The sequence below is a fragment of the Oryctolagus cuniculus genome, chromosome 13 (genome assembly GCF_051225735.1).
Source record: "Oryctolagus cuniculus isolate XC-2025 breed Fujian yellow rabbit chromosome 13, ASM5122573v1, whole genome shotgun sequence".
NCBI classification, from domain to species: Eukaryota; Metazoa; Chordata; class Mammalia; order Lagomorpha; family Leporidae; genus Oryctolagus; species Oryctolagus cuniculus.
In genome coordinates, this window is record NC_142879.1 from 74,990,393 (window position 1) to 75,062,481 (window position 72,089).

Here is a 72,089-nt window from a genome sequence, read left to right on the forward strand (position 1 = left end):
GCCAGGTGAATCATGTTTATTTTGTGGTTCCAAACAATAGCTATATAGTTCACTCCACCAAAAACAAAGCACATTGAGCATCATTTCCTTTTTCTTTCATCTGCATATATTTTCTTTGATCTGTTCAAATCTTTTGAACACCAAGTTTAGAAATAAAGAATTGATTGCTTTCTTTTTTTTTTCTGATATTTGAGAAATTTGAGACATATTTCAAAAATTCCTTTATCAGATAAATGTTTTACAAATATTTTCTATCTATTTGACTTTTTTTTGTTCTTACAGTAGTGATTTTTAAAAGTGGACATTTTAAATTTTTATGAAGATCAAATTGCTAATTTGCTATTCTATGGATTGTTGTTTTGTTCTATCTACTAGATTGGCTAGAGGTAAAATTGATTTATCACAGCAAAAATTAAAGATGTGGAAAAACCAAAACTTCTACACAATTTAATATGCTGAGAATATAAAAATGCTACTATGACTACTATGGAAAACTTTGGCATTTTCTTAAATGTTAATTATAAACCTACTATATAATCTTGCCATTTTACTTCTAGATATTTACTGTAGTGAAAAAATTGAGTTTTTAAATAATACTGTCTACACAAATGTTTCAAGTAGCTATATATTTAATAGTCTCAAGCTGGAAAAAAATCAAATGTTCATCAGTTGAGTAGACATGTAGACTGTGGTATAACCATACAACGGAATACTACTATGCAGTAGAATGAATGAAATATTGATACATGTACAAATCCTATAACAAACATGGTGAGTAAATAAAACTAGCCTCTAAACATATTTCATTATATTGTATAAGATTAGAGATATTAAAACTAATCAATAGAACTAGAAAGAAGAATACTGATTTAGTGGGACAAGGACCAAAGAGAGATGAGAAGGAAGAATTACAATGAGGCAATAGGAGAGTTTTGGAAATGGCGAGTATAGTCATTGTTTTCACTGTGGTGATGTGTTAATACATCTTCTGTTGCTGTAACTGAATGCCCCAGACTGGGCAATTTGTAGAATAAAGATTTCTTTAGTTCACAGTTCTAGAAGCTGGGAGGTCAAGGGGCCACAGCTGGTGAAGGTCCTCTTGTGAGTGCACGAACCTGCTCATCCATGAAGGAATTAATTCACTCATGAGCACAGAGCCCTCATGACCCAATTGCCTCTTCAAGGTCCCACCTGGTCCCATCTCTTAATCTTATACACCACAGTGGGGATTAAATTTCAACATTACTTTTGGTGATAACATTCAAACGATAGCATGATGATGATGATGTGTGTGTGTGTGTGTGAGAAATTCTGTTTACTTGTATTTTAAATATATGCAGTCTATTATACATCAGTTATGCCTCTAAAATTGTATTTAAGAAAATGGAAAGTGGCCATTGGCTACAATATCCTACTGGTAGAAAGCATGCTAAAATAATTAGTCAGCTGCAAAGAAGTACAGTCTTCCATGAAGTGGCTAGAGGATGACTCAGATGGAAGAAGCAAGAGCTGAGAACAAAGCCATAGAGAACAACTCTTGAAATGAGTCTTTATCACATAACTTCTAAAACTTGATCATCCGGATTTCAGAACTGCTATGGATCAGTCCTTACCATTTACCTGTAGTTTACCGCCTTTGGAAAGGAGTGTTTATTGTAATTCTTACATACTTATTGTTTGTGTTCATTAACAGATCCAGGTGAGTCTCTCTATATGTGAAGAGCTTCATTCACATGCAAGCATGATTTAGATGACGCTTTCTGGACTTTGAGATAATTTGGTAAATGATAAGATTGGGGAGGGAGACTCCTGGGAGCTGTTGAGTATTATGGTTGTTGGAATAATGACCCTCCAAAGACATGCATAACCTAATCCCTATAACTTGCTGCTTTATCTTGTAATATGGAAAAAGAGACTTTACAGATGTCATAAAATTCGTGGACTTTTGAGATTGGGAGAATATTCGGCAGTATCCAAGTGGTTACAACCTAATCATTTGAATCCTTAGTAACAGAGTTTTCTCTGAATACAGAAAGAGATAATCTAATTATAGAAAATGAGGCAGGAGAGAGGTGAAGTGTGAGATGGACTGTATCTCCTGCTGCAGGAAGTGGAGTTAGAATAAGACAAACATAAGCCAAAGAATTTGAGCAGCCTAGGAAGCTGCTAATCCCTTACCTGACACATAGCTGGGAAATAGCTCATCCATCCTATAACAATAAAAGAATTGTATTCCATAAACAACTTAAAACAACAAAGAAAGAGCCTCTCCCCATAGCTTCCAGAAAGGAATACAGTCCAAATGACATCTTTATTTTTGCCCCAAAATTTGTGAGGCCCAAATTTGAATTCTGACATATAGAACTAAAATATAATAAGTTTGTGTTGTTCTAGGCCACTGAGTCTGTGGTAATTTATTATAGCAGTCATGGGAAACTAATATCCACATATTTTGCATGTGAGGGATATGATTCATTGAGTGCTAGAGGGTTAAATTATAGATGTCCATCACCAAAATGGTCACCAATGATCCTTGCCTCCTGAAGTCCACACATTTGTGCCTACATTCCTGCAGTACTGTGGATAAAATTTATGTGACCAATAAAATATGGCATAAGTGATGCTATGTTACTGTGCTTGGATTTTATTTATTGTCTCAGCTCCAGATTCACTCTATTTCACCTGTTCTGTGAAACTACATATGGGCCCTTTGAAAATTCTTTCTTTTCCACCTGGTATTACAATAAGCTTTATTAACATAGCCTGCTGGAGAAACATTATAGAAAGAAAATGTTTGTATTTCCTGGTCCCAGTGGGCTCACTTGACAGATTCCTTTAGCACCTGTGGCTTCTTTCTAACACCCAGCTCCTGAAATAAGAGTGACTTTCCCAGCATCTCATCTCCACCTGTACTCAGCAACAATGGCCCAACATGTTCTCCAACACCAAACTCCTGAAAAATGGTGGCTTCTAAATGTCTCTCATGAGAAACTTCCCCACGCAGGACTTTCCCTGAAACCTTAGAAGGTAAATTTCCATCAATTTCCACAAGTGCAATGTGCTGGAGACTTTTCTGACATTCAGAGAGTCATGAGTCAGGATCACACCCTCTCCAGTGAGATCTGAATCTCCACCTTGGGAAAGGGACTCTTTCTCAAGCTGTTTTCCCTAGAGGTGATGGTTGCTTCTCATCTCTTCTATTCCTGTATTTTTCATAGTTCTTTTTACTAATGAGCCAATCTTTCATTGTTCCCTTTCCCTATTATGGCCAATACTTCCTTTTTTAAAAATGTATTTTATATATTTAAAAGGTAGAGTGAGAGAACCATCTGCTGGTTCATTCCCCAAATACCTACAATGGTTATTCCTGGGCTAGGCAGAAGCCAGGATCCAGGCACTCCATCTGTGTCTCGCACATAAGGCAGGGGTCCAAGGATGGGCCATCTTCTCCCTGCTTTCCCAGGAATATTAGCAGGGATCTGGATCAGAAGTGGAGCAGCCAGGTCTCCAAATGGCCCTCCACTGTGGGATGTCACTGTTGCAATTGGCTTAACCCATTGTACTATAAACCCAGCCCCTGATAAATTCTTCTGTATATTAATCATTCAATTGGTGACATTAATTGATGGATGCTCTTCATATTCAGAAAAATATTTTCCTTGCATCTTTATCATAAAGTTCAGCTTGACAACCAGAGATTAGATTGTGTATACTCCTTCAGTTGTGCATTACAAGAGACAGTTCCTTCAAAAGACTTGCTAGGTTAAAGCAAAGTCTCTTAGAAATACCTTTAAGAGTAACTTCTTATTCTTCAACCATGAGTCTAAGGTATGTTTGGCTAACAGATGCCTACAACCTGCAGTAGATTAATAAAGTCTAATTTACTGATTGGAACCTCAATCAATATAAGAATTTACAGTAACGATGTGATCTACACCCATCTATACATAAACAGTCCTCAAGTGTTTTTATGCTCCTGAATAAAGTTTGCATTTCTGTTTTCTTTATGATATTATTTTACATATATATTATTTTTATAAATTAAATTCAGACAAAATAAAATCAAATTATACCCCACAAAAGTCACTGGGTAGTTCTTCTCTTCTGATTGAACCCAGATCTAGTCATTTCTGGGCTTATTTTTAAGACACATGACAGATTCTGTTTTGACACATATTCTCAGATCATTTGCTCCAGGGACTCTAACTGCCATGACCTGACCAGCACTAGAAGAAGCCCAGGAAGTGAGGAGCTGAAGATTTCAAACAGCAGAGGAGGGATCCTGGAAGTGGACTCTCCAACCCAGGCAAGCCTGCAGTTAAGACAGCAGCCAGAGCTGACGTCGTCACCCAGCCACTGGAGACACTGTGACCTGGCACTACACAGATAACTGCCTTCAGATCCCCAGACTCAGAAACTTACTAAAGAGTTGTGTGGCTGTACGTTTGGGGATAGTTCACGATAGAGCAATAACTAACACACATGGTATAAATCCCATTTTAAAAACAAATCAGATTACTTTTATGCGAAATCTTTACAATGAAGCTTTGTAATAAAGAATTTCAGTGAGTCTACGGAGCATTTTTATGCCACGATATGCAAAAATTTTGACTTTGAGAGTATAGAGAATGTAGTGGAAATATCTGTCAAACTGCTGCCCAAGTGTGACCAGGGAAAGCTGTTTTGTCCCTATGAGCTTCAGTCATTCAAAATATGATTCATACCATTTCCTGCAAGCAGCCATTGAATTAGATGGCTTAATGAATGCAAAAGGCATAATAAGATGCTTGGCAAACAGTTAACAGCATTGGAATGAACAACATAAAACTATAATCCACATAGAGAATTAGAACAATTTGCAATACTTTGTGCAAAAATAATTTCCCTTGAAGCATATGTTCTAATGGATCCATCTTCCAAACATGCTATGCCAGAACCCATCTCCATCCTATATTAACTGCTCAATCATTTCACTGGAATTCCCACTAGGCTGCAAGCTTCATAATGGAAGATATCATGTTCCTATTGCTCATGATATCAACCTCAACACCTACAATAATATCTGTCAAAGAAAAACATTTGTTAAATAAATGAGGGTTCTATGGCACACAATGACACTCTTGAAGAAATTTTACTTAAGATAGTATTAACTATCTTAAGTAATGTTTGAGTTTAAAATATTCTTACCTTTTGAAATATTCACAATGCCTTCAGAGTCTTTAACTAATGGCAGATGTTGCTAAAAGTACGATCTGCAATCCTCATGGAAATAAAACACATGGAGTGAGCATTTATTGGTGCAAAGTTTAAGAAACCAGTTGGGATGGCCCATTCCATATTACAAAGCCTGGTTCCTATCTTGGCTCCTCCACTTCTGATCCAGTTTCCTACAAATGTGCATCCTGGGAGATTTCAGATGATGGCTTAAATACTTGGATCTCTCCTACCCAAATAGGAGAATCTGATTGAGTTCCGAGATCCTAGTTTTTGCCTGTTCCATCCTTGGAACACCTGGGGACACCTGGGGAATGAGTCAGTGAATGAAAGAGCACTTTCTATCTCCCTGCATTTCAAATAAAATGAAAATAAATAAAGTATAGTTTAAAAAAATAAAATGCAGTAACTATGTCCTTTAACAAACTTTTTGCACAAAAAGCAGTAACGTAAGAAATCTCTGTGGTTCACTGCTTATATCTCTTTTTGAATTTTTTAAAAATATTTTATTTATTTATTTATTTGAGAGGCAGAGTTACAGACAGTGAGAGGGAGAGACAGAGAGAAAGATCTTCCATCCACTGGTTCACTCCTCAGAAGGCCACAATGGCCAGAGCTGGGCTGATCCCAAGCCAGGAGCCAAGAGCTTCTTCCAGGTCTCTCATGCAGGTGCAGGGGCCCAAGTGCTTGGGTCATCTTCCACTGCTTTCTCAGGCCATAGAAAAGGGCTGGATTGGAAGAGGAGCAGCTGGAACTAGAACCGGCATCCATATGGAATGCTGGCACCCCAGACAGAGGATTAACCTATGCACCACAGCGCAGGCCCCTGCTTACATCTTTTAATTAGTTAGCCCTTAATAAACTTCATGCATTTTAACCAATACATTTCGTTGTAACAATTATTAATATTCTAGAAGAATATCTTTTTAGGTTGTCAATTTCTCTCCTCACTACTGCCAATGAAACAGGTGGCTAATGATGTCATAATATGGAATTTAATACATTCAAAGTCAAGGACAACACATTCCATATTTACAATAAAATTATGGTTTGTTCATCAAAAGGTAAATCCTTCACTTCAAAAATTTGAATGGTTCTTAAAATAGAAGGTCAGATGGCTAAATTTAGGAGCAGGAGAAAGTCTAATTCAGGAGTGTTTTCTGGCACCATGCCCAAAACATTTCATTTGATTATGGATTGAATATATTTTTATTCATTTTAAACTCCTTCCTCCATGTATGTTGTTCTGAGATAGGCAAACTAATGTTGGTAGACAAATTAGCCTCAAAAAATATGCCAGTCTGCTTAAATGATCTATTTCTGTTGACATGTTGGAAAGATGGCCTTATGCTTACTGACTGATGCATTTGTAGCTATCAAGGTCACATATGGCCAGAGTAAAATGTTTACAGGTAGTGCTCTGTTTTCTAATGAATGGAGACTGGTGAGTTACAACAGGTGAGCTACAATCCACAGAAATCATAAAGGCTAAAAATATAAATCACACAGAACACTCAGTTATGCCTTGATATGTTTTCCTGGCTTTGTTTTAATTTTGATTTGTTTTCATGTTTGTCTATTTTGTAAATCTTTCTCGTGCATCTTCATTCCAGATTTACCTTGAAAATAATTGTTAACAGAAGTTTATCTCCATACTAATCTTATCATAGATTCCTGATTCATTCCAGGTTAATATTCAGCCCTTCTAAAATAACTTCTTTCCAATTTGGTATGAATTTGGGTCCATTCAGCACTCTAATACCCAATTCTCTTCTGATTTAATCCCATACCTATGGCATTCCTCTAACTATGACATGGCTGAAACCAGAAAACCCAAAAGTGTGAAGTACAAAGGTACTTCAAAAAGTTTATGGGAAATACAATTAAAAGATAAGTCTGGGGGCTGGCGCTGTGGTGCAGCAGGTTAAAGCCCCAGCTTGTGGCACCAGCATCCCATAGGGGCACCAGTATGAGTCCTGGCTGCTCCACTCCCAATCCAGCTGTCTGCTGTGGCCTGGGAATGCAGTCGAGGACGGCCCAGGTCCTTGGGCCCCTGCATTCTCGTGGAGGACTGAGAGGAAGCACCTGTCTCCTGGCTTCAGATTGGCCAACCCCCCCCATTTCAGCCCTTTGGGGAGTGAACTAGTGCATAGAGGACCTCTCTCTCTCTGCCTCTTCCTCTCTGTGGCTCTATCTTTCAGGCAAATAAATAATAAAATATTTTAAAAGATTTATTTATTTATCTGAAAGTCAGAGTTACACAGAGAGAGGAGAGGCAGAGAGATAGACAGAGGTCTTCCATCCGATGGTTCACTCCCCAATAGGCTGCAACAGCCGGAGCTGTGCTGATCCAAAGCCAGGAGCCAGGAGCTTCTTCTGGGCTCCCACATGGGTGCAGGGGCCCAAGGACTTGGGCCATCTTCTACTGCTTTCCCAGGCCATAGCAGAGAGCTGGATCAGAAGTGGAGCAGCCGGGTCTCAAACTGGCGCCCATATGGAATGCCAGCACTTCAGGCCAGGGCGTTAACCCACTGTGCCACAATGCTGGCCCCAATAAAATATTTTTTAAAAGAAAAAAAGATAAGTCTGTTTTGGAAAGAGAATTTTGAAATTCATGCATAATTTTTTCATGATACACATTTCCCAGGAACTTTTAAAGACCCTCTGTATATACAAATTTCAAAAATTTTCGTACCAAAATAAACATAGTTTGATTGCATTTCCCATGACCTTTTTGAAATCTCCTCTGACCTGTGCCTGACTCTAGCATTTGTGACAACTCTGCTGCACTAGAGTTTTGCACATCTTAAAAAAAAACCTGTGCAGTAAGAGCTGGTTCACTTGTTTCATTGCTGGCAAAAATCTTTCGTAAGCTACAATGTGCTCTGAAGCTTTTACATGTGATTATTCTAGACTAAGGTTACCCTCTTCCCTATAACTGCATCCTTGTACACGAATATCCTCTTCCCAAACCATTGTAATTGATTCATCCTAAAAGACCAACTGAGATGCAGTTTTCTCCCAGAAATCTTCTCTGATCCCTCAGCTGAACTTTTATAACTTACTTATCATTTTCCTCCATTTCAAATCTGTCACTAGGTCCTACCCAGCAGGTTGTTGGCCATCGGCATGTGTCACCCCCCACCAACCACAAAGTGGGTTCCATGTGATACACCTCATGCTCTATTGATCATTGCACTTCAAATACACAACTCACAAGTCTCGTGGACACTTGTGTGTGAGGTGCATAGACTTGGTCTATTTGCATCTCATGCGGCTCTTTCTGCACTCAGCATCTGGCCTCTCTTTTTTATCATGGCTGACAGTTTCATGTAGCACATGAAAATACTGAAACATTACCTCTGTTATTTAATTCTTATTTTAAAATCCATTCAGTTTGTAAATGTAAGTTGTTGATTTTAAAAATCATTGAGTTTGTAAATATAAGTTAAGTTTTTCATTTTCATTTTTCAGACTTTATCCATATCTATTCAAATCAATGCCTTTAGCCAATGAACAGAACAGAACAGAATTTACCATACAACTGATGAACTGAATGAGCCCCTTCACAATGGTTCTCAGTACAACATGAATGACAAAACCCCAATCCAAATTTGCAGATTCCACTAAAAATTATGCTTGTCAACAAATCAGTTTATTTTTTTCCCAGGTACTTGAAATATATTTCAGGCCAAATTGCTTCATTGACAATGAAAGGAGGAGTATATACGATGGACTATACTGGAGTCCTTAGCATCATGAGAGATGCATTTAAACAATTAGCAAAGAGACTGGGGAGAGCAGAAATAAACTGCAATGTGATGACATTTTCCTAGGACTCATCTTCATTTATGAGTTTTCAACAGATTACCTGAAGAAGCACTTAGGTATAATAATGTTCTTATAAATCAAAAACTCCCTATGAAATATTAATTACCATGCAACAATCTGGGTTGTAGTCAATAAAAAATGTTACAATTTTTTGGGGAAAGAGGTTGTAAACATCTTATGAACAGATATGTCAATTTCACCATTCCCAACATGGATATTCATGTTGTACTTCACCTTCTTGGATTAAGGTCTTATGCTAACCAAATTAGTGCTGAAAGCATTTTTTTCATGACAATTTACCTACCTGCTCCCATGGTACATGTTTTCAAAATACTACATTAAACATAAGCCCAAATAAAATACCTTGCTCAAGTTTGCACAAACCAAGTAAAGTTCAGAAAACACTTTACAAACTTCATTTAATTAAACAAAACACCACACCTTTGCCTTAAATGTAATGATCATAATTTCTTGCAAACAATTTTTAATGAGTTTGCACTTTGCTATACCCCTCATATATTTTCCTCTCCTTCCAGGCACAGGTGATGAAATTGTGATCCACATTATGAAATTGGATCACAATTATGTCTTTAATCAAAACAAACCAAGCCTTATGTGGTAGGTGTGGAAATCCATTCTGCTATGCTATCCAATTGCAGTTGTATTTTGTAATCAGAGCTTTTGGCCAAGTGTATGGTGTAAATTATATGGAAAAATGAGAAGGCATGTTCTGTCTCATGCCGTTGCCAGGTATGTTTCATATTTAGATATAAACAATGAGAGAAATTCAATTTCACAACAGTTGAGTCATTTCTGCCACTGTGAATACTGGAGGTTTATTTGCAGTTTCTTATTTTTGTTAACAGAAAAGGGTTTTTTTTTTTTTTGGTTCCAGATCTTTAAAAATTCTCTTTTTAAACTATTACACTTTTATCAGGTTACCTTTCTTTCACTGCTAAGAAGTATCTCCATAGAAGCTCTGCATGGAAGTCTCCAAATGCCTGTGGTATCCAAAACAAGGAGGGAACTGGGGCAGGCACAGGGAGTGTACAAGAGGAATCATAACATAAAACGTCATGACAACGTGGCTGGGATCTCATGCATCCCTAAAATCTAGAATTCCTTGGGGTGGATTTTTTGCCTAGGTTTGAGCCCTGACTCTGCTTCCGATCCCAGCTTCCTGCTAATACACCCTGGGAGACAGCAGGTGATGGATCAAGTAGCTTTGTCCCTATCGCGTGGTTGAGTTCTCAATTCCCAGTTTCAGCCTCGTCCAGTCTCGGCTAATGTGGGCATTTGGGGAGTGAATCAGCGGATGATAGATATCTCTCTCCAGCTCTCTGACCCCCAAAATAAATAGATAAATAATTAAACTCAAGGAAGCTTGATTTTCATTAATATCTATAAATCAATACCTATGAAGTGTCAGAGTTTAATACCCTAATTGACTCCAACAGAGATTGCATTCTTAGACCTTTGTGGCAGAGATCTCTGAGGACCACTCAGAAGCAAGTCTTTTTCTTTCCTTTACAATGAATTCAAAGAGCTGACACCTTTAAGAACACCTTAGATTGACATCTAACTCAACACAATGGTGATCTAGTCCAGTAGAATTTTTCTACATTCCACATTATTATTGGAACATAATGGAGAGAAACTTTCACTTCCACATTATGGAAAAATGGAGATGCTTCGAGGATACATGTCCCTTGATCATTCCCATTTTTCCAGCAGTTGTCTCACACAGTGACTTATTGTTTCTAAATCTTTGAGGAAGAAGAATTACACAAGGCTAATGGAATGAATATACATGAAATCATTACAATAGTTTAATCCAGAATATCCAGTTGAAGTTCCCCCGAAAGTACATGCTTTGTGAACAACCATGGAAATAGTAGTGATGATACAAGAGACTGAAAATCGCATATCAGTTTATCTCCTGCTTTATTCTCTAGCTCTCTTCTAGTCCAGAAAATATATTAATGTACAATCAGTAAATGGCATTATTAATAATAATCACCTGTTAATGATGTATGGTCACATGTCCATTTTTTAGAGGAAAATAGTCATAGCCTCAATAATTAAAACTTCTGTTTCCACAAACTAATTAAAAGGTCCTGTGGCAGAGTAATCAGAAAAAAGGTGTTTCATTTGGTTTTTCTCTCTCTCTCTCTCGTTTGAATAGTTATACTTTAAACTTCCCCATAATTCCTTTAAAGTCAAAGGAAGTTGCAAACTCCTTCACTGCCTACCAGATGACAGTATCCTTATGAAACTCTGCAGGATTTGGACACAATATAAATCAAGAAAAGAAAAACTGTTTATACAGGACAATATGTTAAACTATGATTAAGCTTATTTTAATGACACGTTTTGTAGATTTTCTCTGTAGGAGAAAACTCTCCAATCCTGTTTTATCTTTGATAAATTGCACATGTATGAGTGAGTGAGTGAGTGTGTGTGTGTGAGACAGACAGATAGATGTATAGAATCTTCGAGATGTGGCCCTCAGTAGGAGTTATACCCCTTTCTTTCCCAAAAGCAATCACTTAATCAAAGCCATGTCTCTAAGACCTGTTTCTGTGAGCACTGGGTGAATTATATACTATTTTATAATACACACAGTAACTTTGGAAGGCTTCAGCCTTATTCCTGCTGTTAATTATTTAGACTCTGACATTTTGCAATAAAACATTTCATCAAGCACTCTAGTCTAGGGAATGATAGGCATCAACACCGTATTGGTAATGCAAAATAAATGGATCGGGGATGAAAATAATGAGTTTGGTGGATTACATCTGTCACTGTGAATTATTATTGTTGAACATAATAGGGCAAAGCACTACAAAAATAAAGCTTGTCTTCTCTAGTTAAAGGTGAGACAACCACTACTAATGAGACACAGAAACTCAAGTGCAAGTTATTAATTATGCACACAAAAGACTTATCTGTCTGCCCAATCTCACATTTTTGTATGTATATAACTATAGCACAAAAAGTCCCCATTGCTGAAGCTGGTGATAGTTCATAGTGCTCTCTTGCTAGATATTGGAGAAGACATTCTTTTTTTTTTTTTTAAGTTTTATTTATTTGAAAGTCAGAGTTACACAGAGAGAAAAGCAGAGGCAGAGAGAGAGAGAGAGAGAGAGAGAGAGAGGTCTTCTATCTGCTGGTTCACTCCCCAATGGCCAGAGCTGTGCCCATCCAAAGCCAGTAGCCAGGAGCTTCTTCCAGGTCTCCCATGCGGGTGCAGGGGCCCAAGAACTTGGGCCATCTTCTACTGCTTTCCCAGGCCATAGCAGAGAGCTGGATAGGAAGTGGAGCAGCTGTGATTAGAACCGGCGCATATGGGATGCCGGAACTGCAGCTGGTGGCTTTACCCGTCGTGCCACAGCGCCACTTGCCCCCTTCCGCCTCCCCCAGAAGACATTCTGTGTTTGGCCACATTTGACCATGCAGGGAAAAAAACAAACATACAAACAAACAAAAAACACAAAAAATCATAGACATATGACTAGGACACAGGCGTGAATCTGGTAGCTTTTTCTTTTGGTAGGCTGAAAGTGTGGAAGAGCAGGTATTTGAAGAATAATCTAAGCTCTCTCTCATAGCAATGCCTCAAACAATGAGTGAAATAAATGCCCAGCAATCAGAAAGAAAGCTGCAACAGACTGTTTTATTTTACCGGACAGTGTTTCCCAATCAGAGCAGGAAGAAACAAAGTCACTTCTGCTGGATACAACCGTATCTTTTGCCTAAAGGTGACCCAACTGATTTGTTTGGTTAACACATTGTCATAAAAATCTTATCATGTATTTGACAATTTTGCAATATGATTCTAATGGACATAATATATTCCACCACATACCATTATTAGATTAATACGTTTTACTGGACATTGTAATTATTTACAGTTTTTAAGAATGTCTTTTAGGTATCTTCTTTGTTCTTTGATGATTTTATTAAAATTGAATTTTTGGATTAAAATGTTTTTATAACTTTCAATGAGAAAACTTAATTGATGCTTTCTCTCTGGTAAGAATTCCTAAGGTACAATGTGGTTCTAGTGCATGAATCTTATAGAAACCTACTCAGGGAACCAGTACTGTGGCATGACAGGTAAAGCCTCTGCCTGCAGTGCTGGCATCTCCTAAGAGCACCGGTTCAAGTCCCGGCTGCTCCACTTCCAATCCAGCTCTCTTATGCCCTGGGAAAGCAGTAGAAGATGGTCCATGTCCTTGGGCCCCTGCAGCCACGTGGGAGACCAGAAAGAATCTCCTGGCTCCTGGCTTCAGATTGACACAGCTCTAACCACTGTGGCCATCTGGGAAGTGGACCAGCAAATGGAAGACTGCTCTCTCTTTCTCTCTGTGTGTATGAGTGTGTGTATGTCTCTACCTCTCTCTAACTGTTTCAAATAAATAAAATATATCTTTTAAAAAAAACTTACTCAGAGAACATTTAAAAAGTCCAGTATTTAGAAAATGAATAGGTTCCCTTTGAAAGAAATGAAAATGTGAAGGAGAATATTTGAAACATTTACGTGAAGACCACAAATAACTAGTATTGGTAGCTGTTGAAGACAGAAGAAATAAGTTATTAAAATTAATAAATACTCATAGAGGATGATAAAAGGATGAATAGGTAGAAAAATAGAAATATTTGTACCTGAATAGAAAACAAAATCATGATTTCTATTGCTTACACATAATTCAAGAATATCACTTTTTCTCATAGCAGAAAAATCATGAAAACAATTAAAGCAAAGGAGTTAGAATGAAGGTCAATGCTATCATTTTAAATAAACTTTGCAAATCAAGCATGGAAAAGAGATTTCTGCTGAGTGATTAAAAAGTGAAAATATTGATATGTGATAAAAGCTTTTTGGAAGAGTTTTCAATGCTAAGGCTCTCTGAACCATCAAAGTCTTTCATAGCTTCATTTGCTTCCCAAGAGGGCTTGATGGTCAGGTAATGTGTGGAGCAATTTTTGTCCAATCTTAGAGATAAGTTGGATTTTTATTAATAAGATTCTGAGCCAACAACACAATTGTATAAATGATCTTAAATGTAGTTAATATCTTCAAATCATTTTCCAAGTTATAATCTTAAGTAAATATAATAGTTATATGGACAATTCCTGTGTAAAGTTACTTAAACAACATTGTTCACAAATGGAAAAGCTTATTTTCATTAGTCTCATAGCTTGGCATACCTACCTGAAGTCTTATTGCTAAGTCTATGTTCACATCATATCTTTTGGTTGCACCATAGAGGTAGATGTGGGGGGGGGGGACAAAAAAACAACATACAGCTGTATGCTGCATAACAAGATTTTGATCAATGATAGACTGCATATATGATGGTAGGCCCATAAGATTATATGGCCCGGTGACATAATAGCTGTCTTCATTTGGGTAGGTACACTTTATGATGTTAGCACAGTTGCAAAATTCTGAAACAGTGCATTTCTCTGGATAGTCCTTCATCATTAAGCAACACATGATTTATTAGATAAAATGGAATGTTTTATATGTACAATTATCATTTTTTTGGTTGCTTGGTTGGTATTTTTATTTACAAATACCTTTTACAGCAGAGGAAATGGGAAAATTCTGAATATGAATATTATGTACATGGCCACGCCCAGGTATCTGTGAAGGATTGTTCTGGGACTCTTAGATACCAAAAGCCACAGATGCTCAAGTGCCTTATATAAAATGATATACTATTTGTATATAACCTACACACATTTTTGTATGTTAAATCATCCCTCAATCAGTTTTAATACCTATGCAAATAGTTGGTACACCTTATTTTTCAGCGAATAATCACAGAGGAAAATTCTGTGTATGTTTAATACAAACACAATTTTTCTTCTTGATATTTGTGGGATTCACAAAGCATAACACATAGAGATGGAGGCATTACTACATTATAATATAGTATAATATATATTATATGATATATACTATATACACTATACATTATATACATATATTGTATATACATAATACACATATTATATATACTATATATAATTATATATCATATATAATATAATCATATATATAATACATATAAAGTATATATATGTACAGTATAATATAATGTATAATCAATGTGGTCATGGGATAGATCTCCAGAAAAATAGTTTCTCTTCTTGTCACTATATAACATGGCTATAAGTCCCTTGTTTAGAACAAATTTCAGGGGCTGGTGCAATGGTGCAGTAGGTTAATCCTCCACCTGCAGCACTGGCATCTCATATGGGCACCAGTTCTAGTCTCAGTTGCTCCTCTTCTGATCCAGTTCTCTGCCATGGCCTGGGACAGCAGTAGAAGATGGCCCAAGCGCTTGGGCCCCTGCACCCATGTGGTAGACCCAGAAGATGAGCCTGGCTCTTAGCTTCGGATCAGCTTATCTCCAGCCATTGTGGCAATGTAGGGAATAAACCAGTGGATGGAAGACCGTTATCTTTCTCTCCCTCTCATTGTCTATAACTCTACCTCTCAAATAAGTAAATCTTAAAAAAAACTGATTTCAATGTGCATTGCTATTTTCATTCCCATAGGTCAAAGAAAAATTAAAATTCTCCAGATAGATGAAGGTCAAAGGATAATGTTCCCTTGACAAACCCCAGCTTCATTTTGTTTAAGAAAAAAAAAATTTAACCAAACTCACTTCCTCCGTCCCCTCTCCCCTCCCCCTGCAAAAAAAGAAATCCTAAAAACTGTATCATTTCTGTGAATTCACAGGAAATAACTAAAGGCAGAAACTATGCCCTGTTCGCATTAGTCCTAGTTCATAAATCTGTTTTAAGTATATTCACCTCCTCACCTTGACCCCTAAACACACACAAACACAATGGCAACTCTGCAGGAAGGCTCCTGTTCATTTATACAACTCCCAGCACCACAAGACAATAGAGAGGCATCTGACCGGCTCTGAGGGAGCAGAAATGTGAGGGCAAGGAAGAATACCAGTCCCATTTGTCTTTTAAATATCAAGATTATTTGTCTTTAAAATACCAAGAGTATTTTGAGCAGCCGTATTCAGATATGAGTGTGCCCATGAGTACCTCAGCCCCTTTTATGTGGAAACAAGAACAACTTGATTAAACATGGCTAATCAAAAACCATCAAAGCAAGAAGCACACAAAACACAAGACAAGAATGGACTAGAGAGTTTAAGTTTCGAAAATAAAAATATTCAGGCTAGACACTTGGGGAAATTGTTTTTGTGGCGCAAGATATACATACTGCATGCATTCATGCATGTATAAGGTATAAGCAAATTATGGAGTTTTTTATTAGATGATTAAATGAAATGCTTGAAAACTGAAACAGATCACTTTAAATTTCATTTTTTTGTTATATTTTTTAATCTTAACTGACAATACAAGAAACATCCCTCATGAAACAAATCTGATATTCGAGAATTTCTCTATCAAATTCAAATGGAGTATAATGACTTAACTGCTTGAAAAACTGTATATTATGATTCTGTTGGTATAATTTACTTCTAGGCATCTTTTGATCTTCTTATCGTTTGTCCAGGTTTATAATATTTATATTCTGTTCTGCTGTAGTCATTCCCCAAACTGCAGAGAGATATCTGAAAAATGTTCATTCAACATCAGTACTGCTTAATTATAAGGATGGTTGGATTTGTGGTAATTGTTTTTTACATTGAAAACCACTACTTGGGGTTTAATTTTTTTTATTTTAAAGGTAACGGGGAGCGGGGGAGAGAAAGAGAGAAATCATTCATCTGCTAGTTCACTCCCAAAATGATTAGAATAGTACCATATTTGGGGCTGAGCCAGATCAAAACCAGGAGCCAGGAACTGCATACGGATCTCCCAAGCACTTGGCAGTGACCCAAGTACTTATGCCATCACCTGTTCCTTCCCAGAGTGCATTAGCAGGAATTGGATTGGAAACAAGGTGAGACTGGACTTCAGGCATTCCCATAACGGTTGCAGGCATTGCAAGTACTGATTTAACTTTCTGTGCTGTAAACTCTACTGTGTATTTCTTTGTTTTTTAGGGTTATTTTGGGAAAAATAATTGAACAAATATTTACCTTTAAAAACAGGTAATATTTTAAAAAAATAAAAGATTAACATCTTAATAGTAAGTTTTTTTTTAGAGAGAGATTTATTTATTTGAAACTCAGTTACACAGAGGAGAGGGAGAAAGAGGAGAGGCAGAGAGAGAGGTCTTCCATCTGCTGGTTCACTCCCCCAGAAGGCTACAATGGCTGGAGCTGCATCAATCTGAAGCCAGGAGCTTCTTCCAGGTTTCCCATGTGGGTACAGGGGCCCAAGGACTTGGGCCATCTTCTTCTGCTTCCCCAGGCCATAGCAGAGAGCTGGATCGGAAGTGGAGCAGCCAGGACTCGAACTGGCACCCATATGGGATGCTGGCACTGCAGGCAGCAGCTTTACCCACTAAGCCACAGCGCTGGCCCCAGCAAGTTCTAACAGAAGTATTTATAATTAGGAATAAGAAGGGCTAGTCTAATCTACTCCTGTATCTGCATGTGTTATAATACAGGTAAGCACAGATGAATAGATACTGTAGAGGAGCAACTAATCCAGTCTTGAGTAACCAGAAGTGTTAACAATGACTTCTACAGACTGAAAGAAGAAGTTTTCTGGATAGAAACTGAAAAGGGGAGACGTGTAAGAAAAGTTGTACCACTCAAGGGAAGTGAATAGGCAAAGAACAAGAAGCGAGAGAACATGAGGAATTCACGGAACTGAATAGTTCAGTAGAACTGGAGTGAAGAAGGCTACGATGACTCAGAACAGTAAGAAAAGAGAGATGGACCCTGATGTCATGAAGTTTCCAGTCTGGTGAATGATGCAAGTCAGTGGACAAGTATGAGCCATGTGATAAAAACTCTGGTAGGAAAAACAGCAGGTGCTTAAAGGATACATAAAAAGGTCTCCTAACCCAAGCTTCCTGGAAGAAGTGACATTTTAGTGAACCTTAAGAACCAGTAGGAATTAGTAAGAGAAAAGAAAAAAGAACTCTGGGCAAAAAGAACAGGACATAAGACCAGAGGAGAGCAATAAACCATGAGCATGACCGAGGTATCACATGCCTGCTTCCTGTAAAACAGTGGTCCAGCCCTGGGCCCAGAGTTCCTCTTTTTAGGCTAAATTCTCTCCCACTTCTTAGTGCACTTTCAAGTCTAGCTAAAGCAGGCTTTCCTATCCTTCTTATTGGGATTCTCTTTTCCTCTTTGACCTAGAAAATTGATAAGAATCTATCTTGATTGCTTTTTGAATGAGACCGATACATGCATTCACCATGACCCAACCTCATTCCTTCAGTGTTCAAGTGTGGTATGCAAACTGGCACCCCAACAGGAAATTCATTATAGCCTTCCCATATCCTGCTGTGTATGTCCTACTTCTCACCTTCTCTAGACCAAACTGCAAGTTATTTGAGGACATGAAATTTTCTTATTCATAGGGTCTTGACCCTCTGTGTTCTATTTAAATATCGCTTGGAGTTCAAGAGTGAGGCAAATAAAATGATCAAATATATCTACTTTTTAGTGGAAGGAATTTGTCTTTCTGATATTAATATTTACAGGTATTAATCACATTTATTTCAACTCTATTTTAGAACATAAATAATATTGTGGGAAATGTGCTTCATTAATGTGAATGAAGTCATAAATGCGGTAACAGCACTGTGCCTTACAATCACATATTTTCCTCTTGAATAAAATGAGTGTGTTTTACTGATCTTCATTCCAATGTTGTGGAAACATAACCAGGCAGACTCTTGAGGCAAATCTGAACTTCTTGGTTTTAGCCAATGGTAACATGCTGCATGATCTAGAATCACACACCTCATTATATTTGGAGAAAATATGATTTGATTGCCAGGAATAGTCTAACCTAAGGCATTTATCACTCACGGGGACAAGGAAAGTAAATTCTCTTAAAATTATGCCATCTAAAAGGGTATGTGTTATTTCAACATTAATTTAATAATAAGCTATCCACAGTAATTACCTCTTTGGTTCTGCTAAGTGTCTTTCCTTGTCTAGACTTGGGTCAATGATTACATTGACTTTGCTGGAAAAAAAAAAAAAACTACTCAGTGTAGAATGAAGGACAAGTGAAAGGAAGAGACCAAGACTTTCTCAACAGCTTTATCAGAAAAAGGATCAACTCAGGAGTTGACATTAGGAACATGTTGCATCCTTTGGAAAAGCTAAAAGAGTAGCACTGCACGTTTATTTAGAACTGTGTACTTACCAAAGGGTTTTCATACACACTATTTCATTCGATTAACTCATTGAGATGCCAGATGGAATCCAATTAACCCTCTGGCCATGTACATCTCACAGCTTTTATGTTCTGCTTATGAACGAAAGAGCCTCCGTGAGTCTTTCTGACTTAACAGGGAAAAGAACTGGCAAATGAAAAACGTAAAACCAATCTCCTGCCAATTTCTCTTTAAAGACATCACTTCCTGCAGTTGTCATTGCAAAATACCATAAATAGGCCATTCAACCCAATTATTCAGCCCTTAGGATAAAGATATGTATTACTGATAAACTAGTGCATTATAACTTTGATGACTACAGGTACTTGAGTTAGTCAGAAAGTGCATGAAATCTTTCCTCCACCAATGAGTTTAACGTTTACTGAACTAAATCTTTATTAGATTGTATTATGTGGTAGATACAGCAGATCACAGAGAATGTTCCAAATATTAAGAAGTAAAGAATAAATGGCTCTCTAGTGTTCAATGTTACTAAACATCTATGTATCTTCAAAGATATGAAACCACTTAGATACAAACTAAGAGTTTAGAAGAAGTTTCCTAGATAATATTTTTCTCTAGAAGTACTTCTTTACTTTCAATGTGAAATGGAAAATACTACAGAAAGTAATGAAACAAAGAATGCCCAGGTCAATTATTCACATTATGAAAGAACGCCATTTGACTTACTTCGCATTGGCAGAGCAGTTCTTCATCAGTGATGTAAAAACTGGGTCCCCAAACCTGGCTCCAGATGTTGAGCCCAGCCTTAAGATCTAATCTAGTGGGAAGTTTATCATTCAAATCCTGTACTGAGCATGGGCATGAAACCACGGATAGGTGGCACAGTTGAAATAGTCTTTTAAAATAGAAACAGAAGTAGTGAACGTCAAGCCCCATGGCACTTGGGCAATCTTCAGGTGCACCAAGCCCCTCCTCTGGGTGTGAGCATCAGCTTGTTCCTTCCTGAGGCATCTCTTTGTCTTCAGCTCATCTTTCACCAGTCGCTGTCAGTGAAACATCACAATGTCAGATTGGGAAAACAATTTAGATGGAGTTAGGGAAATGAAAAAAAGGTTTTGGTCATGGAAATCCCCAACACTTTAAAGCAATATTTTATTCATGTTTGGAAAATACCACTTTGTTGCTGTTTCTATTTTAATCTAGTTCAGTATTTCCTGTTTTAACTCAAAAACCAAATGCATGACAAACCAGGAGTGTCTTGAGCCCTTTCGAGATAACCACTAATTAACCAAATCCCTACCCATGCCAAATTTTATGCAAAATTTTAAAAGGTGCACACATATAAGTTGCATTAGGTAATCAAACTCAGAATTTCTAATATACCTAGTATGAAAATCAACGAAAGACATCACAGTGCTTTCTGTAATGGTCATCCGTATGTACGTAATCAATAAAGTAGATGAATATATCGGAGATTATTTTATTAATTATAATGTAAGAGAAAATGAAGTGTCTTCTTCTGATATACCTGATTTTTCTTTTAGTATTTCTTTCTATTCCCCTGAGTGCAATGGGAAGAAATGCTGACCAGAGTTGAGTTAGTGGAGCTGAAATTGTATTTTAGCCCTTGCTGTAACTTTGAAATAATAGTAGTCATAGGATTAGAGAAATTTAGAAATAAAAGGAAACTGCATTCAATATTCATTCAGTAGGTGCCTATTCTGGGTGAGGCATTAATCTGACCCCATTTTATAAATGCATGAAGTGATCTGTAGACTTCATGGCTGGTCCATGGTCACTCAAACAGTGGCTATCACAGCCACAACTTTTAAATCCAAGAGAGTCTCTTTCCACTTGAGTCAACAGATGCCTAACCACATCACATGCTGAGTCAATGTGCCAAAGAGACCAAAAATCATCTTCATTCAATATACCATTTGATCCTTACATGGAGAATATTCATAAAAAAGTGAACAAACTATGAGAAACAGTGACTTGATCAGCTCTTGTCCTGACGGTTGATGTACAATGTAATACTTTATCCATTTTAGTATTTTTTTTTTGTTCTAGTACCATTGGTTGAACTCTGTAATTAACACACAATTATTCTTAGGTGTTTAAATTTCAGCTGAAAAGTGACCCCTGTTAGGAATTTGGAAAACATTATGCTGAGTATAATAAGCCAATCCCAAAGGGACAAATACCACTTGTTCTCCTTGATAGGTGACAACTAACTGAGCACCAAAAAGGAAACCTGTTAAAGTGAAATGAACACTAGGAGAAACGGTGACTTGATCAGCCCTCACCCTGACTGTTGATGAGCAACTTGATATGTTATCCCTCTTAGTATTTTTTTTGTTTGTTCTACTTAATACTTTTGGTTGAATACTGTAATCAATACACAATTCTTCTTAAGTGCTGAAACTTAACTGTGGGGAGCAACTCGGACTAGACTAAGTTACTGGAATTAAGACTTAGTCTATGCATCTGCTCTCCCACAATATGGCGCTGGGAGAGGAGTAAACAGCTTCTACACAGCTGCCTCTCACCAACTTGACAAGCTGCAGGAGCTGCTCCTGATTGGAGGAGAGCAGTGTGCTCGGCGTGTGGGTAGCAGAGTTGGGATTGGTGGAAGAGGACTATAAAGGAGGAGAGAGACAACATGCACCAGGAACACCTGAGGAACATCTGAGCAGCCCCCGAGAGAGCCGGCCGGCGGTGTGCCGCTCCCCTGCGGAAGTGGGGAAAGTGGTGGGGGGCCCGCCCCTCCACGGAGGTGGAGGGACGGCAGCCAACCCGGGAAGAACCAACAGCAAACCCAGGAAGGGCCGAGCAGACAAAAGAACAGCGCAGGGTCCTGTGTCGTTCCTCCACAAAGAGGGGGAGCAACACTTAACTGAAAAGTGATCGCTGTTAAATGTAAGAGTGGGAATAAGAGAGGGAAGAGATGTGCAATTCGGGACATGCTCAAGCTGACTTACCTCAAACGGTAGAGTTAGAAACATATCAGGGGATTACAATTCAATCCCATCGAGGTGGCATATACCAATGCCATCTCACTAGTCCCAGTGATCAATTTCTGTTCACAATTGATCATAATGATAGGACTAAGAACCAAAGGGATCACATAAACAAGAATAGTGTCTGCAAATACTAGCTGATAGAATAAAAAAGGGAGAGAACGATCCAACATGGGAAGTGAGATACACAGCAGACCCATAGAATGGCAGATGCCCTAAACAGCACTCTGGCTTCAGAATCAGCCCTTAAGGCATGCGGATCCGGCTGAAAAGCCCATGAGAGTATTTCAGGCATGGAAAGCCAAGACACTCTGGGGAAAAAAAACCTAAGTGAAAGATCTCTGCGAGTGAGATCCCAGTGGAAAGAATGGGTCATCAAAGAAGGAGGTACCTTTCTCTGAAGGGAGGAAAGAACTTCCACTTTGACCATGGCCTTGTCTAAATATGATCAGAGTCAGTGAACTCAGGGGGCTTCCATAGCCTTGGCAGCTCATGACAAGAGCCTAGGGTGATTACTGAGGCCATAAACAAGAGTGTCAATTTGTTAAGTCAACAGGAGTCACTGTGCACTTACTCCTCATGTAGGATCTTTGGCCTTAGTGTGCTGTACATTGAGATTTAATGCTATAACTAGTACTCAAACAGTATTTTTCACTTTATGTTTCTGTGTGGGAGCAAACTGTTGAAATCTTTACTTAATGTATGCTAAACTGATCTTCTGTATATAAAGAGAATCGAAAATGAATCTTGATGTGAATGGAAGGGGAGAGGGAGTGGATAAGGGGAGGGTTGTGGGTGGGAGGGACGTTATTGGGGGGAAGCCATTGTAATCCATATTCTGTACTTTGGAAATTTATATTCATTAAATAAAAGTTTGAAAGCAAAAAAAAAAGTGAACAAATTGCCTAAATGCTATGCTGGACCAGAGGCTGAATTAGGTTTTAAAAAGAAAGCTATGAGCCAGCCAGAAATAGTTGTATTGAAATTGCTACCAGGAAACATGCCCCACTGAACTCTTAGTCAAAAAATTATCAAATCAATGGCAGGATATTTGTCTGCAGGTCACAGTGGGAGAAAAGCTGTATGGAAAACTCTGATAACTCTGTGCTTCATAAAGCAATTGAAAATTAGGCCCAGAATTGATGAAGATTCGTAAAAACTGTTCCAAACAAATAGAACATTCCTATATATATCTTTCCTTTGGATTCATAATGATCACTGCCTTGTGATAAAGAATTTCTCTATCACCAGTTCTTCATCCAATGTGTTTCCTCAACATGAATGTTTTAATAACTGTATTTTGATTTTCCAGAAAGGAAATTGAATGCTGTTATTAAACATTTTAAAGATTTCACTTATTTCTGATTTATAAATTCTCTTCTCAAATAACATCTTATATCTCCCTTAATTTTTTTTTTTCAAAATTCAGCAGTACTATCTTTTTCTCCACTTTCAGAAAGTAAATAAAAATCAATGGCGGAATTTTGGCAATTTATAGTAACTCACACAGCAGTCTGCTCAAATGTATTCCCTACCTTTAACATCCTGGTGTGCAAGGCAAGGAACATAGAATCAACTTTCACATCTCCATGATGGATTAGATCATTCTCCAAAGACCCGAAAGCCAATTTTTAATCTGAGGCTTGTCTCCTAACATACCAATTTTCCTTTACTCTGTTTGCATTTATTAGCTCTGCACCAAATTAGAAGTGTAGGTAAGCCAACGAAGTCATCATGACTCACTCAAAATCTAAGTAGAAAATCAATCTTTCTAACATCCACAAAGGTATCCCATTCATAGGTACAGCTACTGAAGAATTGATTGAAACCTCAGGAGTCAGATCAAGTCTACTGATCCCAAATCGCTGCTCTTTGGAAACATGTGGAGAGAAGGGATAAGATTTTACCAGCATGGATTTATTGTGGGGCCCCTCATCTTTTACAGAAAGGGTAGGTCTTCACACTTAGGTTTGGGGCATAGACTCTACTTATAGGACTCATTTCAGTCTGACTTTGTCTTTAACTGGTCTTCAAGCCTTTAAGCTCTCTGGACTCTGGAACACTATTGCTGATGCCTCTACAGCTACCTCTCCATGCAGCCTCCCCAGTTGCATGGTCCAATCCTCCAATAAGCATAATAAAACTGCTATTCTACCTTCAACATTAGTAAAGGTAATTAATTCTCATTAAGAAAAATGCCCTGGCAAACCCAGATGGGAACTCTAATGTTGAGGTAATGAACTTCTTTCCTCCAGATAATTTTCTCCACTTGGGCTGAGACACTGGAAGTGTGCTAGCCTAAAATGCTTTAAAGACCTCAATCAATGCGCTTTCTCAAAAAATGAAGAAACAAAGGCTAAAGATGAGATCGTGAGCATCACACTTCACGCCTAACCTTGCCCAGCAACATCTATATTACCAGCACTTGGTCTCCAAATGTGACTGTGGTTTGGCCTTTGAATTGGTACAGGGAAGGGAAAGGACAGGGGCTAAATAGTGTAGGAAGACTAGAAACAAGCTGTCTTATTAAATTACTTGTATTTGTAACCAATTTTAAAATAACAGACCTGCCAGTCTTCAGCCCTAAGATCTGAAGCGTATTTCAAACACAACAGAACGTTGCTGTCATTTCTGCCTTTTTATTTCTTTGGTTTTTCATGCACTTTCAAACAAGTGGATAAAAAGATTAGTCCTCCTCTTAATTTGCTATAAAATCGTGTTTTAAAACAAATGTACACTTCCCAGAAAAAAAGTTTTCTTTTAACAAACAGTATTTGAACAAATTCTGGTAACTCAAAGAATTTGGGGTTACTTAATAAAAACAATGACTAACCATGTATTTATGTAGGAACTTTGAGTTCTTCAGATTTTCAAACATGAGTATGGAAAGGTGAAGATATTTAATATTAGAATTTGGGTTTCTTTACTTTCCTCCAAGTAGCTTTAGTTTCTATGACTGCCTCATACCTGACCTGGTTATATCAGTAGTCTAATGGAGTTGACCCCTTCAGTTAATCAACATACATAATATACATAGCTTGGGGCTGGCGCCATGGTTCACTTGGCTAATCCTCCGCTGCGGCACCAGCATCCCATATGGGCTCCGAGTTCTAGTCCCGGTTGCTTCTCTTCCAGTCCAGTTCTCTGCTGTGGCCCAGGAGGGCAGTGGAGAATGGCCCAAGTGCTTGGGCCCTGCACCTGCATGGGAGACCAGGAAGAAGCACCTGGCTCCTGGCTTTGGATCAGCACAGTGCCAGCTGTGGTGGCCATTTGGGGAGTGAACCAACAGAAGGAAGACCCTTCTCTCTCTCTCTCTCTTCACTGTCTATATCTCTACCTGTCAAAAATAAATAAAAATAATATAGATAGCTTGAACAATTTGATAGTTTGCTATAAATTTATCTTTAATCTGTTTATTTTTAACCCATTACATTGATCTCATTAATATTTCTTATTACAGAGAGATTGAGATCAAAGCTTTAACACTTGGAATCCTTATATTCCTCTCTCCTAATATTTCATAGTGTGAGCCCTTGCTTATCAAAGAGTACAATTAATGACATTTGTTTGAACTCAATAACTAAATCTCTTTAGATAATAAGGTACATTCAAGGAGATAAACCTTAAAGTAACTATAACTCTATAAAAAGTATTTTTGAAAGTGTGTTAGGAAAAAATACTGAGACTCCAAAAAGATATTTGGTCTAGTGGTTAAGATGTCATTTAAGACTCCAGAAAGAAAGGGAGAAAGTGAAGGAAGAAGGAAGGGAATAAGGGAGGGAGGGAGTGAGGGAGGGAGAGAATGAGGGAGGGAGAAGGAAAGAGAACGTGGAAAGGTAATTTCATTATATTCTTAGAATTATATCTATTGCTGGCGCCGCAGCTCACTAGGCTAATCCTCCACCTGTGGCGCCGGTACTCTGGGTTCTAGTCCCGGTTGGGGCACTGGTTCTGTCCCAGTTGCCCCTCTTCCAGGCCAGCTCTCTGCTGTGGCCTGGAAGTGCAGTGGAGGATGGCCCCAGTGCTTGGGCCCTGAACCCGCATGGGGGACCAGAAGAAGCACCTGGCTCCTGGCTTCGGATCAGCGCAGCACGCCGGCCATAGCAGCCATTTGGGGGGTGAACCAACGGAAGGAAGACCTTTCTCTCTGTCTCTCTCCAACTCTAACTCTGCCTGTCAAAAAAAATTGTATCTATGAACTACACAGAATCTGTTCTCTTTGTATTACTACCACTTTAACATGTATTAATAAACTTCTTTAAAAACATAAAAGAGCCCTTCTTCCCAAATGAGATAACCTAGGTTTGATACTTGGCTCTGTCTCATGACTCCAACTTCCTGCTGATATGAACTCTGGTAGGCAGTAGATGATAGGTCAATGAACTGGGTACTACCACCCGCTTTGGAGGTCAAAATTGAGTTTCTGGTTCCTGACTTCAACCTGGCCCAACCTTGGCCATTTGGGCGTGAGGAGTTAATAGGCAGATGGGAGCTCTGTCTGTCTTTCTCTGCCTCCTAAATAAATAACTTTTAAATATTTATTTATTTGAAGGACAGAGTTATGGAGAATGAGGGAGAGACAGAGAGAAAGAGATCTTCTATCCACTGGCTCACTCCCCAAATAGCTGCAGCAGCCCGGACTGGGCCAAGCTGAAGCTGAGAGCCACGAGTTTCTTAGGGGTTTCCCACACTGGTGGCAGAGGTCCAAATACTTGGGCAGTCTTACACTGCTTTACAAGGCACATTAGCAAGGAGCAGTCAAGAGTAGAGAAGCCAAGACTTGAACCAGTGCCCATATTTGATGCTGTGTCACAGGCAGTGGCTTAAACATTTGCATCACAATGCCAGCCCCCCAAATATTTTTTTGAAAAAAATGATGGGGCCAGTGCTGTGGCATAGCATTTAAAGCCACTGCCTGCAGTGCTGGCATCCCATTTGAGTGCTGGTTCAAGACTCAGTTGCTCCACTTCCAATCCAGCTCTCTGCTTTGACCTGGGAAAACAGGCTCAAGTCCTTGGACGCTTGCACACACGTGGGAGACCCGAAAGAAGCTCCTGCCTCCTGACTTGAGATCAGCTCAGCTCCACCTGTTGCAGCCTTTTTTGGGAGTGAACCAGCAGATGAAAGACCTTTCTGTCTGTCTCTGCCTCTGCAGAGATATCTCTAACTCTGCCTTTCAAATAAATAAATCTTAAAAAAAGAAATGAGAATAAGAATTATACTAGTAGGTGCTATATAATATCTTTTTACTGGTCACTTAATCATTAATACTTTGTTAATTATACTAGTTAACAATAATCAAACATTAACAGAAATAAGCATTTCAAATTCTGATCACATTATTTGGTGCATGTGTAGGATGTTACCAGTGAGGTAAAAAAAATATCATCCCAATACAATAACATTGATGAAACATTTTTGGTTTGTAAAGGACATGTTTTCTTTATAAAAAGTCTATGAAGAGAAAATCTTTCCCACTTTACAATCCTGTGTTGAAGCAACTTGTTCAACCTCTCATAGCTAGGGAGAAAGATGTGTCTATGCCTCTAAACTTTTGAGATTTTTTCTGATAATTATTTTTGAGAATCACTGTTAGGGGTCCTAAACACTTCTCATTTCCATCATTACATCCCAAACACCATGTGGACAGGCACTCACAAGGGGTTTCATGAGGATCACATTGGTCAAGAGCATCATAGGTCAATATGTGTTAGCAATGAAGAAAAAAACTTCTTGAAGATGAATAGTCTGGCAACCTTACAATTTCCTGCATTTTTGTTCCTAGGCATGCCTATCAGAATCTGCTGTGCTTACAGCACCCGCTGGGAAAAGTAGCCCTGGGTTGACCTTAAGCAAGAGGTAGCCATTAACTGAGGCAGAAGTCATAATCATGTTCAAGAACAGCCAATCCTGGATATTGGTTGATATCCACTGCAGTGATTGTGCATAATAATGAACTGAATATTTACACTGGTTGTACTGCACGGTTTTAACAAGGAAAAGGGAAGAATGAGCCAGGTAAGGCAGGAGTGGATCATTTTGAGCATAAAAGCATGCATTTTCAGGTTTAAAAAAGTCTAGAATCAAATTCAGTTCTGCTTAGCCAGGGGCCTTTGGTATAAAGGAACTCCTTCATCCAGCTGGTCTCAACTTCCTCTGTCATTCCCACATCCTGTGCCCTCCTTTAAGCCATTCTTGGCCCACTTAACTGAATTCCATTGTCTCCTGCCTAAGGTCTCTCAAATCAATTTCATCATTCACACCTACCAAAACAGAGTTTTCAGATAAAATACTTCAAGGAAGCTCATTTCAATTTTAATTTCAAGTAAGCAACAATGTTTGAGTGCAAGTTCATCCCATACTAAAATATCGTTGCTTATTATCCAGAAATTCAAAGTTAGCCAAGCATTTGTCTTCTCCCCACCCCAATTTGACAACCAAGCATTGGAGTTACATAAGAAAACATAAATCCAGCCATAGTACACCCATCTTTAGGTCACCAAATAAAATCCTATCAGTGTTCAGTTCCAGTTTTAATCCATTTATCTTTTTCACAAATCCCTTCATGGTACAACTGTTTTCTGTCTCTGACATAATCTTCCACCTCTTCCTACCTTCCTGCTTTCCTATTTATATGACTGCCTCTATTCAAGCTTCCTCTTCATCCAAAAATTCCTCCATGATTAATTTGTGCAAATCTTATTTATGACAATCTCACACCAGGCATAACAACTATTTCTCTCCCTTACTCCCAACAACCTGTGAATATTCATCCAGATGGATTAAGTAGTTCTACACAGATATATACTGCTTCCAACACTGTATTAGATTTATCTCTTTAGTTACCAATCTCTTCTAGGGGTATATACATCTTTCTGAGAACAGAGATTAACAATTTACCTCTGTGTCTCTAGCTCCTAAGACAGTAACTGGGCTAAGGAATAAGCCTTTTAATTATTCTTATACTTTTGGTGGGGCCACGCCTCACTCTAGAAGCAAAGCAGCAGTTTCTTTCTTGTAAGCTGTGAACAAATTTCATGCCATTCAGAAATGACAATAGAGAATTTCCCCCCAAAAAAAGATTTTAGCAACACTGAATAAATGATTGCTTGTATTAGGACAAGTAAGCATCCTGCATTTAGAGAACCTTTGCCACTCATTCATCCTCTCGAGAATCATTCAGAAGCTAGTTGGCTATACTAGTCTCCCCTTAATTAAGGGATAACTTCCAAGACTAAAAACAATGGAAACTCGAAATTACAGATAGTATTGAGCCCTATATGAGTTACCTATACATGCATACCTTGATAAAATGTAACTTACAAACCAGGAATGGTAAGAGATAAAGAACAACAACTAACACACTAACAGGTGTGAACATTTGGTGTAGTTAAGGTACCACACCTGGTCCCACCCTTGATTCCGACTTTCTGCACCAGCACCTTCACCTGGGAGGAAGCAGTGATGATGACTCAAGTAGTCGGGTCTCTACTACCACAAAGGAGACCTGGACTGAGTTCATAGTTCCCAAGAATCTTGGGAGTAAAATAGCAGATCAGAGAGCCAGTATCTCCTCTCTCTCTCTCACTCTCGTCTTCCTCTCTCTTTCTCTCTGCCACCCTTTTTCTCTCTCTGCCTCTCAAGTAAATTTAAAAAAAAAACTAATAAAACCATTATAGCAATATACTGCAATGAAAGTTATGTGAACACGGTATCTTTTTGTCAGAAAATATCTTGTACTGTACTCACCCTGCTTTTCCTGCGAGGATGTGAGGTGGTACAATGTGTATGTGGTGAGATGAAGTAAGGAACATGGCATAGGCATTTTGAGATAAGTTTAGGCTGCTAAGTAAGGTTCACTTGGACGCACGCACTGCCATACCGTGACAGTCGATCTGATAACCAAGCCAGCTAAGTGACTAACAGGGGGATCGCATATACACCATCAATACGGTAGTCAAGGGGATGATTCACTTTCTGAGCAGGAGGAATAAGCATATGGTCAGATTCCATCGTGCTATTCAGAGTGACATGCAATTTAAAACTTACAAATTGTCTTTGGAATTTTTCATTTATGTTTTCAGATCACATAACTTAAACCACACTAAAGGAGGGTTACTACAAGACATTATATAAAACTGTGTAGGGAGATGGAGTGTGAATGCCATAGAGGAGATGAAATGGTTTCTATATTCAACAAGGCCAAAACAGAGTAGCCGATGCCTCCTCTTCTATATCAAAATTTCTTTTTTCCCGGAACAAAGATACTTTAAAGGAAATACTCCTTGAAATCTAAAGTAGTACACTTGACAATTGCCAGTGAACTGGATTTTACTGTACCAACTGTTCCTTGTTAGAGTTACCAAAAAAGAACAACATGAAGACAGTTCATCTGAAGCTGGAACTCAATGGGAAAGGAGGATTACAAGGCTGATTGAGAAGCATCAGTCAGATTCTCCAAGTGACTTTACAAAGTGAGCTAAGCCCAAGACTACAGAGGTGGACAGACATGCAACGAAATAGGTGGAGACAGAAAGAGCTATTGACTAGGGGCCTGCCAGTTGAAAGCAGAAAGGAGAGTCCAGGCTACAAGCTCCCCATCATTGGTCATCACGTATGCAATGTAAAAACCAATCACCCTGGAACCCAGGAGTCATCAACATTATTTTCTAGAGAAGTCGAATAGTCTGTGTTTAGAGGACCTCCCTTCTGAAACTCACTCTAAAACACTCTCCCCCAGAATAGTCCATTATGAAACCTCATTCTTCCTTGACACCTTGTGAATTAACTGGCACAGATTTTTCTTCCGTGGAGATTTACAGTACAATCTGGACTCTTTGGATAAGGAGAACTGTTTATGGGAATATGTATCTCTTTCTTCTTTTTTAAAAAAACCTACTATTTCCACCTGCTGCTTCCCTCCCCAAATGCCTGAAAAACCAGGGATGGGCCAGGCTGCGGCCAGGAGACTGGAACTCAGGCCAGATCTCTTATATGGGACACATGGACCAAGCACTTGAGCCATCACTGCTGTCTCCCAGTGTGCACATTATCAGGAAGCCAGAACAGAGAAAAGAGCCAGGAATTGAGCATAGTGACTGCAATATGAGATGCAACAAACTCAGCTACTGCATCAAATGCCTGCCCTTGTTTGTGCTTCTTAACAAATTTGCAGCCAGCACGATATCTTTCGTATAGGTAACTGTTCTGTCTTTGGGTGCTCCCCCAGCCCTATTTATATAAATCCACTGAAGTCATTCTTCCCCCGTTACCTCATTGTTGCTAGCTCATCTTTCAGAGCTGCGGCCTATTTCTGTTGTCTTCTGACAGATCCTCTTGCCACTGGACCAATCACCACCATCTATTAAGCTTTTCCTTCTGACCGAATGGACTCCTTGTTCTCCTGCTGACGACCGTCTTAGAAGACTATGGTCAAACTGTCCGTTAGCTTCTGACCCCTATATAGACGACCTTATTAAGGTAATTGCAAGGCTGGAAGTAGCAGAGACTGGTCAATTACACCTGTCCCTGCCCCAATTCAGCCTGAGCTTAAATTACTCAGATGGGGTGGAGGGCATGATTCGACTCAGCTGAACAACTTTTTCTCTATTCTTGTGAAATTTGGAGACAGACATTCCTAATTACACTTGTCATTAGAACATAATGACCCAGTATTCCCTTAAATAGCATCATTCTTTATCAAACAAACCGATGCACTTTATTAGTCAATAACTTTACTGAGGCATTTTAAAGCAAACAAATCTTTAAAATGGGACTCCTTAAAATACAACAAAGCATAAACTGAAAACAGTATAACCAATGTTTTTGTTGGCAGTCATTTTAATATTAATGATATACATAGATGTATGTGAGTATTTAATAAGTCTTTATAAATATTATATTTGAATATGCTTAAATCTATAAAACTATATAAAGTTAATTCTGTAAATGGATACTTGTGGCATGCATTCATAGTTATATTAATGAATATATATGTTCACATTATAGCTAAATGAATTCTTTTTCTAACTGCACTATATAAAACATTAGGAAGGGGAAGCTTTTATATTCATTTTAAAATTAAATGCTCTTGTTTAGCATTCTAGTAAAACCAATGTATAATAATATATCCCTATTAATATAAATTGAAATTAACTATATATATTCTATTTTATTTTAGGTACATCTTAATAGAATGCTTTTATGTACTTCCAAGTCCTCTATCTCCAGAAGTGCCTACCAATTCCTCAGGAATGATCTATGTAAAGAAATTGGAGAAGCAAAGAATCAGAGCTCCCACGTGGTTCAGCCACAGAGGATGCTCCAGATTTGAAGCCTTCCAGGAATGGGAATCTTGAGGTCTTAAGTGAAAAGGCTTCTCTATCCTCAGTCCTTGCATTTTTTTTTTACAGGCAGAGTGGACAGTGAGAGAGAGAGACAGAGAGAAAGGTCTTCCTTTGCCGTTGGTTCACCCTCCAATGGCCGCCGTGGCTGGTGCGCTGCAGCCGGCACACCGCGCTGATCCGATGGCAGGAGCCAGGTGCTTCTCCTGGTCTCCCATGGGGTGCAGGGCCCAAGCACTGGGGCCATCCTCCACTGCACTCCCTGGCCACAGCTGGCCTGGAAGAGGGGCAACCGGGACAGAATCCGGCGCCCCAACCGGGACTAGAACCTGGTGGGCCGGCGCCGCAAGGCAAGGCGGAGGATTAGCCTATTGAGCCACGGCGCCAGCTAAGTCCTTGCATTCCTATGCAGGCACATAAGTAACTACAGAGAGAACTAGATGGGGCTCCCTAGACCCCCTGCTGTGTTTGTTTAAGGTTTATTTATTTATTTGAAATCAGAGTTACAGAGAGAGAGAGAGAGAGGAGAGAAAGGTCTTCCATCTGGTGGTTCACTCCCCAGCTATCCACAGCAGCAAAGGCTGCACCAGGCCAAAGCCAGAAGTTTCGTCTAAGTCTCCTACATGGTGTCAGAAACCCAAACACTTGGGTCATCTGCTGCTGCTGTCCCGGGTGAGTTAGCAGGACACACCGCTGTCTTGACAGGAAGAGCTCAGTCCTTCTCTGGACTCTGTAAGTCTTTCCAGGATGAGATAAGTTGTTCCTCTAACAAAGAATCAGAGCATGGCCTCGTGCTTTCGCCTCAAAGTTTCTTCATTCAGGTCCCTGTGGTCCTAAATGTACGTATCTTGAAATTATGGAGGTGTCTTTTCAACTCCACTCAAGGAACAATCTGGGGGCAGTTCTGCTTTGGGTAGTTTACATCAGTTGAGAGCAAATGGGAGCAACAATAGAGCTGTCTTGAAACCACTGTGATCACTGAGAATGCAAAGCTGAGGTTCTTGCCTAAAGTGTGCCTCTGAATCAATTGTAAGGCTCATAGGAGCCCAGGTTATTGAGCCTCCTGGGGATTTTGCTTCCACATGTCTAGGGCGAATCAGAAGGAAATGCATTCCTAACAAGTTCCCAAATGATGCTGACACTGTGGTCCAGGAACTCCTTCTTGAGAACTATTGATTTGTTAATCTCTCTTTTGCTCAGTTTTTCAGCCAGCACTCACTGTTGCTTTGGTCAGAATACATAAAAAATCCATAAATCTTGCTGCTACTAAACAGGCTACTCCTTGCAGACCACTTATTCTTGCTTTAAGTGGTATTAAGTGATGCCTGAGCCCTGGGGGTGTCTAATGAGAAAAAGAGGGAGAGGACCAGAAAAACAAATATAATGTGTGCTTCAGACTCAATCAGGCCTGGATGAGACCTCATGGATATCACCATGTACCCAATTCAGACTCATTTCCCTAAATTCAGATTGAATCAAACACAAAGGATACAAGGAGGAGGACTGTTATTTTTAACCCAATAAAGGGCATTATCTTTGTTTTTCTCCCTGTGAGATGAACAATGTGGGATTGCCTGGCCAGAGCTTGTCATCTGTTCTGATCTCATCTGGTTGTCTATAATTAGATTGCAAGCCCCTTTGGGCAGTAACTGTGGAGCTGTAATCAGATTTTGTACAGTGCCTGGCACAATCCCTTAACCATAAAGCGGGTGCTCAATAAATATTTATTGATGATGTTTATCTTTAATTCCTCAGGAAGCTTAGGCGACTAAGTAGGTCACTCTACTTAGTTGAATGATAATGGAATTGATAAACTCTCTCAGGGAGGTGAAAGCAGGTCTGGTAGATTTCTGAAAACTAGTCCACCATCAGATATTCAAAATGTGGAGGTATCACTTAGCACCCTACGGGCATTAAAAGTTTGTGTCAAACTTATAAGAGTGACCCAAGCACTGGAAGAGATGAAGCACCATAAACTAGGATGTCGAATGTGAGTCTTCTGGTGCCTCCAAAAACATGTATCTAATTAAAAGCACACATACAGCCATATAAAAGCATACGTCACGTCATTTACAGGAGAAAGTGAGATAGGAAATTCCAGGGCAAAGCAACACCTGGAGAGCTTCTATTTTCTCTAGGCTGTGCCTATAGGGTGCGCTCAGAAAATTTAATAACCACGTTGGGTAATGTATATTTGATTGGTAGCCCAGCTAATGAGTATTATTTGGCCATCCTCACTCTTCTGGCAAGCATTCTGGTAAGCTACCTATTTTCTGGGCCTTTCCCCTACTCTTTGATGCAAACACAAGGCTAAAGCAATCTGTTGTGTAAGAGGTAAAAGGGTAAAAGCCAGAGACAGAGAACAAGGACTTCAAAAAGAAAGCGGTGATGTTGCCCAACTTGAGCTTGTCCATTCGGAACATTGTTTGGAGAAGACACAATCCATTGTTTCTTGCAAATGATTGCCTTGGAATTCTTTTCTAGGCTTCTAAGACTCATTCACCTTGTGACCCTACATATTTCACCTACTGCCTGGTTCCTTTGCCTTTGTGTTTGCCTCCCCTCTTCCATACACCGAGCTTCTGTTGATTGAAAAATGGATAGAAAATAGAAAAGAGCACAGCAGCCTTCAGATAATGCAGACGCTTCACCTGGGCCTGTAGCATCAGAGCTAAGGTTAAGGTGTCCATTACCTACCTTTGTTCCATTTGGCACAAAGAAAGTTTTCCTCCTCATAGTTAGGAACGTGGTTTCAAAGCTATTTTGTCTAATTTTATATCAATCCTTGCACATGAGCAGTGCATTCACATTTGGAACTGAGAGTCAAAAGTCCATCGAATGACTTAGGAGGGATTGGAATGTTGGCTTTCAGACACTGCATTGAGTTTCTTGGAATTGGAGTTTAACTAGGTGCTGAACTGCAGTTTTCCTGGGTGAATTCTTCCCATGTACAAGCTAAGTGAAATTGGAGAATTTTTGGTGTGTGTCATAGAGGATGAATCAAGAAAGTGATGTAGGAAATGATGTTTAGGGAATGGTATTAAATAGTTCCCCTGAAAGCTTAGAAAGTTAGTTTAATAGAAGTAGAGAATAGGATAAAGACTAGGAAGGGAAGGGCAAGGGGGAAAAGAGTTGGAAAACATAGTCAAAAATACAATTTTATAGAGGAATAAATTCTAGCATTCTAAGTTATAGTTGGGTGACTATAATTATAAAAAATTACATTTTATAAATAATTAGAAATGAGGAGTTGGAAGTTTCCCAACACAAGGAAATGAAAAATCTTTAAGGAGATGGAAATCTTAATTACCCTGATCTGATCATTACAATTATATTTGTCAAATTATCACATTGTACCTCCCAAGATATGTACAGTTGCCATGTGTCAATTGAAAGTAAAAATTGATCAGAACAAATAAATGATACCAGTTGTGGACTGAGAAGTATGCATTATTTTTTAAAAAGTTGACTTTGTAGAAGCAGATGTCCAAAAGAATGATACGTGAATAGTTTTTAGAGATTTCAGAAGGCAGTGATCTATCTAGACAAGCAGTCTTAAAATTAAAGAAACATAAAACAGATTCTAGAAAACAGTGTAGGTTCTCCTCCTCAAACAATTTCCAAGTAGCTAATAAAACTATATTTTCTTGAAGGAACTACTAGTGCCCCTGAAAGAAGCTGCCCAGGGTTCAGAAACAACCTTTCTATTTCCCCCAACTGGAGCCCAACCCAACAGCATGAAGACTGTACTGCCAACCAGGAGATCCACAGGCCAGTCATTGACACTGATTTTGCTCTGTTTCCTTCTGCACATGACTGCATGTCTCCTATTCTCAGCTGCTCCTTCTCTAAAATCAGTAATTAGCAAAGAGATGACTGTGGTGACGTCTTCCGGCTCTACCCATCCAGGAAAGCAGTCTGTGCTCCCTACTGTGCCCAGGAGGAAAGATTCTACTCAGATGCCAGCTGCCCTATTCACTGGATGTGGAACCTTGATCTTGGCAGGTTTATTACTTCACTGAACCACAGTTTCCTAATCTAAAAGAAATGAGGGTAATGATCATATCTATTTCAAGGAGTTACTATTGGGATTAACGAAGATGACACATATAAGGTGAATGACACCTCTGTCATTAACATTAAGGTTATTCTAAGACTGTAGAATCACACCCATCAGAGTACTACTGTCAGTTGGGAGCAGTGTATCAGGGGATTAAAAGCACAGCTGGATGAACAGACTGGGGTTGGAAGCCCATCTCTGTCACTGAGGTGGCTACAGAGTGCCTCGCATTAAGTAGATCATTCCTATGACCTATAGTTGGTCTCCTATCATTAAAAGCACGGTTACCAACAGTGGAGGGGAGGAGCAAATTTATACTTTTCTATATATTCTACATTTTCTACAATGAGTACAAATTACCTTTGTTTTTTTAAGATTTATTTATTTGAAAGACAGAGTTGCAGACAGACAGAGGGAGAGGCAGAGAGAGGTCTTTAATCTGCTGGTTCACTCCCCAAATAGCCACAACAGCCAGGGTTGGGCCAGGGTAAAGCCAGGATCCAGGAGCTTCTTCCAGGCCTCCCACATGGGTGCAGGAGCCCAAGCACTTAGGCCATCTCCCAGACACATTAGCAGGGAACTAGATCAGAAGTGGAGCAGCTGGGACTCGAACCCGTACCCATAAGGGATGCCAGCGCTGCAAGCCAGGGCTTTAACCCACTATGCCACAGCACAAGCCCCAGAAATTACTTATAAAACAGAAATTAAAAACCCCTTTTTTGTTTGTTTTACATACCACAAAATACAGACAAGGACTATCTGTTAATGAATCATAAACTATTTAATTACAACTACATGGTTTGGGGGCAATTGGAAATGTGTCTTCACATTCAAATTATTGCCATCAGAATGAGGTACCACCCATCTGGTGCTTGTGGTAATATTATGAGATCTTTGGTCTTCAACCTGAAATTTCTCCCTAGAACTTAATTCCTAAAAGTAAGATGTTGTTATGCCTACAAAGACAAGTAAAGTTTCCAGGATAGTCTAGGGGGAATTTTAAAAATTATTAGCTCAGCTAGGGACACAAAGAGACCCTAAGAACAGGTGTAGAAGCCCACAGAGACAGGCACAGCCTGTGTCTTCCACCTGAGGGGCTGAGGAACTCTATTCGTTGCAAGAACAAGCTCATCTTCTTGCTAAAGGGCAAGATAAATGGCCTTAAATAATGTCTTTCATCGCTCCAGATTATTAACTGCAATGAAAGATTCTTAGACAAGGGACAAGAATCCTAGGAGGAAAGCCAGAAAGAGAAAGTTTTCCAAGGGGATGACAGAAAGATGCCAATTGGCGCGAGTGTGGAGGGATATGAAACAGCAAGGGGAAAGAAAGAGATGATTCCTGTTTGGAATGATACTCTTCATTAAAGCATTCATATTGTAGACATATAACTTTTTTTTTTTTGACAGGCAGAGTGGACAGTGAGAGAGAGAGAGACAGAGAGAAAGGTCTTCCTTTTGCCGTTGGTTCACCCTCCAATGGCCGCCACAGCCGGCACGCTGCGGCCGGCGCACAGCGCTGATCCGATGGCAGGAGCCAGGAGCCAGGTGCTTTTCCTGGTCTTCCATGGGGTGCAGGGCCCAAGTACTTGGGCCACCCTCCACTGTACTCCCTGGCCACAGCAGAGAGCTGGCCTGGAAGAGGGGTAACTGGGACAGACTCCGGCGCCCCAACCAGGACTAGAACCCGGTGTGCCGGCGCCGCAAGGTGGAGGATTAGCCTAGTGAGCCGCGGCGCCAGCCCGACATATAACTTTACGTTTATAAAGCTTCTACATCTATCCATGGTTTTTCTCCATTCAAACTCTAATAAAGACAAAGGAATCTGACTATTCTTCTGTGTATGGTACATACACAGGGAAAGGAGGGACGGTCACAGCCTGTATGAGACCCTGGAAGCCTTGGAATTTCTTTTAAAATTTGAGATTTTACCATTATATACAATTATTTTTATTTTTTTATGATAAAAGGTTGGAACAAAATCCTGGTTGTTGGATTCTTTGCCCAACACTTTCTCTAATTTATCACATTACTTCTTGTTTGTTATAAACTATGACATTCTGAAGAAATGCCAATCTTTGTTTCATTAAACATCCAATTTCATAGGTGATAGCAATTGTGAAAACGTTGTTAGTATCCAGGAGAGAAAAGGGAATCCATAAGTGGTAATACCTACTGAGTGGAGAGGGACATGAATATGTATTACTCTGTGAAGCAAATTGGGCGTATGCCATCTTCCCACAGCACGTACCCAAGCTACAGCTGACAACCTGCCAGAAATAATCAACCGTCACTCCCCACTTCTGCTGATTCACATAGGAAGAAATGATTCAGTCATGAAAGATCTACAGTGTATCTATTGAGACTTTGAAGTTCAGGTCAGGAAACAGAAACCTGAGGGCACAGGTAATTATCTGAATTTCTCTTTCATTGGAGAACCTGATTTGGGGGGGGAGGGGTATGAAACTTTTAATAATAATTTAATCAGTGATAGAGCAATAACAAACATTTTGTTTTTGAAATTAAGCCCTCATAAATTGTACTTATTGTAAACAACATTCTGATATATAGAGTAAAATTATGATTTAATGGCTAGCACACTCTTCGTCTTACAAACAACGGATGGAGAATACTTTGCCAGAGACTCAGAGATGTCATCAAAATGAGTTTAAGCCAAATTCAAGGAGCAGAAAGTAACAAATACTGAAATTAAAGTCAAACTAAAAACAGTTTTTAAAAAACATTCATTTGGGGCCAGCGCTGTGGCTCACTTGGTTAATCCTCTGCCTGAGGCGCCGGCATCCCATATAGGCGCCAGTTCTAGTCCCGGCTGCTCCTCTTCCAGTCCAGCTCTCTGCTGTGGCCCAGGAGTGCAGTGGAGGATGGCCCAAGTGCTTCAGCCCTGCACCCGTATGGGAGACTGGAAGGAAGCACCTGGCTCCTGGCTTTGGATTGGCGCTGTTCCAGCTGTAGCAGTCATTTAGTGGGTGAACCAACGGAAGGAAGACCTTTCTATTTGTCTCTACCTCTCACTGTTTGTTACTCTACCTGTCAAATAAAAAATAAATAAATAAATATAAAATAAAATGTCTATACTACATAAGGCAATTTACAGATCAAATGCAATATGCATCCAAATACTAGAGGCATTATTTATAGAATAAGAAAAAATCCTAAATTCATATAGAATCACAAAAGACCCTGAATAGCCAAAGAATCCTGAATGAGAAAAACCACGCTGGAGACATCACAATATCTGACTTCAAAGTATACTACAAAGCTATAGTAATTAAAACAGCATGATACTGGCATAAAAACTGATACTAAGATAAATGGAACAGAATAGAGAGCCCAGGAATTAAACCACATGCATACAGCCAACTGATTTTTGACAAAAATGCTCCTATCATACAGTTAAGCAAAGAAAATCTCTTCAACAAATGGTGTTGGCAAAACTGGATAACTATCATCTACCGATCGATCAATCAATCGATCAATAGATATGTATATGAATGAAATTAGATCCACATCTCTCACCATATACAAAGCTCAACTCAAGGTGGATCAAAGACGTAAATTTAAGAACAGAGACTATGAAATTGCTGGATGAAAATGTAGGGGGAACACTCCAAGACATTGATGTAGGGCACAACTTCTTGACAACATCTCCAAAGCACAGGCAACAAAAGCAAAACTAAACAAATGCAGCAGTATCAAACTCAGAAGCTTTTGCTCTGAAAAGGAAAGAATGGAGAGACATCCAATAGAATGGTAAAAAACATTTGCATACCACCTGACAAAGGATTAATATCCAAACAATATCAGCAACTTAAAAAAAAAAAAAAAACAAACCAGTTGAGAAATGGGCCAAGAACTTCAATAGACAGTTCTCAAAGAAGAAATCCAAATAGCCAACAAATATATGAAAAAAATGCTCAACATCATTAGCCATCAGGGAAATGCAAATCAAAACCACAATGAGATAGCACCTCATACCTGTGAGAATGCCTAAAATCCAAAACACAGAGTAACGGATTCTGACGAGGATGTAGACAAAGGGGAACATTTACACACTGTTGGTGGGAACAAAAATTAGTGCAGCCACTGTGGAAAACAGTGGGGAGATTTCTTTAAATATTAGAAATAGACTTGACACATGATCCAGCAATCACACTACTGGATATATACCCAAAAGACTTGAACACAACGTATCAACAAGATACCTGCACCATCATGTTTGTAGCAGCACTGTTCACAATAGCCAAAATTTGAAATCAAACAAGGTGTCCATCATCAGATGAATGGATAAAGAAAATGTGGTATATATACACAATGGAATATTAATCAGCTATTAAAAAAAAGAATGAAAATCTAGCACTTGTAGCAAAATGGACACAACTGGAGAACATGTTGAATGAAATAAGCCGATCCTAGAAAGAAAAATACCACATGCTCTCCCTTATATGTGGGAGCTAAAATTTAAAAAACAAGCAAAAGAAGAGAGAAAAGAGAAGGAAAAAAAGGAAATAAATGTCTGTGTGCATCAATATTGCTGCAAATATAGTTTTGTAAAACTTAATTACTTTGTGAAACCAATTGTTAAGAATGTTATACTACTGCAGCTTTAAAGATCTGTGATTACTTTAAGAGTTACTGTATATGTGTGAAATGATCATTTTTCCATTCAATTATTGTTATAGCCATTATCTATATTCCTATTAAACTAGAGTATTTTGCTTTTTATTGGTTAAACTTCCTATTCAGTGAAATACTAAGCTTTTTTTTTTACTGTAATGTAATTTTAAAATATGTTATCTGAAAAACTAGAGAGAGAGAAGGAAAGAGTGAGACGGAGAGAGGAGGAGGGAGGAAAAAAGGGAACATCATTATGTTCTTAGAATTGTATCTATAAATTACATTGAATCTGTTATAAACTATTAAAAATTAAAATATTTTAAAAAGAAATCCTTAACCCTATCTCCAGTGTGAAAATGAAGAGCAACATGGGATCAACCAAATCCACAGATAATTCTGAAATTTAAGTAGGAGCTTCCTAATGAGGTAGAAATAGAGATTATTTTCAAGATCCATCTACAATCCGTATTTGGTTATACATTTATGTGTAAAATAAATTTTATAGTGTGCTGACCTTTAAAAAAATAAAAATCATATAAAAGTATCATACCATAGTACTTTTACTAAACTTGTTTTTTCTCTTAAAGTCAAGTTTTTGAAATTTATCCATATTAATTTAGGCACACACTAAAGTGGATTTGTTTTTACCATTGTGTAGTGTTATGAAACAAAGTTTCCACTGGAGAGGGACAATTATTTGTTTCTATTTTTGTTCTTGTTGCTATTGCTTACAATTTGTATATTATTTCTATACGCTCATTTCTAAAATTTCTCTTCCAGAGATAACTAGCAGTACAATTTAAAGTAAAAATTTATGTACTTCACCAACCTAACTAGATACAGTTGGATTGCTTTGCAGAATGGATTTGCTAATGTGCAGCCCCCTTCAACACTTCAACATGAAAACGTGTCTCATCCTATACCCAATAACGGATGGAATTACCAGACTTCTATATGGTTGTCAGTGGGGCATGTGCAAAAGAGCTTCAGCTTGCTGTAGTCTAAATTTTCCTGGTAATACAGAGGTTGGAAATAGTTTCATTTGTTTACTAACTATTCAGCTTCCCTCTTTTTTAAACTGTTGCATGTATTTTAAGTTTATAGATGCAAAATGATTCAAATATTTTAAGTTTTAATGTTTTTTGCTTTTTAATCTTATTTGGGAAGTCATTCCTTTGGCAATATCACAAATATACTCTTTCTACATTCTTTTGAAGTTTTGTTTTTTTCTTATTTAGGTGTTCACATATATGAAGCAGTAATTTTCTTGGGAGAGGTGACTGTTTCACAATCACTTCCTAAGTGCTCTAACTATTCCTCACAGATTTGTGATGGTCTTTGGGTGACACTCCAAATATTCATCCAAATAACATATATGCCAAAGAAATTCATACATAAACTGAGTAGCTTCTCTTTTTTTCTCACACTGGCATACCATAGTTATATTTAACCTGAAATCAGCCATTGTTATTGTAGCTGTCCTGCTAGTATTATCTTGTGATGTGATTATTACTATTACAGTTCTTACAATTAATGCTTATTTAAATTTACCCATATGACTACTAATGTCTTTGGTCAAAGTAGCTTATTGCTTGTCATCCCACAACTATCCTCAGGTTGAATTTCCTCCAGAAATCATTCTTGACAGATCTCTCAGGTGCGACATGTAAATAGTCTCTCAGGCTGGGAAATCTTAGCTTTCCCTCACTTTTGAGCAATTGAACAACAGCATACAATTTTAAACTGATTGTAGATTTCCCTAAACTCACAGAAGATGTCATTCTGCAGTTTTTAGGCCGTTGTGTTTTTTTTTTTTTTAATTTCAGCTGTCAATCTTTTTAATACCAAAATAAATTTATCTTTATTTATTCTGTTTTTCTCTTTTTATTAATATAAAGAGAGCAAGTTTCATATATTTTATACCGTCAAATTTTGAAAATTTTTATTTATTTATTTTAACAATTAAAATGAGAGAGAGAGAGAGAGAGAGGAAGAAATAGGGGAGAGAGAGAGGGAGGCAGAGAAAGATAGAGGGAGGAAGTGGGGGAGAGAGAGAGAGAGAACCTTCTACCTGAACATTTACTACCCAAATGCTTTCAAAACCTGGAACCTGGAACTAAATCAAAGTCTCCTACAAGACTGGCAGGAACCCAAGATCTTGAGCCTTACCTGCTGCCTCCCAGAGTGCACATTGCCAGGAAGGTAGATTGGAAGCAGATGCAGGATTCAAACTTAGATATCCCAAGTGACGGCTTATCTGCTGCACCAATATGCCCATCCCATTGACAATTGCAATTGTTCCATTTTTAGAAAATAATCATTTTCCCCAGTTGCTTTAACCTCTATTTTTTGTAACTTATCCACTAGATGACTAGGAAGATTTTATGCATATTTCTGAGACTTGATGTGTTTCTTTATTCTAAAGACTGTACTTCTCATTGTTTTTGAAAAATTAGCAGCCATTGTCTTTTTTAAATATTTCTAATCTCTCAATCCCTACTCCTTTACTTTAGGATTACTTTTCCTGGAGATATATGTGAGACAATTTTCTATTCTAATGTCTCTAACTTTTGTGATTTCTAACCCCCTCCCTCTCCCTTTCCCTCTCTCTCTCTCTCGTGTTTGTGTGTGTGTGTGTGTGTGACCTGTTTGGTAATTTATTCCTATCTCTCTTTCAGTTATTTATTTCTTCAGATATTTATTTCTTCAGATATCTTTCTATTATCTGCTGGGCTTTATGTCGATAATTGTATATATTATTTTCACTGCAAAAGTTCTACTTGGTTCTTTTTCAACTTTTTTTTTCCTGAATGGCTTGTATATGGACTAGTCAGTATAAAGAACCTAATTAACCATCTGTCTCAGATAATAACAATACGAGCTATCACATGCTGGACTCCCTGGAATACAGACTCATCAACTGAAAATGCTGGGACCTTATCAGGGGTGGTGTGGTTCCACATCTGCATTAGAGAGGAGAGGGAAGCAAGAGCAGGCAGAGACGGAGGTAAGGCTGTGACACCTGCCCATGAGAAGCAGAGCTCAGATACTTCTTCAGCAGAGGAAAAAGGTCAGTCCTCCCCCAGCAGCTCACTTACTGGATGCAGGAAGGATAATTTTGAGACTTCGAATGATAACGACTGTCTTCACACATGCCGTTCCCAAATGGGGCTGACAGATGAGAGCTTTCTGCCTGCAATACCCCCCAGCAGGTGGAGGAAGAAATCTTTCAATCCCGAAGACAGTGTAGACAGCACATCCAAGCCACCAATGCAGTAACTATGCCAAGTTCTCAACACCCCTATAAGGTGAGCACAATAGCGAACTAATTTAGCAATGAGGAAGCTGAGGCACAGCATGATTACCTTGCCTAACCAAAATGACTCTGCCAACATTTGACACCAAAGAATTCCATCTTTCCTACTAGATCAGTTGGCATGTTAAAATGTTTTGCTGTATTTTATTCATCATGTCTACAGACTGTTGGTGAAATATGTATCTATCATGTTGCCAAAAGGAAAGACTCCTAGTCTGACTCAAACATTATTACTACATGAGCTACATAGGATGGGAATGGAAGCATTCAACTACCTGAATTGCATTTTTGTTTTGTTTTTAACAGTTCCATTGAGAAAGACTTTACATATCATAAAGTTCACTCTTTAAAGTAGACAATTTAATGGGTTTAATTTTATTTACAGAGCTGTGTTTCGATATCAAAACATTTTTTACCACAAAAACATTCATATATGTAGGTATTCACTCCCCGTTTTTCTTTTTTTTTTTTTTTTTTTTTTTTTTTTTTTTTTTTTTTGACAGGCAGAGTGGACAGTGAGAGAGAGAGACAGAGAGAAAGGTCTTCCTTTGCCGTTGGTTCACCCTCCAATGGCCGCCGCTGCAGCCGGCGCACCGCGCTGATCCTGGCAGGAGCCAGGAGCCAGGTGCTTTTTCCTGGTCTCCCATGGGGTGCAGGGCCCAAGCACCTGGGCCATCCTCCACTGCACTCCCTGGCCATAGCAGAGAGCTGGCCTGGAAGAGGGGCAACCGGGACAGAATCCGGCGCCCCAACCGGGGCTAGAACCCGGTGTGCCGGCGCCGCAAGGTGGAGGATTAGCCTATTGAGCCACGGCGCCGGCTCCACTCCCCGTTTTTCTAACCCTTCAACCTTAGGTAACTACTAATCTACTTTCTCTCACAATTGATTTGCCTGTTCTGAACACTTCATACAAATGGAATCATGCATTTGGTGGCCTTTGAATTAGCTTCTTTAGTTGGTATGTTTCCTAGGCCTATCTATGTTGTAGCATAGATCAGCAATTCATTTATTTTTATTATTGAATAATACACCATTATATAAACATATCACATTTTAATATTGGTGGACATTTGCAGTGTTTCCACTTTTAAATATTATTAGTAATACCACTAGGAATATTTGAGCACAAAATTTTGCATGAAAATATGTTTTTCATTTTTCTTCAGTACATACAGTCATGACAACTCGATGTTAAACTATTCAGGACCTGAAAAGAAAATGATTACAAATATGGCTGCAGAATTTTACATTCCTGCCTACAGTGTAGGATAGTTTCAGGTATGTGCAAAAGGCTTTTTACACTGAAATAAATGCATCCTATAGAATCTTGAATTGTGGCTTATGAAGCCTTCACATTTATACCATCCTCCTACTTGATCACGTTCCTGGGATGTTCCACAAACATCTCAACTCCAACAAGTTCCAACTAGAAATTGTCATCTCCTCCTTTTTCTTGTACTCATTTACTACATACAGAAATCTGGGATCATTATGGGCATTCTAATCTCAATAATGTCCCCACTTAGAGCAAGTCATCAGAGTCTGCATTTTTCCCCTTAAAAAAAAAAAACCTGGCAACGTTAACCTCCATCATAACCTCATTCATTTTCTCACTTAAATCCTTGTCATGGCCAGTGTAGATATCTCCTTATCTTTGTTCTCACCCACCAGTTACCTATCAACCAACACACTGTACAGTAGTCTCTAAACTGAAAACACAAATTGAATCACTTGCTTCTCCTGCTTAATTTTTGTTTAACGCTTCTCTGATCTGCAGAACAATATGCCGGCTCCACAGCCAAACATCCAGGGCTCTTCAAGACCTACCCCACTCTCACCCCTCCAGTTGTAATATCTCGCCATTCACTGACTTGTGGTCTCTGCTCACATGATGCCAAGCTCTCTTCCATCTCCTAAGCTACCCCTGGTACTTCAAACCACAATTTTCAGAATATATTTAAATATTATCTAATATGTCACAGCACTTTAAGTGGGTAGGGATGACATACATTCTATTTTTATTTGTTATTTTATTTTTTATCTTGTTTAAGGAATACAACTTCATGCATTTAATATGTACAGGTTTGGGAACATGATGCTTCTCCCTCCCACCCATACTCCTGCCTTTTTCCTCCTCCCTCTTCCTTTCCCATTCTTATTTTTTACAGAGTTCAATTTTCAGTTAATTTTTATACTCATAAGATTAACCCTACACAAAGTAGAGAGTTCACCAATTAGTATGAAGCAAAAAAGAAGTAAAGAACAAAACCAAGCAAACAAACACGAAAAACATTGTTCCTCCACAGCCAAGACAAGGGCTGTTCAAAATAATCCCATCTCAAAGTGTCAGTTTCACTCCTACAGATTACGTTTTAAGTATTCTATTAGTTACCAGAGATCAAAGAGACCATATGGTATTTGTATTTTTGTGACTGGCTTATTTCTCTATGTATAATGGTTTCCAGTTTTATCCATTTTGTTGCAAATGACAGAATTTCTATTTTTTTACTGCTGTGTAGTTTTCCATAGTGTATATATACCATAATTCTTTTAGTCTTCAGTTGATGGGCATTTGGGTTGATTCCATATCTTAGCTATTGTAACTTGAGCTGAAATGAATATGGAGGTACAGATCACTCTTTCATATACTGATTTCATTTTCTTTGGATAAATTCCCAGGAGTGGGATGGCTGAGTCATATGGTAAGTATAGATTCAGCTTCCTGAGATATCTCCAGATTGTCTTCCATAGCGACTGCACTGCATTGGTGTTATAGTGGTGAGCATAGCTGTCTTCCATAGAGGCTGTACCAGTTTACATTCCCACCAACAGTGGATTAAGGTACCCTTCTCCCCACATCCTCACCAGTACTTGTTGTTTGTTGATTTATGTATGAGAGCCATTCTTAAAGGGGTGAGGTAAAACCTCATGGTGGTTTTGTTTGCATTTATCTGATGGCTATCAATCTTGAACATTTTTTCATGTGTCTGTTGACCATTTGAATTTCCTCTCTTGAAAAATGTCTGGTCAGATCCTTTGCCCATATCTTGACGAGGTTGATTGTTTTGTGGCTGTTGAGTTTCTTGAGCTCTTTATAAATTCTGGAAGTTAATCCTTTGTCAGTTGCATAGTGTGCATATATTTCCTCCCATTCTTTCAGCTGCCTCTTTGCTGAGTGTTTCTTTTACAGTGCAGAGGCTTTTCAGTATGATGCAATCCCATTTGTTAATTTTAGCTTTCATTGCCTGTGCATCTGGGGTCTTTTCTCTATGCCAATGTCTTGTAGGGTTTCCCCAATGTTCTCTAGTAATTTGATGGTATCACACCATAGATTTAGGTCTCTGATCCATTTTGAGTGGATTTTTGTGTAAGGTATAAGGTTTCATACTTCTGCAAGTGGAGATCCAGTTTTCCCAGCACCACTTTTTGAAGAGACTGTCTTAGCTCCAGTAGTTAATTTTTGCTTCTTGTCAAAGATAAGTTGGTTGTAGATGCATGGATTTATTTCTATGGTTTATTATTCTCCACTGGTCTACACATTGTTTCTGTGGCAGTACCAGGCTGTTTTGATTATAACTGTTCTGTAGTGTGTCTTGAGGTCTGGTATTGTGATGCCTCCAGCTTTGCTTTTCTTATTTAAGATTGATTTAGCTATTCAGGGTCTCTAGTTTCCACATGAATTTTAGCATCATCTTTTCTAATCTTGAGAAGAATGTTGTTGGTGTTTTGATTGGTATAACATTGAATGTATAAATTGCTTTTGGTAGTATGGACATTTTGAAGATGTTCATTCTTCCAATCCATAAACATGAAATACTTTCCCACTTTTTATGTTTTCTTCAATTTCTTTATTTAATGTTTTATAATTTTCATTGGATAGATCTTTGACATCCTTGGTTAAATTTATCCCAAGGTATTTAAAAATTTTTGTAGATCTTAAAAAAAATTTTTTTGTAGATCTTAGAAGTTCTTTCTCAGCTATTAGATTGTCTATGTATAAAAAGGCTATTGATTTTTTTGTGTTGATTTTATATCCTGCTACTTTACCAAACTCTTTTATGAATTTCAATAGTCTCTTCATGTAGTATTTCGGATTCCTTATATATAGAATCATGCCATCAGCAAATAGGGATAGTTTGACTTCTTCCTTTGATTTCTTTTTCTTGCCTATAGCTCTTGCTAAAAATTCCAGGACTGTATTAAATAGCAATGGTGAGAGTGGGCATCCTTGTCTTGTTCCAGAACTTAATGGGAATGCCTCTAATTTTTCCTTATATAGTAGGATGCTGGCAGTGAGTTTGTTATATATTCCTTTGATTATATTAAGGAATATTCCTTCTTTGCCCAATTTGCTTAAGGTTTTAACCATAAAACAGTGTTGAATTTTGTCAAATGCTTTCTCTGCATTTATTGATTATCATGTTTTTTGTTCTTCAGCTTGTTAATCACATTTATTGAATTTCAGATATTGAACCATCCTTGAATACCGGGGATAAATCCCACTTGTTCCAGGTGAATGATCTTTCTGGTGTGTTGTTGGATTCAATTGGCTAGGATTTTGTTGAGGATTTTTGCTTCTATGTTTATCAGGGATATTGGTCTATAGTTCTTCTTTACCATGTCTTTTTCTGGCTTAGGAATTAAGGTGATGCAGGCTTCATGAGGGATTTTGGAAGGATTTTCTCCCTTTCAGTTATTTTGAATAGCTTGAGAAGAAGTGGAACTAGTTCTTCTTTAATTATCGAGTAGAATTGAGCAGTGAAGCTGTCCAGATCTGGGCTTTTCTTGCTTGAAGGGTCTTTATTACAGATTCAATCTCCATTTTGATTATTGGTCTGTTTAGGTGCTCTATGTCTTCATGACTCAGTTCAGGAAGTTTGTATGTGTCTAAGAATCTATCCATTGCTTCTAAGTGGCCCAATGTGTTGGTATACAGCTCTTTGTAGTAATTCCTGATGATTCTTTTTTTTTTCTGTGGTATCTGTTGTTACATTTCTTTTTTCATCTCTGATTTTGTTGATTTGCATCTTCTCCCTCTTTTTTTTTTGTTAGTTAGGCCAATAGTGTGTCAATTTTGTTTATTTTTTGCTCTCATTTCATTGATCTTTTGTACAGTTTTTTGTTTCAATTTTGTTTATTTCTTCCTTACTTGTAATTATTTCTTTCCTCCTACTAATTTGTGATTTTTTTCTAAGTCCTTGAGATACATTCACAGCTCATTTATTTGGTACCTCTCCAGTTTCTTGATGTAAGCACTAATTGCTATGAACTTCCCTCTTAACACTGCTTTTTTATATTCTATAAGTTTTGATATGAGGAAATGTCATCTTCTTTAATTTCCAGGAAGTTTTTGATTTCTCTTTTGATTTTTTTTATAACCACTGTTCATTTAGGGGCATATTTTTCAGTCGCCATGTGTTTGCCCATGTTCTTGAGATTCTTGAGTTATTGATTTTGAGCTTCAATCCAATGTGATCAGAGAAGGTACATGGTGTGGTTTTGATTTTTTTCAATTTGCTGAGACTTGCGTAGCCTGTGGTCAATCCTGGAGAAATTTCCTGCCCTACTGAGAAGAATGTGTATTGTGCAACTGTGGGGTTAAGTTCTGTAGATATCAATTAGGTTCATTTGGTCCAAAGATCCGTAAACAGATCTTTTAAATAGCCAGGTGCCCTGTAATTGAGTGTATATACATTTATTATAGTCACGTCTTCCTGTTGTATTGATCCCTTAATCATTACATGGTGTCCTTCTCATCTCTTTTAATGGTTTTTGTGTTAAAGTCTATTTTGTATGATATTAGGATGACTACAACTGCCCTTTTATTTCTCGTTCACACAGAATATATTTTTCCATCCTTTCACTTTCAGTCTACATGTATCTTTTTGGTGAGGAGCATTTCTTGTAGGCAGCAAATAGATGGGTCTGGTTTTTTATCCATTCAGTCAGTCTATATCTTTTAACTGGAGAGCTGAGGCCATTTATATTCAAGGTAACTATTGATAAGTAACTTCACAGCCCTGCTATTTTTCCCTGAATATTTCTGTTGTTTAATTTGGATTTCTTTTGTATTTTTACTGGAGGATTTTCTCTCTTCTCATTCTTTCATGATGGTGGGTGTCTTTCTGTGTTTCTGTGTGTAGCACATTCTTTAGCATCTTTGTAAGGCAGGAAGCATGGCAAAAAATTCTTTTCTGTGTTATGGAAGGTCTTTATTGCAATCTCATTTATAAATTAGAGCTTTGTAGGGTACAGCATTCTGGGTTTACAATTTTTTTCTCTTAAGATTTAGACTATATATTGCCATTGTCTTCTAGCCTGTAGGGTTGAGTGAGTCTACTTGGAGATCCTCTGAAGGTAATCTAGTATTTCTCTCTTGCACACTTTAGAATTTTTTCTTTATGCTTTACTGTGGAAAGATTGACTACATTGTGTCGTGGTGAAGATCTTTTCTGGTCATATCTGTTAGTAGTTCTATGTGCTTCCTGTACTTGGGCCTTCCTTTTTTCTCCAAGTTAGGGAAGTTTTCTGTAATTATTTCACTAAGTAGGTCTCCAATTCCCTTCCCTTTTTCTACCCTTTCAGACACTCCTATGACCTTTATGTTGAGTCTTTGATGGTATTCCAGATATCTCCAACAGTGTTTTTAAGTTTTCTAATTTCTTCTTGCTGTTGTTGGTATGACTGTAAAATTTCCAGAGAGTTGATGCTCAGATATTCTTTCTTTTGCCTCATCAACTCTGTTGTTAAGGCTTTCCACTTCATTTTTTATTTGATCTGTCGAGTTCTTCATGTCTAACATTTCATTTTGATTTCTCTTTAAAATCTCAATTCATGGGGAAATTTTTCATTCATATCATATATGGTTTTCTTTAGCTCATGGATTTGCTTCTGATTACTTTTGAGTAATCCTACAATTTTTTTTTAATTCCATTTCCATCATTTCCTCAATCTCTTCATCATCACATTCTAATATTGAAATGTTGTTGTACTCTTTTGTGGAGGTCATAGTGTCTTCCTCATTCTTTTTTCTTGAATTTTTGCATTTATTTTTAGCCAATTGTAGAATGCTTTTCTTTTCCTCTGATGGCTTTTTATCTTTGAACTATTTCTCTGTGGCTCAGTGGAATGTCTATGATTTCAGTGAATAGCAAAAGGTGTGGGATGGGTGTGGCTACAGAGTTCTGGTAAGTGCTCCAGGATGGGGCAAGTATCAGGGTAACACTCAAGTTGGGAATGATAGCTCTCCTGTGGTTAACCAGATAGAGAAGAATAGTCTCCTCTGCTGGTGTGACCTCCCCTTCTCCTCCAAGCTGAGAGTGATCAGGTGTTAGCCCCCAGTGTGTTCAACTCTCATCTGCACTTCCTTATGAACCATATGAACATATGATCATATGAACACATGATCTGCACAGTTCCTCCTGTAAGCAACATTCCCTCTGCTGTGAGCAGCTCTGGACAACAAAGGAGTTCTGAAAGTGTGCGTCAGCACTCTGAAATTGCTACACCCTGCCTCCTCTCACATAGTCACAGTGTTTTCTCAGTCTCAGCTCCCAGAGCTCTCATGGTCAAGGAGTTCAAGTGGGGACCAAGGTGTCCCCAGGGCTGCTGAGGCTGTTATAGCCTCTGGCTCGAGTCCTGTCCTCTCAACCAGGTTCAATGCCAAGTATGCAGGTTCTTCTTTCTGGTAAGAGATCTGGGTCATAGGAATGTTCAGTACCGTACCACCAACTGCAGCCCTGCTCACTTCACAGTTGTGCTGGGCATTTAGGAGAGTCCTGAAGGTAACACTTCCCTTCGGTGCTGATGGGTCCCCTTCCCTGCCTATTGCCAGTGGGCAGAGCAGAGCTGGTGTTGTTGCCCTGATGACAAGGTGGGGTTGATTCGAACTGCTGTGGTTGCCCGACCAACAGTCCTCACTAGCTGCTGGGTGTGCACAGAAAAGCTGGAGCCATGACTGTTTGTGTCCTAAATGGGTCCCTGCCACTCACCTGGGAGGCCTGGATTGAATATTGAATTCCTACCTCTGAGCTTCAGCATGCTCCATTCCCTGCTGTTTGGGGGCATTTGGAGATTGAACCAGTGAATAGAAACTCTCTCTCTCTCTCTCTCCCCCCCCCCAATCTCTCTCTCCTCTTTCCTCCTTCTCTCCCTCCCTTAAAAGAGAGGAGAGCGAGAAAAGGAAAGGCAAAGAATAAAACCTGATCTTCAATCCAAATTTTGTGATTCTAAGACACTTCTCCTGCACACTAAGCATGGAGCCACAACTGAGCTTTTCCCAGTTCTTGAGTCTCATCATAGACTGTATTTATCTCATCTACTATCACCCTTCCTCTGCTCATACACTCTCCATTTCTTTGGATGTTACATCATTTGGCTTTACTGTGCACATTTTTTTAAATTTTATTTATTTATTTGAAAGATTCACAGAGAGAGAGAAGGAGAGACAGAGAAATCTTCCATCCACTGGTTCACTCCCCAAATGGCTACAATGACCAGAGCTGGACTAAGCCGAATCTGGGAGCCATGAATATCATCCGGATCTTATAAGTGGGCGCAGGGACCCAAGCAATTGGGCCATTTTCTGCTGCTCCCTCAGGCACATTAGCAGGAAGCTGGATCAGAAGCAGAGCAAATGGATTCCAACTGATGCCCCTATAGTATGCTGGCACTGTAGGCAGTGGCTTAACCTGCTATATCACAGCATCAGCCCCACACATTTATTTTTGGTTATACGTTGTCTTGTACTTTCAATAGTCTTATTTCATTACAATCCATTTAGAGTAGGTCTACCCTTGACTTTTGCAATATGACTGGTCTTGGTAAATATTCAGTTAGTACTGCTTTACTGATAGTCACATTCCTCTTATACAAGAGATATTTTAGTCTTTAGCCATAAGGGTACCTATAAAACACAAACACTCTATATCATGTTACATCAGAACATTTTTGCAGTTTCAATCTTGACATATTACAATATTCTAATATCATGTATTACTGGATGTACTGGGGTTTAGGACCTTGACATATACTCCTAATTATTACTTATATTTTTGTATATAGAAATTGAGAATTATTTAGTGGTCCTTAATGCACATCATTTGCTTTAAATAGATAGCTTACTGAAAATAAATTATAGTGACAATTGAAGTAGACTTATGTATTTTGAGTTCATGTACAATTTCGCCAACTCCAGAAGCATCTGATTCCTGACTTGCTTTAATGAACTCCTGTGCTTAGTGTGCTGGTACTATCTCATATCTCACTGGAATGTAAACCAGAGATGAAATCTGTCACCAGTCACTGATTTTCTGTGGGTTTATATAAAGCTTTTATTCATGCCAAGTACTTTAATATAAGAGTACTCCAAGAAGTTATTGGAAAAAATAGAATTACAAATAAATTTGGGGTTGGTTGTTGGTCTAATGCTTAAGATGCCAATTAAGACGCCCACATCCCATGTAAAAGCACCTGGGTTTGATTCCCTGCTCTAGCTCCTGACAGCAGCTTCCTGCTAATGCAGACCCTGGGAGACAGCAGTGATGAATCAAGTAATTTGGGTCCCATCACGCGTATGAGAAACCTGGACTGAGCTCTCAATTCCTAGGTTTGGCCCTGGCCCACTCCCAGTTGTTACAAAGATTTGAGGAGCGAACCAGAAGATGCATACTCTCTATCTCTGTATCTCTCGCTCTGTTTCTCTCATTCTCTCAAATAAATAATGTTAAAATTTACAAATAACTAAGTTTATTTTGGTGTAAAAATTTTTGGAATCAAACATACAAGGGAACCTTCCAAATGATGGTGGAAGATAGATGTTATGAAAAAAAATAATGCATAGGTTTCAAAATTCTTCACCTCAAAATAAACTTATGTTTTAAATCCATTTTTCCAAAAACTTTTCAAAATTCTCTCATAATTTTTGCTTTATTAATTCTCTTTCACAAAAATCCAATGAAGTAAAAAGCACAGTTTAGCAGCAATTTATATGTAAGAAAACAATAAACTATTCAGGCTACAGGTTAATGTACAATCAGGATTAGAACTTGGAGCTCCCAAAGCCTGTCCAGTCTGTTAAAATTTTATGCCAACGTGTTTTCTCCTTTTTGGTATCAGTGTCTTTTAAGGTCTTAATCTCCTTCCAAACACCAATTAAAACTTCAACTTTAAAAAAAAGGTGAATTTATTAAAAAAAAAAAAGGCAACTTGAGATCTGTAAAACAACTGTTTAGAAGTTATATTGGAATGTTGATTATTAAATTTCCTAGAATTCCATTGACATAGCTGAACTTTAGCAGAATTTACTTACGGGCATTTCCAATGAGGCAGAAGAGATGATCTTAACTAGTTTACTCTCTACTTTGGAACACCATAAGAACTTTGGACAGTGGAATTGCCCAATTTCCGTGTTACCTGATACATCCTTGCTCATAGTATGGCCGCCCAACCATCACTTCATTGATTAGCATAATAAATATGTGATACACAATAATTCTGTTGATGTTAAAGGATGATTCTAGATAGCTTCTCAAACCCAGTTGAATTTTGACAAGTGTTAATTCAAAAATTATTTCATAGCTGGATAATTTAAATGCTTCATGAGCATTGGATCTTAATTTTTAAATATGTCCTTAATTACCCTTCTTTGTGTTGCTTTGAAAAAGATTTTTTAGTACCAAGACCTAATGAATAGTCCCCTGAGTATTTGAGCTATGGAGGATTTACAAGTATTGCATAGATATACCTTGTTTCTCTCTCTCTCTCTCTCTCTCTCTCACACACACACACACACACACACTCACACTCATACACATACCAGACACACACACACATTCTCTATCATTGTCTAATGATTGCCTTCAAGAAAATCTCCTACCCATAAGCCAGTGGCATTGTGTAAGATAGAACTCAAATGTTCATCAACAGAGCTGTGTTGCCTCCAGAATTCCTATTTTTTAAAAGATAGTCTTTGTGATGATGTGCAGATTCAGTAAGTGATATCTGGAAAATGTGAGATAGCCTCCTCAAAACAGCCCTTTGGAATAAACTGGTTTTTTTTTTTTTTCCAGCTACGAAAATCCAAATGATGTTGTGACTTAAACTTAAATTGAGAAGGGCGCTTTTGTACTTGATCCAAGTAGGGCTGTTAACCTGAAAGTTTGAGTTGCTGAATAAGATGATTTGGTCTAGAAAGGTTGAACAATTGAAATAGAATGGAAGCCACATGTTAGCTTTAACGTTTTAAATTGGTGGCTAGTGTTATGAAGCAGTGGGTTAAGCTGCTGACTACAATGCCAGCATTCCATATGAGCACCAGCCCCAGTTCTGGCTGCTCTATTTCCAATCCAGCTACTTGCTAATGTGCCTGGCAAAGCAGTAGAAAATATCCAAGTGCTTGGGCCCCTGCAACCCACATGTGAGACCTGGATGGAGTCTCAGGCTCCTGGCTTTGGGCTGGTCCAGCCATAGCCATTGCACCCATCTGGGGAAAAATCAGAAGATGGAAGATCTTTTCTCTCTCTCTCTCTCTCTCTCTCTCCCTGTGTGTGTGTGTATGTGTGTGTGTGTATCTGTCTCTTCCTCTCTCTGTAACTCTGACTCTCAAATAAATATATAAATTTTTTAAAAATATTTTCTACTAGCCACACTTAAGAATAAAAAAGAAATAAGTAGTATTAGTTTTAATAATATTTTATTTAATATAATGTATCTATGCCTTTATCATTTCCACGTGCACTAAGCAAAAGTATTGAGCTATCTGACCTGTAAACTCCATGAACTCTTACAACACATGTCAAATTAGACTAGTCACATTTCAAGTGTTCAATAGTCACCTGAGGCTGATAGACACTATATTGGGCAGCCCAGGTGTACAGTTTATCTTGCTATCCTTGTAAGTAGCAGCAAAGAAAAACATTCTCAGGGCCAGCACTGTGGCACAGCAAGCTAAGCCATTGGCTGTAGTGCCTGCATCACATATGGATGCCAGTTCAAGTCCTGGCTCTGCTTCCAATCCCTACTATGGCCTGGGAAAGCTGTAGAAGATGGCCCAAGTCCTAGGGCCCCTGCAGTTCTATGGGAAACCCACAAGAAGTTCCTGGCTCCTGGATTTGGATCAGCCCAGCTCTGGCTATTGTGACCATTTGAGGAGTGAACCAGCAGATGGAAGATCTCTCTGTCCCTCTCTCTACTTCTACCTCTCTGTAATTCTGACTTTCAAATAAATAAAATAAATCTTAAAAAAAAAAAAAAACAGAAAGCATTCTCCTAAGTAAGACTCATGCTATTTAATTTGTCAACAGTTCCCATCACAAAGAGATTCCTAGGCTTACATCAATCAGAGAGCAGCTTCAATAGCAAATCAAAGAGAAAACGAATTCTAATCTCAGTTTTGTTCTAATAATAAGATTTAATCTAACTTGTTAGGCAAAATACTTAGCTGAAATCATAGCCAATAAGTCACTAGTTCCATCCTTTTCTCCCCTCTCCAGCAAGCAAAACGACAGTAGCAAAATCTCTTCATGGTCTCATAACCATGACTTTGATGTCTCCATTGTGTCATGGAGATGCATGTCAAAAAGTTGAATGGCAGCCACATAGGAGTAGCAGGGAAGAGTGCAGCATGATTCAGCAAGCTCAGATCCCAAGAGCAGAGACTAAAAACACCTGCTGTGAACCAACACAGAAATCTAAGTGGGAAGGTTGATTGGATTCATTGTACTTAGCATGTCTACTTTCCATACTTTCTTCTCACACAGAAGCATCACTCCCAAAATGCATCTCTGTATGCAGTACAATACTCTTGGAGGCAAAAAATACTTCCTGATTTCATGCGCCACAGCAAGAAGATTGATAAGCCTGGAATTTTACCCAAAGCAGAGCAACTACAAATGTTCTTCTTTTTCATGTGTAAATATTTGAATCCTGTTGGAAACATGCTGTGCTACAAGCCGGACTAACACCTTACCATCAGCAGCCCACAGGTTAGGTACAAATTGTTAAAAAAAAAAAAAAAAAAAAAAAAAAAAAACAGGACCAAAGCAGCCAGTTCATTAGGTTATGGACATAAGATCTTGTCAAGGGAAAAAAAAAAAAAAAGGTATTCTGTGCTCCTAAGCCAGGAGATAAAGGAAAAATTAAAAATAAAGGTGTTTGGAGGTTGCAATTCAACATAGATTCATGGAATGTACAGTGTTCATGTAAGTGTGTGGTTCTATCTGATTTGAGTTAATGTAGTAGCCATGTAATGCATCTTCATTCATTTCTAAATGTATAAGAAAAAGGAAAGAGGTGCAAGAAGAAATATTTGCCAATTGAAATAAAAATTTAGGGAGTTAATTAAAATGATACATAGAATTTGGTTTGTTCTTTTTTTTCTTTTCTTTTGACAGGCAGAGTGGACAGTGAGAGAGAGAGACAGAGAGAAAGGTCTTCCTTTGCCGTTGGTTCACTCTCCAATGGCCGCCGCGGCCGGCGCGCTGTGGCCAGAGCACCGCGCTGATCTGTAGGCAGGAGCCAGGTACTTCTCCTGGTCTCCCATGGGGTTCAGGGCCCAAGTACTTGGGCCATCCTCCACTGCACTCCCTGGCCACAGCAGAGAGCTGGCCTGGAAGAGGGGCAACCGGGACAGAATCCGGAAATTCACATTTCCATATACATGAAACTAAATATGAGGTGTAAAAATATACAGCTTACAATAGTGTTAATAACATGAAATCTACCAAAATGAATTTGACAAAATGTGTGAAAATTCTCACTGGAAACTTAAAGTAACTGTTGAGAAAAATTAAAGACCTAAATACATAGAGGGACATATCAGAAAACTGTAAAAAAGTCAACTCTTTTGTTGAATTCTAATCAAATCACACAGAGAGTCAAGGAGAGACAGAGAAAGGATGGAGACAGAGAAAGATTGTAAATAAATTATAAAAATAAAGGAAAAATCAAGAAAGAATTATTTGAAGAAGGAACAGATGAAAGGACTTGCTCTAATTAACATCACGGTATGCTTATAAAGTGCAATTAAGATAGCCCAGTATTGTTACAAGGAGGTACAAATTGACTAGAATAGAGAACTCTTGTCTTTGACAATGTTAAACTACAATGCAGTGGAGGAAAAGGAATTTTTTTTTTTTTTTTGATAGGCAGAGTGGACAGTGAGAGAGAGAGAGACAGAGAGAAAGGTCTTCCTTTGCCGTTGGTTCACCCTCCAGTGGCCGCCGCGGCTGGTGCTCTACGGCCACTGATCTGATGGCAGGAGCCAGGTACTTCTCCTGGTCTCCCATGGGGTTCAGGGCCCAAGCACTTGGGCCATCCTCCACTGCACTCCCTGGCCACAGCAGAGAGCTGGCCTGGAAGAGGGGCAATGGGGACAGAATCCGGCGCCCTGACCAGGACTAGAACCTGGTGTGCCGGTGCCGCAAGGCAGAGGATTAGCCTAGTGAGCCGTGGCGCCGGCCAGAATTTGATTTGTTCTTGCTCCTTCATGCACTCTTATTGTCCTTGAAATATGGACCATTAGGTACTCTGCTAATGCCAGTTCCTCAAATAGTAATACAACTTGTTTCTCACTTATTTGATGAAGTGGGGGAAATGTGGACTCAGATTTTAATATTAAAAAGTAATCCTAATGAATCTATACTTTCCTAAACAATAGATGTAACATATCATGTTTAATTGGAATCTTGGGTGATTTTAATTATCCCTTTCATCCTAAATGCAAGAGATGGAAACAAAAGCCAACTTGCTTAAGAAAAGATGTCTTGAAGAGTTCAACCTCAGAATCAAGACATTGGTTTTATAACAGACAGTTTCTGGATTAGAAATGTATTTTCTGGAAAACAGAATTAAAATTATGATTGTCCAAAATATAATAGCAGCAAATACATGAAGAGCACATGTGTTGGGGTCTCAAGCCCGATGCTAGCCCCTGACCAGCAGCAGCAGCACAAGCATTCCCCCAACAAAGGCGAACGGGAAAGGTAAAGTCGACGGGTCAAGAGCACAGCACAAGCACCCGTGAGTTCTGTCGAAGCAGGAATTGCTTTATTGAAGAAGTGTGCAGGCTTATAAAGCTTACAAAAGACATGCACAGTAGGGGAGCCAATCAGTGAAAAGGTCATGCAGGCGTGGATGGATCATGCACAGGGGCATCTTAAGCAAAGTATAGGGATCACACACTGTCCACGTGTCTGGAACTAAAGCGGCCCTATCCTTGCCAGTGGTCTGATCGTAGGTAGCTTAACCGCAGCAGCCGCAGACACGCCCCTGGAACATCCACCAGGCACCATATCGTAATGGAGATTTTAGGCAATGCCCAACACACATGCATCCAGCATCTCATTCTAGGTGCTTGCTTTATAATAGCTCTACTTCTCCCAACAGCTCTCTCCTATAGATACCATTTTGCTTTTGCTTTTGCTTTTTTAGGCTAGGAAACTTAGGCACAAAAATGTTAAATAGCTTGTTCAAGGTCATCCAGTTTGTAATCTGGAGCTAGGATTCCAAATGCAGGCCAACTAGAACCAGAGGATGACCCTCAACTGCCTTTGTGCTCTGTGCTCCTCACACTCATAGGTGGACCGAATAGCATTTCTACAAAGTCCTGAGGTTCAGAGTCATATTTGATATGCCCCAGATTTCTACTGTGGAGTCCCCCCTTCTAATAAGCCATGTCCAAAGAGGATATCATTAAGTGTAAATACTCACAAATGCATCAAACCCATTACAGTAGCACAAAACATTTGCAACTTATTTTGTGACCTTTTTTTTTTTTTTTTTTTTTTTTTTTTTTGCTAAAAAGGTTAGAATACCAAGGAAATGGAATCCAGGACAGATGCATTTATCTGATCAGGAGACCAGAGTCAGAAAAAATGGAATCAGAAAAGGATAAATAAGAATAATAAGAAAAGCAGGTAAAAAAAAAATAAGGATAATACTGTTGTCCGTACAGGTGAACACTGCCAAAGGTGAACTCTATTCAAAGCCCAGCAAAGCCTTAAAAACTGAGACTCAAGACCAGCATTGTGGCATAGTGGACTAAGCCTCTGCCTGTGGCGACAGCATCCCATATGGACAACAGTTCTAGTCCCGGCTGCTCCTCTTCCAATCTAGCTCTCTGCTATGGTCTGGGAAAGGAGTAAAAGATGGCTCAAGTCCTTGGGCCCCTGCAACCACGTGGGAGACCTAGAAGAAGCACTAGGCTCCTGACTTTGGATCAGCACAGCTCCTGCTATTGTGGCCATCTGGGGAATGAACCACCAGATAGAAGACCTCTCTCTCCCTCTCTCTCTCCCTCCCTCTCTCTGTCTATAACTCTACCTCACAACTAAATAAATAAATCTTTAAGAAAAAAAACTGAGACCCAATGAAGATTAAGCCAAAGAATGGAGGATAAATGTTCATCTAAGCATCCCACTTGCATATTGCACAAATTTTTATTCAAGAGATATGATAATATTAGTCATCCAGACATACTTAACTTCATAGGAATTAGGCTCTGTTCTAAACGTTTTGCTTAGTTAATTTCATTGAATGCTCACATAAAATCATACAAAAGGAGGAATGATTGTTCTCATGTTAAGGAAGAAAACACTGGAGTACTTAATTTTTATCATATCCTAAATTATATAGGATATGCAAGACAATTTTTCTTAAGGTGAAGCTTAGTAGATTCAGCTAAAAATAATGGAAAAACTTTAAGAGATTATTAAGGGGGCTAGCACTGTGGAGTAGTGGGTAAAGCCTCCACCTGAAGCACTGGCATCCCATATGGATGCCGGTTCAAGTCCCAGATGCTCCACTTCCAATCTAGCTCTCTACTATGGCCTGGGAAAGCAGCGGAAGATGGCCCAAGTCCTTGGGCTCCTGCACCCACATGGGAGATCCAGAAGAAGCTCCTGGCTCCCAGCTTCAGTTCAGTGCAGCTCTGGCCATTGTGACTATCTGGGGGGTGAACCAGCAGGTGGAAGACCTCTCTCTACTCTCTACCTCTCTTTCTCTCTGCCTCTGCCTCTCTGTAACCCTGCCTTTCAAATAAATAAACAAATCTTGAGAGAAAGAGAGAGAGAGAGAGAGAGATAAAGATTATTAAGGTCCCCAATCTCTCTTCCACATCCCCCTGAGATTTGATCCCTTTCCAAAAGAGCCAATAACCTGCCATTTTTGATTATAACATTATTTTTAAAATAAAGAATCCTAATATCAGACAGTTTTATAGCCCATAGACGGGTGTAGGAATTTTAAAGTGTTATGTCTTTCTGCTCTGCACTTTGTATTTTTCCATCCCTAAAAACTGAATATAAGAATGCATTTAGAAATTTATACTTTGAAATCGAGTGTCAGAGTTAATTACAACTAAACACCCTGAAACTGATTCATGTGAATGATCACAGAACCTAACTCAGAGATGGGCGGCCCCTTAGGCGCTGAGGGACTGGGGTCATCTTGGAGTTCTTCCGAAAATAAGAGTTCTCCTGAGGAGAAAAGAACTTCGCTTTTAAGTTTAGCTCTTATGGAAATTAACTTTGAGTCCCCTGGAAAAATACTACTATTTCATCAAGGGATTAATTTTTTATAGTCCCATGTGTTGAGCCATTACTTCAATGATTCTTCATCATTTTGTTACACACTTCGTAGAGAAACTCGCACAATCTAAGAAAGATCACCTCCAAAAAATACCCATACACCAAATTTCATCCAACCACAGGAATTTCATAGATGCACTGAAGCCTATTAATACATGCTGTGCCCTCTGCCAGAGTTCATATACACAGATTAAAAGCAGCCAAGGTCAATGCAAAGGTTAAGAGATACGAGATGTCAGGGGCAATGTATCTTTGAAACATCTAAATTCACCTACTAAGGGCATTCCCAGCTCTTAGCTGGATGTCGGATTATATCATAAGGAACATGAAAAACCTCACAGAACAAAAGAGGTGAATTATCTTTCATGCATTTCACCATTGACCCCTTCTTTATTTTGCAATGATGTGTCCTTTTGCGGTGAGTCTCTCTCAGGAATATAGACACGAGAATGAATCATGTTCACCTGTATCATAAGGGGAAAAGGATGTTGCTAATTAAGAGCAGGGCAATTCAAACTTCTTCTGAGCCCTGGGGAGGAATACCCAGGTGTGCTGAGACAGATATGCTTCGAAATAGAAAAGAGATGCTCTACAGTCAAGCACACAGCACTATGCCTTCTTTCGTGAGTTGATTTTCCCACTGGGTGACATCCTTGCAATTTCCGTTACCCAACCAATGATATAGCTAAGTAGATGAAGCTGAAAGCTGGGTCAGATAAAAAAAAAAAAAAAAGAATGTTTAATCTAACAAAAGCAGCCTCAGTCTTTGCCGCAAAGGGAAGCTGATTTAACAGGCAGGAGCAGATTAAATAGGAAGCTGAGACAGGGAGAAAAATCATATTAAACCATTAAAAAATGAAGATAGAAGAATGTCACAATGCCAATTATTTGGGGAAAAAGCACAACATTAACATAGGACATTCAACAATAAGATGAATGATATCTGTTTTAGATGTACAAAAATAGGTCTTTTGTTCTCAGTATATATTTTAAATTAAATGCTATTGTCTAATTAATAGACTGTAACTTTATGCATTAAAGAAAAGTATAAAGTCATATGACTATTTTAAGCCACAAAGTTACTTCTGAATCTCAGAAACAGGAATAGACAATGCATCTAAAGCATGGAGTATAAACCACCTATATTGGAATTATCTGGGGGATTTTTAAAATTCAGATTCTGAGGCCCTACTGATCTGTTAAATCAAAAGCTTTAAGGGTAAAGTTAATAATATTCATTTAACAATACTCTAGGTAATCAACTTTCTAAAATATGAAAACTAACTTGTATCTTCACATGGAAGTTTCCAGAAAACACCATTGTAAGAAAGTGACTTTCCCCTCTCCCTGCCATTGCAACGGAATGAGCTGCTCGTTCATTCATTCATTCTTCCTCCTAACTCAAGTACTGTTTGAGAGAACCCACAGTATTCCATTCTTTGCCCTGTTGACAGCCCCAAATCTTTGCTATAGGGCAGGAGAAAAAGGGAGGAGAGGGAAGTCACTCTTCATTCTCTCTCCCCTTTTATCTCCCCTTTGCTACTTCCTCTTATTTAGATGTTCCTCTTCCATCCACTTCATCCCAGTTCTCACATTCCCAATGAGTAACACTATCCTATCTCCAATTATCAAAAACTTGGTTAGATGATTCTGAAATAAAAGAAATTTTACTTCTGTCTTTTTTATGTTCATCTCTCATCCAAACTATCTCTCTTTTGCCTACTAGGTCTACGTGAAAAAAAAAAAATAAGAAGAGATGGGGAAGGGTTGTGGAAATGCATTAAAAAATTCCTTTCTGGCTCATGATTATTAAGGCTATAGTCAAATTTCCAAAGGAAGGAAAGGAACAAGATTTAAAAAAAAAAAAAAAAAATAGAAGTGAAACAAGAAGTTTGATTCTTACACCACTCCAAAATAAGAGGTGGCCAGAGAATCCAAGCTAAACCAAGAATGGCCATTCCGGGCTTCTGTTGGTAAAAGCCCCCTCACTTGCACCCCCACCTTCCAATTTCTCGCTTCATAGCCCCTCAATTCCTGCTAATCAAATTGCACTATCACCAGACTCCAAGCTTCAGCAGCAAGTTGACTTAGAAGAACTTGGAGGCCATCCAACTCATTGCTCAGTGGGGAGTAGCAAACCAGGAGTGGGAAGAAGCCCTCTGCTAGGGTAGAAATATTCTACTATCACAAGAGGTGCCCAGGCCTTTCGCCATAGGGATTCCTCTTCAAGATTCTAGAATTCCACTAGTAGAATGTGACAGACCAGAATCTATATGAATTGCAAAGTCTTTTGTTAGTGTGAATTATAACCATCATTTATTCATTCACTGACTTAGGTTATATTCATGAAATAAAAATGTTTCCTGAATAATCATACCATTCAATCAGTGGCAATTTGTGTAGATTCAGCTGCCTCTAAATTTAGAGGTCAAAAGTTGGCTAATACTAAAAATTGGTGGGCTTTGGATCCTAAAAGATCTTGGCTTAATTCAGACTCTACCATCTACTCACTGCATGATTTGGAACAATTATGTAGTCTCACTAAGCTCAAGTTTATGCTTCTGTAAAATGAGGACAATACCAATCTTGTGAGTATTTAATCAATGCATATTGATTGAATTCTTACATAGACTGGGCATTAGTGGTATACAGTCCATCTCCTTAAACCATTCTTTTGAGGAAGACTTATAGGTAAACAGCTTCCATGAGTTTGTGCTGTTTTCAGGGGACTGGGTGGGGGTTGGGGTGAATAAATTAGAGCTGTACAAATGTCTGGGAGTAAGAGCAACTTTGTTCTTGGGAGCAAGAACTGTTCAGAGAAGACTTTGCAGAGGTTGCAGAGGTGATGGCTTCTAGGATGACGCCTAGAGAAGTCAGTGTTAGGAATGAGGGTCGGTGTCAGGAAGCGCTTGCCATCACACAGGGGAGGTCAAGTCCTGTGGCATGCCAGAACACAGTTGAAGATCTGGAAGCAGTCAGCCTGGAGACGAGAGGGTGGAAAGAAGAATGTGAGGTGAGTGGCAGGTGAAAGGAAGAGATTCAACTCCAGAGAGTGGAACGGAGAGAAGCAATCAGATAAGAATGGACATTTCCAGTACTGGCTGAGTTAGGTTCATGTCATAGAGTCATGAGAAGCAATGACCATATCTGTGGTTCAGAAAGTGAAGACTAGCTATAACATATAGTATTGCCCCTTATCAGCTTCCAATAACTGATAGCAGGTATTATTTATCAACACATTTTCCTTCTGCTGATTGGAATAATACATTCATTTAGCTTGGATTTTTCATGTAACTTTTTCCTTACTGAGAGACACTGTGTTGTTTAATGTGTCACAAATTATTTTTTGGCCTTTGACTCATCAACAGAAACCGTGAGAGCAATTTTTAAAAATACAGCAATTTAACATGTGAAGGGCAGCTCGTTTGTTGCTCCAAACACATCCATGGTTTGTGACAACTGTGGCTTCCGGCTCCTCGTAAGTCTATCAGTGTGAGAACCCCCTGCCATTTCAGATTGATATTTTAAATACTTGACTGTGTTCAGTAGTACAGAGCACAGTTGATTGATCACCCTCATTACTCATTATTGTAAACTCAACTTGTCACCTTCCTTCTGTCAATAGGAGTAAACCTGAGGCACAAGCCCCACGCAGAACAAACCCACACAGACCTAACTCCAAGTGGAAACTGAAGGTCTCAAAATTCCTCAGTTCTTTTCTTGTCTTGTGATGCTGGGCAACCTTGCTGTCATGTCAATAAGATAATTGCTTTAGGCTGTCACTTTCAGGAGCATATTTTAATAGTCTTATTTTAAACCTGTTCATTTTATCTATTCCTTCCTTCATTCATTCATTCATTTTGTTTATTTGAAAAGCAGAGAGACAGAGACAAACCCAAAGATTGCCCATCTGCTGATCCACTCTTCAGATCCCTGCAACATTCAGAGCTGGGCCAGGCTGGAACCAGGAGCCTGGAATTCAAGTTGGGCATCCTGTGCAGGTGGCAGGTCCCAACAACTTGTGCTTCAACTGCAGCCTCCCAGGGTGTGTATTAGCTGGAATTGGGAGTAGAGCCAAGACTCGAACCAACGCATTCCTCTATAGGGTGCAAGTATCCCAAGTGGCATCTTAACCACTATGCCAACACCTGCTTCACTTTTTGGAATTTTGAGATTTAACTGAATTCTATAGACCAGGGCACTGTTTATAGTACACATAGGAGAGAAATGTGATGAGGTAATTTATTTTCTCTGATAAGGTTCCCAAGACATGGACCTGCATAATTGAACACCTTGAGTCTTTGGAAAATGTTTTAGAATCACTAGTTAGCTTGGAAACATTAGTCATATTTTACTAATAACCGCCCCAAGAGAGACATATACTCTGATCCATATGTGAGTCATTGACCATGTCTGGCAGACACACAAGAGTCAACCATGTATCCCACCTATTTCCTTATGAATCACTCTGCAATGAAGTAATTATTGGTGTGCAAAAACCACAACACTCTAACCTCCCACCTATTATTATTAAACTTATTCTGACAACTCTGCCTCTGTTTTAAAATCCATCATGCTCTAAAACTAACAATAATGTTATTTTGAAAGTTCTCATTTTTTGATTTTTTTTGTTTCTTTTTCTTTTTTTGTTCACTTTACTTTGGTCACATTAATTCATATTCATTCTGCAAATGTGTATCAAGTACTTTGTAAATATTTAACACTGTGATAGGTACTATGGATGTGGTAAATGTATGTTATTTTTTGAATGAAAAAAGATATCCATACACAGCAAAAATATTCAAAAGAGATGTAAAAAAGACTTATAGGATTATCTTTAAGTTTGATTAGCTCTCTAGTTATTTTATAGTTTGCTGGGCTCATTATTAGTGTGCAGTAGTACTACTACTAATGATAGTAAGGGTACTGTGACCATTACTGAAATAATGGTAACATTTATTGAAAGTTTTTTTATGCTTTACATATATTGTATTGTTTAATCCTTCCAACATATCTATCAAATTGTAGTATTAGCCACAATTTACAGAGGATGAAAGTATGATATGAACAGATTAAATAACTTGTTAAACATCATGTATTTCAAAAGTGGTAGAGCCACTGGCTCCCTGTTCTGTTCTCCTAAGCATTATACAATAAACACAAAGATGAATAAAATACATATTCTTGACCTCAAGAAAAATGAAATTCTAGCTGTGGATATATAAAACCATACACACATAAAATACTGACTACTATTATGAAATAATAAAGTAATGTCAAAAAGCAGGCACCGTGTGAATAGTATAAAATAACTCAATAATGGACATAATTTCACAAATTGGAAAATTCCAGAAATCTGCATGGGTTTGGAGAGCTTAAGTTGGTCCACAAGGGTAGAAAATGACCCTGCTGACAATGGGTGGAAGAGTGCGTGGATGTGAGAACTTATATGAAAAGTTTGGGGAGAGGGAGTCAGCTAGTTTGACTGCAGAGGAGTGAGTTCAGGCAGTAAGATCTAGGTCAGTTTGTAAAAGATCTTTAATGTCAGGGCATTTGCCATTAGCCAATGGGAAGATTAAATGGACACATGAAGAGGTTTTCTAATGTCATTGAAAGAATAGGTCTTGGCCAGCGCAGCAGCTCACTAAGCTAATCCTCCACCTGCAGCGCAGGCACTCCGGGTTCTAGTCCCGGTCAGAGCACCGGATTCTGTCCCGGTTGCTCCTCTTCCAGTCCAGCTCTCTGCTGTCGCCCAGGAAGGCAGCGGAGGATGGCCCAAGTCCTTGGGCCCTGCACCCACATGGGAGACCAGGAGGAAGCACCTGGCTCCTGGCTTCAGATCAGTGCAGCACACCAGCCGTAGCGGCCATTTGGGAGGTGAACCAATGGAAGAAAGACCTTTCTCTCTGTCTCTCTCTCTTACTGTCTAACTCTGCCTGGCAAAAAAAAAAAAAAGAAAGAAAGAAAGAAAAGAAAGAACAAGTCTTTAAGTATGGGAAGGAAATAGACCTTATCTCATATGCCTAATGATTTCAGGCAAATGACTTAATTTTGCTATATTTTAATATTAAAATCAAAATATTAACCTGTGAATGAGAAGGTCACTTATGTGCAGCATATAGCACTGTGCTTAGTGCATAGCAGCTCATCAATAAATGGCCCCATCTTTATCTTAGTTCCAGTGCATTTTTCACAACACTGACCCCATTGTTTAAAACATTTTTGATCTTTCACTTATAATTTCCTTCAAGCAGAGATTGTGTACTCACTGCAAAAGTAAATCTGCTTTTTGTTTTTTTTAAATATGAAACTGACTTTTTTTTCTACTCCACATGAACTTGAAAAGTCATTCATAATCCAGTCTAACATGAGCATTTCAGTGTGTTTTCTTTCATTTGGTTTTCAATGTGTCTGGTGTTATTAGCTGTGTTTTATATATATATATACATATATACATATATATAGTCTTATATATAATTATATACATTCTTGCCATTATATATATAAAATTATTGCCATTATATATATAATTCTTGCCATTAATTTTAATTTTTCTGTTAATTATGTTAACTACAAGTACTATTACAGAGATTGACAATGTACTTTACCAGATTCTATTACAAATGGTTTTGAGCTATTTCCAAACATCAAATTTCACCAAAAAACATTAGATACTTTCCAGGGCCAGTGTCATGGCACAGTGGATTAAGCTGCTACCTGTGACACCAGAATTCCACATCCAAGAGCCAGTTAGAGTCCTGGCTGTTCCATTTCTGATCCAGCTCCATGCCAAGGCACGTTTTTAAAAGTAGCAGAAGATCAAGCTAATATCTGGGCCACTGCCACCCATGGGGGAAACCCAAATGGAGTTCCAGGCTCAGGCTCATGGCTTCAGCCTGGCCCAACCCTAGCCATTGCAGCCATTTGGGGAGTGGACAGGTAGATGGAAGATCTCTTTCTCTCTCTACTTCTCCTTCACTCTCTGCCACTCTGCCTTTCAAATACATTTTTAAAAATCTTATTTTTAAAAAAAAGTTGGATATTTTCCATACTAAGAAAGAAAAGCACAAAAATTCTTAAGACCAAGGTTCTGTTCTGTTGTTCAGAGGGATATTCTAGACTAGAAAGGTACAGTCCTTGCCTTCACCCTCAAGGCTTCCTAGGGCAGAAAAAGGAAGGTGGCAAGTAGTCTAAAACGATGAGCTCCGCATTTCAGAACATTGTCCAAAGCCATTCTTGCCCTGTTGGCTGTCTTATAGAGTGTCTCAAAATTGTCTTAACTGCAGGCTTCACAGGCAAATATATGTACGGTACTCAGTGGAATAGGTTAAAAGCCTGCTCCCTGTCTTACAGTCACTCTTCCTGAATGTGCAGTAAGAAAACAAGTGCACATTCCTATTCCACTTTGCCTGTCATTTCTGGCCACTCAGTGAACATTTTGTAACCCGTGGAAGAAAGGGAGGCTTTGAAAACAGGCCTGAGTTCTTTTCTCAGTGATATACAATGTTGACAGAAATACACTCCAGAGGAATTTAATGTAGCCTTTCTGGGTTCCTGGCACAGCTTCTTTAGTGCATCAGTAAGTGAAAAATGAGCAGGGGAAACTCCTGACAGTAGAAGAGGATCGAGGAGAGCCCCAGCCTCAGAGCCCGGGATTAGATTCTACAGTACAAACAGAGAAATGTCTCTGAACTCCTCACCTTTGAAAGGTAAACACGGAGAAGGAAATACTCCTCCCACGTGCTTTGAAGCGTTCACCTTGTAAAAGGAAAAAGGACTTCTTTCAGGAGTCTGTCATGCCGAGAAAAGAGGAAGCTCTTTGAAGTCCAGGCTAATTTTGGGTCACCACGAAAGTAACTGTGCTGATAATCTCCAAGCAACCTTGACCTGTAGACCTAAAGCGGCAGAACCACAGCCAGCTTATTTCTTGGTCAGTGTGAACAAAAACAAAAATAAATGTCTCCAGGAAAGCTACAAAAACCACAACCACCAAGAGGCAGGCTCTTTCTCCATCTTTCTCAACTACCAGGGAAGCCATCCACAGCAGAGAGGACATTAAACAAAGACACTTTTCCCATATGAGAATAAACTTGTAGGATAGAAAACATATACATTTGGGAACTTTAGAGGTACATATGATATAGTGTTTCTTTCCTTTTGATTAATTGAGTGCTCACCACCACTAGCCAAGAGCTGAATTCCCCTCTGATTTAAATTGAAATAACAAATTAAATAGCTTATTGAAGTCTACCCGGACAACTGCAAAATTCCCAGGAGGATGGGCCATTTGGAATGTCTTATTGATTCTCCTATTGTTCAAATAGTTCACCAGACCAAAGCCCAATAGCTTACGCAGCCAATTTAATCCTGATAACATCGCTCCAGCAGAGATTACAGACCGCAAAAAGTTACTTTCATCATTCTTCTACATGACTGCAGTGACGTGAAGGGTGACTTGGGCCATTCTGATGGCCTTATATATGGGTCTAGGTGAACTTTGAAATAGAAGTTTGACAGGAATGGAAAAGTTTCGCATTTTTATTTCATTATACATAGTTATAAAAATGCTGCTCTTGATAGCAAAGCTATGTTTTACTGCGACAAAGAAGGTATGCTTGTGACTTCTTCGTTTGCTTCTAAACGTCCATGGCATAGCCTGTTGGCTTGGCAGGTGCAGCACTAACAAGGACGTGTTTGCCACATGGGTCAGACAGACTGACTACACCTTTAATCACAGTGAGGAGTTTCTCAACGTAGCAGGAGCTTAAACAATTTTGAGCAAACAGAATTGAACGCAAGCATAATTTATTCAGCATTTCATGAAAGCTTAGGACATAAAACTCACAGTCCATTGCATCACCTTGTTTTTGAAAAATCATAAACACTGTATGTAAGTAATGCAATCAAACATGTGATATGCTGCCTCACACTTGAGAATCTCAAAGAAAAATTCTCAAAATTTTAATCTTCAGTGTTCAGTAGGGATTCAAATTATGAAGGGGCACCTAGCTTCCTTACATCTTAAATCTCAGGAGAATATTCTAAATCTACACAATATAGATATATGAACAATAAAGAAAACATCAGGGGCCGGCGCTGTGGCACAGCAGGTTAAAGCCCTGGCCTGAAGCACCAGCATCCCATATGGGTGCTGGTTCTAGTCCCGGCTGCTCCTTTTCTGATCCAGCTCTCTGCTATGGCCTGGGAAAGCAGTGGAAGATGGCCCGAGTGCTTGGGCCCCTGTACCCATGTGGGAGACCCAGAAAAAGCTTCTGACTCCTGGCTTTGCATCTGCCTAGCTCCTGCTGTTGTGGCCATCTGGGGAGTGAACCAGTGGATGGAAGACCTTTCTCTCTGTCTCTATCTCTCTCTGTAACTCTGTTTTTCAAATAAATAAAATAAATCTTAAAAAAAAAAGAAATAAAATACCTGTAGATAGAAGATAAATATCCTATAAACACACTCTGTCTAGAGATGTGATTCAGGTTGTAGAATAGAATATTCCAGAAAAAAAAATGAGCAAATTGAACATTTTATTTTATACTCTATGTCAGACACCTAATCTCTGCCCTGGTGGAAGTTATAGGTAAGGAGTTCAGATGAAAATGTGAATGTAAATTCACAAAGGTTTACAAAAGGTAAGTTAGAAAAACTCTGTGGATATTTTCTGAGCCTTTGAGAATGACAGAGGGACTTAATTATGAGACTGAAATATGGACACCGAGGGAGATAGAATATGAGCCAACTGGAACAACACATTAGTCCCATAAGACATTCTTACTAGTCTTTTTTTATCTCTTAAATCCAATTTTATTCCTGCAGTTGTGA

The 72,089-nt window shown here is 38.8% G+C and overlaps 1 long non-coding RNA gene across 3 annotated transcripts; it reads right to left on the reverse strand.

Annotated features, from left to right (window-relative positions):
- Positions 1 to 12,181: 12,181 nt before the first annotated feature.
- LOC149122676 (uncharacterized) lies at positions 12,182 to 31,871 on the reverse strand. Of its 3 annotated transcripts, XR_016219758.1 has the most exons (4): positions 31,596 to 31,871; positions 20,030 to 20,346; positions 19,084 to 19,146; positions 16,539 to 16,661 (listed from the first exon to the last, which is right to left on the reverse strand). It is a non-coding gene; the product is annotated as an uncharacterized LOC149122676 (long non-coding RNA). The 3 variants fall into 3 exon arrangements; XR_016219760.1 differs by lacking the exons at positions 16,539 to 16,661; positions 19,084 to 19,146 and adding an exon at positions 12,182 to 12,351 and having other exon boundaries at positions 31,596 to 31,870; XR_016219759.1 differs by lacking the exon at positions 19,084 to 19,146 and having other exon boundaries at positions 16,519 to 16,661; positions 31,596 to 31,870.
- Between the last annotated feature and the right edge of the window lie 40,218 nt (positions 31,872 to 72,089).